The 72,089-nt window shown below is 42.2% G+C and overlaps 2 protein-coding genes and 1 long non-coding RNA gene across 4 annotated transcripts; 1 reads left to right on the top strand and 2 right to left on the bottom strand.

Annotated features, from left to right (window-relative positions):
- Positions 1–4,962: 4,962 nt before the first annotated feature.
- On the top strand, positions 4,963–7,396 carry LOC118791350 (zinc finger BED domain-containing protein 4-like). The gene is made up of 3 exons (XM_036548674.1): positions 4,963–6,934; positions 7,118–7,192; positions 7,317–7,396. Exons 1-2 carry the CDS (start codon positions 4,980–4,982, stop codon positions 7,188–7,190), a joined length of 2,028 nt encoding a protein of 675 aa, XP_036404567.1. The 5' UTR covers positions 4,963–4,979; the 3' UTR covers positions 7,191–7,192; positions 7,317–7,396.
- Positions 7,397–24,714: 17,318 nt separating this feature from the next.
- LOC118791682 lies at positions 24,715–35,581 on the bottom strand. 2 transcript variants are annotated; one of them, XR_005005549.1, is made up of 3 exons: positions 35,533–35,581; positions 35,408–35,464; positions 24,715–24,775 (listed from the first exon to the last, which is right to left on the bottom strand). It is a non-coding gene; the product is annotated as an uncharacterized LOC118791682 (long non-coding RNA). The 2 variants fall into 2 exon arrangements; XR_005005548.1 differs by lacking the exon at positions 24,715–24,775 and adding an exon at positions 34,723–34,746.
- Positions 35,582–53,996: 18,415 nt separating this feature from the next.
- Positions 53,997–60,027, bottom strand: kcnk4a (potassium channel, subfamily K, member 4a). The gene is made up of 6 exons (XM_036548859.1): positions 59,827–60,027; positions 58,398–58,515; positions 57,399–57,559; positions 56,296–56,482; positions 55,539–55,675; positions 53,997–55,329 (listed from the first exon to the last, which is right to left on the bottom strand). The coding sequence occupies exons 1-6, from the start codon at positions 60,013–60,015 to the stop codon at positions 54,688–54,690; spliced, it is 1,434 nt and encodes a 477-aa protein (XP_036404752.1). The 5' UTR covers positions 60,016–60,027; the 3' UTR covers positions 53,997–54,687.
- Positions 60,028–72,089: the final 12,062 nt, after the last annotated feature.

Genomic DNA, 72,089 nt, shown 5'->3' with positions numbered 1-72,089 from the left:
TAAAAAGAGGTGCACAATCATGCCAATAGCCACTCACAGTTCAAACATAGGCACATCAGTTACAAAAGCTATAAACACCCACACCAAGAAACCAAACCCTCATAACACTGCACAGCAGATATCAGTATGGTGAAATCACAGCAAATACACACACAGTGACTCACTTCAGTAACTGGTCTGACCCTGCTAACCGTTATAGGCTATGGCAAGGGCCTGAATAAATTAGAATTATGTAAAAAAAAATATCTTTCCGCAGCGCCCCCTCCCCTTCTCATTAAGGGAAGTACAGAGACCCACTGGGCCTTTAAACACTACAAATACACTGACCACCCAAACTGCGTGACGTCACAGACCTGTGTGAGCTGGGACACACAATATGCGAGTACAGTCAGATCTGGAAGAGTTTTGCAATCTAACGGCACCAAACTCCAAACAATTCAAATCACTAGCGGAGCGCTAAATACATTAATACTATATTTAAAAACACGAATGAAACTGCTTAGTTACAGGAAATGGATAAGAGTAAATACTTCAAGATAAAAAGATAACAATACCGCACAGGTATAAGCTTGCTTGCGTGTCTCCCAATTCGCACAGGCTTCACCGGTGAAACAACTCCTGAACAAAGCCAGATGCGTGTTATTTAAAGAGCCGCTTGGCTATCAATCAGTCGCTCATTGGTCAGACAACCGTCAGTCTGTCCACAGCGGCCACACGCATACGTGTAATCAATAAACCACCCAGTGATTCCCAACCCAGACAGAAAAGACAGGCAGGAGATCATTTCAACCTAAACAATCACGATTACCTTCGCGGGATTCAGAGGTGCATCAATCATTTTCGTTGGGAATGTAAATTCTACCAACGCTTACTATAAACAATTATTCACACTCCCGTTACATCTCTTAATCCAGTTGCACGAAACTTTAAACCTAGTTTAAAAATAATCAGGTTTACATTTAAACCACCTTTTAATCTTGGTTTTAGTTTTCACAGTAAACCTGGATTAATTTTAATCCTGTTGCTCCACTACTTTAAACTCAAATTTAAATTTCAGTTACGGATTAATTTTAAATTTGCAGCTGAGGTGGTTTAAATTTCCAAAACGGCAGCATATATTAGATGGATTGAAGAAAACCAAAGAGTTCCTCAAAGGAAAATAAGGGAACGTCTCAACCCTGTTGAGTTTTATGATGATGAAGAATTTTCAAGGCGGTACCGATTCAACAAAGAATCTGTAATGAGATTAAATTAAAAAATTGGGCCCGCAAGTAAACATGGCAGTGGCCGAAATGCAGCTATACCACCCTTGCTCCAGCTTCTGATAGCCTTGCGGTTTTATGCTGATGTTTCCAGATGGTGGATGGGGATCTTTTTGTAGTACCTAAACCAACAGTGAGTAGGATTGTCGAAAGGGTGTCAGGAGCAATTGCAACTTTGAAAAACCAGTATATAAGATTCGCTCCAACAGGAGAAACATCTGCTGGTTTTCACACAAGAGCTGGTTTTCCAGGAGTGCTAGGAGCACTTGACTGCACTCACATCCCCATTCAAAACCCTGATGGAGAAAATGGAGAGCTGTTTCACAACAGGAAGGGCTACTCTTCTATTAATTTTCAGGTCGTGTGTGATGAGAAGGCCCAAATCACCAACATTGTACCTCAATGGCCAAGATCAACACATGACAGCAGGATTTTTTATAACAGCCACGTCTGTGTCTGTACTATGCTTCAAAAGCAGGCATTTCAAGGCCACCTTGACCCTGCCATGCCTACCTGATGACCCCCCTTTTGAACCCTCAAACGCCAGTGGAGAGACGGTACAATGCCTGCCACATCGCAGCTAGAGGTCTTGTGGAGAGAGTGGTTGGAGTTTGGAAACGAAGGTTTCCCTGCTTGCAGGATGGGCTTCAAACAGGTAGAGGTAGAGACAACATTGACAGTCACTGTTGCAGTGGCAGTGTTGTACAACTTTGGGATGAGACTTGGAGATGGGCTGCCAGAGGAGGCTGAAGAGGATCCCCATGAGGACAGAGAAGATGACCAGGAGGAGCACACTGCTGCCACTGCAAATGGAGATGCTGTTCGGAGAACCTTAATTGAGAACCATTTTGCTGCATAATTAAGGTGTGTATGATGTACCATTGAAAGAGGTCAAACGTGTTAAAAAAATCTAGTGTACTGTAGCCCAGATAGAATGAGTAAATATCTAAATGTTGGTTATTGTTTATTATGTTAACAGAGCATAGGTTTAAGCTTTTTATTTTTTTTTTCAGTCTGTGTAAAGCCCTTCATTAGCAAAGTGAACGGACTTTTTAGCTCTAGTTTAGTTATCACAGCTAGACCCTGAAGAGCTGGAACTGGACTGTAAATACAAGCTGAATCCGGATAGCGTTCTGAGCTACAGAGGCGCTCCAATTCCCTCCAGCACAGCTGAATTCATGTGGAGGCAACGCGCGAGGTGGAAACCGTTACGGCTACAAGGCCGCTGCTGCTGGATTTCCATGGTGTGTGTGAGTAGCTTAAGCCGACGGAACACAGAGGTACTGAGTTTTGTTTTATTTTCTGCTGAAGAGAGAAGCGGCCGTATAGTATTGGGTCACACCGAACACAAGCACCGATCAGGCCTGCAACGTTTTTGTTTATTATTTTCTTTTCTGTCTGATAGATCGCTAGCTATTAGCGAGCTAGCTAGGTAGCGCAGGTGTTTTGTGTGTGTGTGTGGGCCCACGGTTTATTGTGCTGTTAACTGTTTCTTGGTATATTTGCAGGTTGGCGAAAAGCGCAAACTCAATATTCGCATACAAATTGGTATTCATATACGTTGCTATACGTTGCTGTAGCGTGAAAACTGCGTTTATGTTTACATCCAACTTCTTACTTGACTACAAGAAAGATACTAAAAATAGAGAATAAGAATTGGGAAATTATATTTTGCTTGATACTTTTTTTGTTTAAGTAAATAATATATAAGCTTACCTTGTCCCCTGTGGTGTTTATTCATATTCTATGTGAATAGTTATTTTGAATATTAATTTTGTGAAATTAATCCTTGATGTAGTTTCCCCTAATGTAACAGAAAGGTAATATTAAAAGGGTACTTATTTAAAGGTAACATTGTACTAAGGTAAAGTCAACTACGTTGTTTGTAGTAGCGTAAAGGAAGCCCAAGGTGTGATAATTAGCTAAAGAAAATATAAAGTTTATAAAAGATTGGAGTAATTGTAAGAGTATTGTAAAGAATCCGGGGCCCTACCCATTATAGGTTACATAGCGGTAGCGCTACATACGTATCACTGCTATTGGATTTTTAGTAAAGCAAACTGCATATCCAGGCTTCAATGAGGACTTTGATTTAACAGCCTATTTATAATATTGTTCCTTTTGTAATTGTAATAGTAATAATTGTTATATTACTGTGATATACAATGGTCATGTACACAGTAATGTTTTCCTGTATTTTCTTGTGTGTTCTGTTTGTGTAGGTCAATGGGATTCAGTCACTCCTGTAGACACACCTTTCCTATGCAGCCAAGCCCATAAACAATGTTCGATGGCCACCTGTTTGGTTTGACTCCCTGAGGGAAATCCTCTGGCTGAAACATGTCAGAGTTTTTAATGTTTTCATTTATTAATAACCATTGATTAAAGGCTTTCTAATGTCTTCATACTCTAAAGAACATTTGCCTTGGTTTTTCTTCCTTTTCCTAAAAAAAAGATGTTCAATTCAAATTGTAGCCTTCATCTGTCCTTTATTACAATTAATGTAACAACAGAAGTGTATAAAAGATCCACAGAACCAATTAGAACTGTTCAATCAATAGAGATAATTTTTAACATGTTTGATTACTTTTACTGTCACCAGTTAAATTGAATTTACAAACTTAAATTACCTATTAAAACAGTTTATTCCCAACAGCTCATTTATTTACACTAGACTTCATTAAGAAGAATTTGCAATGGTTGTAAGCCTGCCATAAGTTTATCTTTTTGAAGCTGCAGTACTTCCTTCTGTAAAAGAAGCATTTCTCTCTGTAACTGTGCATTATTATGAATTATATTCTTCTCTTTCTCCAATTCCAGTACATCAAAATTGTGTTTATTTAAGTCCCTTTTCTGCCTCTTGCTCTTTGAGGGGCTAAAGTGCTGAACTGGATCTTGGGTTGCTCCATCGCTGGCACGTTTTGTGATGATGGCAGCAGCGGAGGGGACAACAGGCATAACATCTTCATCATGCTTATCTAAAAGACAAACAGGATTAGAAAAGTAGTTTGGTACAGCACAATTAATCAAGATAACGTTAGCTAAGGCAAGTGATTCATGTTGCTAGCTGGCTAGCTAGCTAGACAAGTCAGCCTAATTGTTGGATGTTTTGTTGTTCCAAATATTAAACATGCAAACATCAACATGAAATGTAGACCTACATCGTTAGGTAGACACATTCAACATAACGTTACTTCGCTAGCTAGCAAGCTAAACAACAAGTTTACTAGCTAATGTTACATTTCATGTTTTTAGATATCGTAACGTTGGTAATGAACTGACAGTATTACAAGCTCCGGGCAACTCACTTTCGTAGGTCGATGTTGCTGATACTGGCTGGTCAGCAATTGCATCATCATGTTGGTTTCGCAATGGGGCTATTTGTTGTGGGCAGTGTTGTGCCTGAACGCGTTCAATGAACGAAAGTTCATGAACTCGTTCATATTTTGGTGAACTAAGAACTGAACCGTTCGTATTTCCGAGTGAGGAACTTTATTGCGAACGCGTTCATTCTGACGTCTGTGAACGGCGTTCATACACGTTCTATTTTCGTTCAAAACGATGCCAGATTTCTAGTGAACCCCCCAAATAAAACACACCGTGAACTGTGCTTAACGGCGCTGCGGAAAGCCATCCGATGTGGCAACGGATTTGCACCGCGACCCCGCTCGTCGCCCTGTCGCACAAACAAAACGTCATCACAACAAAGCATGGGCTATGGAGGAGGAAAGCAACAGTCCGGAGCTCTCAGACTCCACAGATTATGAACATTTAAAAGAGTTTTTCGGCAAAGACAGTACTGCCGCAGACGGTAGAAATGTGACTTTTGTCTGTAAACTTTGCCCGCCCGGTTTGAAAAAGAAAGTCCGCACATCGACGACGTCAACAGCAAACTTAAAACGGCATATTGAACTGAAGCACCCAGCTAGCCTGGCAAGGTTTGTGAGAGCGAAAAAAAAGGACACAACGCAGAGCCAAAACATAGCCTCGGCCACCCAAATCCCATTAACATCGTACAAAGACGGACCCTTTGTCACTGTCTCCCAGCCGCAAGTGGACAGCCTGGTGTTGCAGTACATAGTGGGAGACCTGCAGCCGTTGAGTAAAGTGGAAAGACCAGCGTTCATTAAGCTAGTTAAGGGGTTGCAGCCATCCAAAACAGTGCCATCAAGAAAGAAGGTACAGACTCTGATGGACAAGAACTTTACAGAAAACATATGTGCACTTAAGACTGAACTCTCCGAGGTGGATTCTGTGTGCACAACAGCGGATTGTTGGTCAGCTGTCAATAAGTCATTTATGGGCATCGCTGTCCACTGGCTAGACAAAAATGATGTTTCTGAAAGACACTCTGCAGTACTGGCATGCCGGCGGATTAAAGGATCACATACACATGATGTATTGGCACAAGTATTGTCAGATGTTAACAAAGAATTCAAAATCCACAACAAGGTTGTATGTACAGTAACAGACAACGCTTCAAATTTTATCAAGGCATTCAACTGTTTTGGGATGGATATTGATATTGTTAACGTTGATGAAAATGAAGATGACAGTGAACCAGAGTCAGCTGTTGCTACCGCCAATGAGAGCTCAGATGAAGATGGCGAGATGGAGCCTGAGCCTCTTGCAGATCTGGATGATCCCACTCTCCCACCTCACAGAAGGTGCATGGCTCACACCCTGAATCTAGTGGCCAAAGATACTGACAAGGTAACTGATAAACACTACAAAGTAATGTCGAGGGCTGTATTTGCAAAAGCATCTGCTCTGTGGAACAAGGTTAAGCGGAGTCCAAAGGCCTCTGATACTGTGGAGGAAAAGCTTGGCATTAGCTTTGTTATGCCAAATGACACAAGATGGAACTCTGTTTTCCTTGCCATGGAGCGACTGTCTCGTATGGCAAAACTAACTACCAAAGAAGAAAAGAATGAGGCTGAGGTCACCTCTGCAAATGATGCCACTCCCAGTCCCCTGCATGATGAGCTGATCATACACACTGTGAGTGATGAGTTTGGCTTCCGTCGATTCTCACCAGATGAAGTCAACTTCATACACAACTTTGTGGATGTCATGAGGCCTCTAGCACTTGCACTAAACATCCTCCAAGCAGAGAAGAAGATCTTTCTTGGGTACCTGGCTCCAACCATTGTGCAGCTGGATTGTGATATGAAAGACCTGTTGGATGAGAGCTTAAAACCCATGGTTGCAGAGGGTCTCGTTATATGTCGTCCCCTCATAAAGAACATCTTGCAGTCACTAAGCACAAGGCTGGAAGGTCTTCTGGAGAAAAAGGAGCACATACTGTCCGCTATGCTGGTGCCGAGATTCAAGCTAGACTGGGTCCAAGAAGAGGAGAAACGTATAGAGTACAGATTGATGCTGAAAAAAGAATTTCAGACCAACTGTGATGACTCAGAAGCAAGAGACTCGGGTCCAATGCAGTCCAGTGGAGGTGACAAGACAGATCCTGCAGCTTCATTCTTTAGATTCAACAGAAACCCCTCTCAAAAATCTGAAGTGGACACTTATTTGGATGCCCCAACTACAGATGGGTTTGAAGAATACAAGCAGTTTCCAAGACTCAGAAGGCTGTTCATAAAACACAACACTGCACTCCCCTCAAGCGCTCCGGTAGAGAGGCTCTTCAGCATCGGTGGTCAAATATTCAGGTAGGAATGAACTGTTATTTGTTATTATTCCATAATTACTATTCACTATAAGTGCAGTAAATATCCAGCCTTAAAATATAGTTCTGTCTTATTCTATAGTATTGTCATTTTAAATAAAATAATGTCAGTGATTACTGTTTCGATTTTTGCTTCTCTTCTTTCTCCTTCTTTCATATCGTTCAGGCCCAGGAGAAACCGGCTGGGTGATGCCAATTTCGAGAAGCAGCTGATATTGAATGCCAACACAAAGATTTGAAGGTATATTATTGTTGTGGCCTGTTTTAGGCTTAGAAATGCAATGCATTGTCAATAGAGATGAGTATATTGTGTGCATGTGCAGGTGAGCTGCATAAAAATAACAGAGTATATTATGTTTTTACAGGAAGAAAGAAACAGAAGATCCACCAGGGAGAGACCACTGTGACTGACTGACCAGTGTGACAGAGAAAACTTTTGACATTTCCCCCCAACGAATTGTTATTGTTTTAGTTAATTTATTTAGTTATATTTATGTTAACTGTAACCAGTGGTGACATACAGTATCGTATCGTATACAGTATAGTTATTGTTAAAGAGAAGTGGGTTTTGATTTGGGCTGAATATTGCACTTTATAGTTTGTATAGACTATTTTATTTGGCCAAAAAGGTCTAGGAAAAAACAATGTGACTGACACAGTTAATGTTAATGTAAATTGAGTAGGCTGTTTCACTTTGAGGTGCAACCTCAGTTTACTACCTCAGCCTGGTTTCTACCTCAAATTGTTATAATGCTGAGTAGTGTTCCTCTGTATTTGTATGCCTGGGCTGCCTGGAGTCTTTTTTCTTTAGGTTCCTTTTTTGGAATTTGATGTGAATTGTTTCAAGTTTGTAAAAATACTGAAATAGAGAGCATAAAAAAACATTTGCACCTTAAGGAGTACAGTTCTGATTGTCTTTATAATAAAGACCATTCAAGCAGCACGTTTGTCCTCATATTTTTATTGCAGCTGCTACTGGTGTAGACTGAATGGGTGGCAACAACACATTAGGCAAATACCAGTATCCCGAGGGCTGTCCACTCGATGCTAACTTAAATTCTCATTCAAAAGGTGTAGAATTGCTGTCTGTGGTGCTATAGTGGGCAGTGACAGTAATTTTGACAAATAGCTCGCAGCAATGTATTGGAGGTAAAAAATGTCAAAAGAACTAAAAATGAACTATTTAGTTCATATTTGAAATCATGAACGAACGAGTTCATTTTAAAGATTTTGAACTATGAACTGAACTAGTTCATTTTAAAGCTTATGAACTATGAACTGAACTAGTTCGTGTAGAAAAAGAACTTTCCCAACACTGGTTGTGGGATCATCTATTCTAGACGATTTTCTGCGACAACGGATCCGTTTCCCCAGATGGGGGCCCTCCTCCAGTGAGAAAAGTGTCCCTCCTTTCCAGGGCAGCGTCTTTTTTCGCTTTTGCTTTTAAGTTTTTCCAGCAGGCTTTCAAGTTGTTCACATCTCGTTTGTCCTTGATCCCCGCAGACCCGTTGAAACTTGTACTCAGATGGACCCATGCCTCTTCTTTTTTTCACCGTGAGATTATCTGTTCTTTTGTCTTCGATGTTTGCATATTGCTCCATTAATTGATATAATACATTTTTTCGTGACTTGTGAAATTTGAACTCTGTACACGCTGCGACATTCTCCTAGCTTGGTTAGGAAACGGCTAACGGTACACTGCTTAAATATTTAAAATTTCGTCTTTGGCTGCACGAGCTACTTTTAACATGCCAGTTTTATCTCAAAAGGGAAGACAACAGTAACGCTAATGATTAGTCTCAAGACAGTAACATTGTTGCTGTTTATTTGCACTGGCCAATCCATCATCAAAATTAATCGCAGATCAAGGTTTTAATCACAGGTTAAGGTTTTAATCGCTAATTTGTTGAGCAATGCTTAAAATTAAGTGGTGCAACACAACTCGAATTAAAATAAAAACCTGGATCAACAAATCCTTGATTAGCCTTAAACTATGCTTAATTTAATCCTTGCTGGTGCAATCCACATTATGACAAGGAGCTCCAGGCCAAAGCTGACCATGAGTGCTGATAGAGGACCAGTTTTGCAGTTAAGCTCAGAATTGTGATAGGGAAATATTGTGCTAGATCAGCACCTATTGTCAACCTCTGCCCTGACCATTGCAGGACTGAATCTGCCAAGCCCTGCACTCCTGTTGAAGTACAGAGGTTCTCGTGGTGAGACAAGACTACTGTAGACTACAAATATTGGGTAAAGAAATGGGAAATTAAAAAAGTGAAAATTAAAAATAAGAACATTTGGTAGACATAAGATTATCTGTCATTATTAGGCCTTGTAGCTATGGAGCTATGCATTGCAGGTGTCTAGCTAGTTTTCTTGCTAGTATAGGTGTTCACAAGCCCATAAGGAATGCTTTCATCTCTGCTGCTGAGAGAGCTTGCTTTTCAGGGGAGGTTGGTTACTAGCTATCTGTTTACTACATAAGATAATTATGGCAACATTGATTAATTTGGTTATATGTAGTTTAGTGTAAATGGCAGATGACCTAGTTTGCTAGGAAGTGTAAGATATCAATACGATTTGGTGCTTGTTACTTACAGGGCTATAATGGAAGCTAACATGCTAGCCACATGTGGAACTAGCTAAATTGAGGCGATCTTATTCAGAATATGTCAAAATTCCCCTTTAACATGACACTCGCTCTGAAAAATAGTCATGTCTGCACTAATCCATTCTCAGTGTACATCCGTGGGGCTGTTGCACCTCACATTTTTTTCTCCTGATGAAACCAGTCCACTCCAAAACTTGACAAGGATTTTTGTTCCTGCAAGTCAGGAGCCCTGTTGAATCCATCTGAGGTGAGTTAGGTGTGTTTCATAACTACTGTGTATTTGATGAGCTAGTTTAGCTAGTCTGTCTAGCTCCATGAATGTATCTAAAAGTAATTGCATGTTCACGTAACTTACAATTCATACAAGGGACATTTGAAATGTACACTTCAATTTGTATAACCTGCAAATACATAAAAACCTGCAATGATGGTTAGCCTGTTTTGAAGAAGCCCACTCAAGACCCGAATGACCTGTCGAACTATAGGCCCATCTCAAATCTCCCATTCCTTTCGAAAATCTTAGAAAAAGCTGTAGCAAAGCAACTTTGCTCCTTCTTACAGTCAAATAATATTCTGGAAGTCTTTCGTTCTGGGTTTACACCGCATCACAGCACACAGAAACCACTCTCCTAAAAGTAATTAATGACCTACTTCTCCCCTTTGACAATGGCTGTATCTCCCTACTTGTGCTCCTAGACCTAAGTGTAGCCTTTGATACCATCGATCATCTTATTCTATTAGACCAACTTGAGAACCTAATTGGAAAAAGTGGAGAGGCTCTGTCCTGGTTCAGGTCTTATCTTTCAGAGCGACATCACTTTGTCTTCATTAACAATAAGTCATGGAATACCTACATGGAATACATGGAAGCCTGCCTCAAAGACATAAAGACATGGATGGCCCATAATTTCCTCCTTCTAAATTCAGACAAAACAGAAATATTGGTTATCGGCCCAAAGTCTATCAAGAGCAAACTCCAATATTACATTAAATCTTGATGGTGTCTCACTGGCCTCAAGTGCAACCATCAAAGACCTTGGTGTCATGATTGATCCTGAGCTCTCTTTTGACACACATATAAAAAACACCTCCAGGACTGCTTTCCTTCATTTGAGGAATATTGCCAAGATCATGAAAATTCTATCAATACATGACGCTGAAAAGCTAATCACTGCATGTTGACATTCAGGTCATCAGCCAGGTCTTTGTTTGCCTCAGCAGGGGGGGATGGTCTTCAGTGTAGCTTCTTTTAGCCACTCTGATCTCCTTTGTCAGTGAGTTTTTGGCCTGCTTGTACAGGGATCTATCCCCACTTCTGTAAGCATCCTTCTTGGCTAGGCGGAGTTGTCTTAGTCTGGCTGTGAACCATGACTTGTTATTGTTGTATGTGCAGAAGGTCTTGGTTGGCACACACATGTCTTCACAAAAGCTGATGTAAGATGTCACAGTGTCAGTCAGTTCATCCAGGTTGCCAGTTGCAGCTTCAAAAACACTCCAATCGGTGCAGTCAGAACAGTCATGCAGTTCCTGCTTTGCCTCGCTGGTCCATTTCTTCACTGTTTTGACCACAGGCTTTGCAGATTTTAGTTTCTGCCTGTAGGTTGGAATAAGATGGACCAAGCAGTGATCAAAGTGCCCCAAAGCTGCCCAGGGAACAGAGTGATATGCATCTTTAAGAACTGTGTAGCAGTGGTCCAGTGTGTTATTATCCCTGGTGGGACAATTAATATGCTGTCTATATTTTGATAGTTCGTGGTTTAATCTTGCTCTTTTAAAGTCCCCAAGGATTATGAAAAGCGCATCCGTGTATTTTTGTTCCCAGCCGGTTATCTGATCAGCCATGGTCTGCAGTGCGTCACTCACACTGGCCTGGGGTGGGATGTAAACACCGACCAGGATGACGGAGGAAAACTCCTGCGGTGAATAAAATGCCTCCTTGTGCTCTTTTAATATAAAAATGATCTAGCATCTGCTGTAAACTGAAATGCTTTCTGTTAAGCGTATAACTTTTTTATTTTCTTGAATAAAATTGATGATTTGTTGAAAATAATACTAATATTGTAAACAATAAATGTATTGTAGATACACATAGATGACTCCTTATATGGCTATTTGCTTGTATTGTACTGTGCCTCACTTGTGAGTCACTTTGGATAAAAGTGTCTGTCAAATGAATAAATTTAAAAGTTAATGTACGTAGTTTAAGCATGTCCTTTAAGGGGAGAAGTGTTGGATCTGGATTTTGCTATTTTCTCCCCTTCTTCTTCTTAGCTCTTTTCAGGTCATTCTAAAAATGTTCAATGGGGTTGAGGTCAGGGCTCTGACTGGCCATTCCAGGACATTGATCTTCCTTTTTTTCAGCCACTCCACTGTAGATTTGGCTGTTCACTTTGGGTTATTACCATGCTGAAACGTGACATTCTTCCCCATCTTCAGCTTTTTTGCAGAGGGTGGCAAGACTTTTTTTCTCTACAATCTTCTGGTATTTTGCAATATGCATGTCCCCCATTTTCCCCCTGTCCTCACCAACGCTACTGTCCCTGCTGAAGAGAAACAGCCCTGTAACATCACGCTGTCACCACCATGCTTGATAATAGGGGCTGTGCTCTTTGGCAGATGGGCTGTGTTGGCTTTGTGCTAAACACGTTTCTTGGAATTAAGGCCAGAAGGTTCTACCTTAGTCTCGTCAGACCACAAGACCTTTTTTGACATGGCAAAAGGAGATCCAGAGTGTCCTTTTGCATAATTCAGATGAGACTAGATGTTCATCTTTGTGAGAAGTAGCCTCTGTCTTGCCACCCTCCCCCACAACTCAGAATTGTGGAGACCACATGAAACTGTTGCTATATGCATATGGTTGCATGCACTAAGAAAGAAGAAAACCTGCTGAGAAAACCTACAGGAGCAGCTGATTTATCCTGAACTAGTCAAAATAACTTTAATTGGGCACAGGTGAAGTAAATTAACTTTGGTCATGATTTGGATGGTGAATGGTTAGACCTGGGCACATTTACAACCCCCATTATAAAGGGTGTATAACCAATGTGTTTTACTTTTTCTGTTTTAAATTATTCAGAAAATGTATTGCCTTTTCTTTTTTACTTTATGTTGTGGGTTACCATGTCTAAATGAAAGTGGAAAAAATCTGATTCAATGGGTTTTCATTTCAGGCCTCAAGCCAATGAAACAAGGTATGTAGACTTTCTAAATTCACTGTATATGACTGTCTCACATTGGCTACTGGTACTATTGGTCTTATTGGTGTAAAACCCAGGGTCAGCAAGAGGGAATGCTGCTCATTTTGCAGTATGCAGACTGTTACCAAACAAGTCTGGATAAGAGACTCTGCTAAGTCAAAAATATGATCTTTAAATGCGTGTTAATATTTAGAAATGAATGCATTTTTCTGATATTTTATTTTTACATCACTTATAGCAAGGGTTGACAAATTATAGTACAGGCGATAGAACAGAACGAAAAGCAGCCCCCCTTTCAGTTTTTTTTTTTTTTGATTAAGAAGACCCCTGAGGAAGCCCACGACACGGAGCAGCTCATGAAGCGAAGTTAGAGTTACACGTTCATCGATCATCTGTCCTCCATTTTGATATCCATTTTCATATCCTAATATGTTAAAACTATCATTGGTTTTTGTTAACAAAATTATTATTTTATTTGTAGCTCTCCCTACTGGACTTTCCAAGGAGGTATCCAAGGGCCCGCTAGGCTCTACAAAGAACAATGATGGACTGCATACTCCAACAGCAGAATGTAGCACAGGCTTACAGATACATTCTAAGCCATAGTCCCTGCCTTGAGCCTGTGGAGGAAAAAGGAGGGGAGATGGATGAAACTGAAGATGAAGATAAGGATGAATCTGAGGAGACTGCTGGCATTATGAGTTCAATTCTCTCTTTTGTCCTCTACACAGTTTTTTTGCTTAGTCCACAATACACAATACTTGATTGTTGATTTGAGCTGTGGTGTGCACCTTCACAAATGGAAACTGTAGAAGATCCTGTGGACATTTTGTAGTACAACAGTGTTCAAACCTAACCACAATCTCTTTTCTGATCATACTGCTGAATACATTATTGGTCTTTTCAGTTGTGAATTATTATAAACATAGTAGTTTTTTATAGAAACCTGTTCATGTGCTAACTTACTCCATCAGAAAAACCATCTCTATCAAATAACATTCCAGTTTGTATGTGCTACGAATGTGCTACCCATTGTACTATAGAGCCAGGCATGATATGTAAGTGTAAGAGCTCACTTTGGGTTGGTTACATGGGTTATTATTCTGTGCAGCATATTACAGATTTCTGTTTGGCGCTGCACCAATTCCAGTTATCCCACATTGTAGCTGATCCTAGGGTTTAAGGATCCAGGCAGTAGGCTGTATGACATTTATCATGTCTGGATACATGTGCAAGGTGTTGTTTCACGTTTGGCTGAGACTGATTGACAGTAGAGTGTTTTCAAACGTTCAACTGTTGATTAATATTATTAGCCTTTTATTATTATTCATTTTGTCTTTTATTGGAAATGCATGTTCCTATCTATTCTATTGTCATTTCCTAGATTAAACTGATCTGCGTATTTAAAAATCGCACATTTAATGTTTGTGTATTTGCTATTTATTATCAATAGGTGGGGAAATGAACTGATAAACAATTTGAGTAGGGTTAATAATGTTACAGACATTCTTTGTTTAATTTTAAAATTCCCTTGTTAACTAGCATTGTCATGATTTCATGTTTACACCAGAAATAAAGTCAATTCCATTTAAAATTCAACTCATTGATTGAAAATCTTAATAAAATAATCATTTGTTTTCAATTCTTGAACTGAATTTCAGTTTATTCACTGAATTGAATGAACTGAACTGAAATTCACCCTGACTGTGTTTTACATCAAACCATGTAATTATGATGGAATTCCACAGTACCAGTCAAAAGTTTGGACACACTTGATTACGATAATGGGAAACGTGCATTCAAAGACATCTTGAATGCATTAAATGCTTAAAACACTTAAATGCCCTTAAATGCATTTTTTAAGACAAATACAAATCTTGAAGATGATGATTATGTCTGAATTTGTTTCCAAAAAAAAATTATTTAAAAAAATATTTTTGGCTGTTTTGACTTCTAAAATATAAGATAGTTTTGATTTGTTTATAATACTTTTTGGTCACTGCATAATTCCATTTGTGTTGTTTCATAGTTAGATGTCTTTACTATTATTCTAAAACGTGGAAAAAGGTGAAAATAAAGAAAAGTGTGTGCAAACCTTTGACTGTTATTGTATACATCTAAGAGGTGACAGGAAAGGAACTCTTAAGCAGCAGGGAACACTTCAGCAAGATGTTAGTGTTACAGGCACAGAAAGAATCTCAAAGCTCAATCTGGTGCAACACATTTAATGTTGGATGTAAATCTGAAACAAGAAAACAAACGTTTCAGCGGTGAGCTATATATATATATATATATATATATATATATATATATATATATATATATATATATATATATATATGTGTGTGTGTGTGTGTGTGTGTGTGTGTGTGTGTGTGTGTATACGTACGTTCACCTGAGTACCATGGGAGTCAAACTATGTTACATTTAAAATGATTAAATATCTTTTAAACAATAACAAAACTTTAACAGTATTCACTCGCTAGCGAACAGGCTAACGGCTTTGAGCTACCGCTAGGATGCTAGCTAATTAAACAAAATTATTCATTAAATAGAAACAGACAATTACCAGGCATTACAACATCTTAGTTATGATTATCGAATACAATACCACATTTGGGATATGACATCCCTCACCTGAAACAAGAAAACAAACGTTTCAGCGGTGAGCTGGGCTGGAACTTCAGCGGTCTCGTCTCCAACGGCCAACTCAAGAACCCAGCCCGAGCTCCCGAACTGCACCCGCTGCCAATCCACAGCGCGTGGACGGCAGACAGACACAATAACGGCAGAGACACAGACAACCATAACGTACGATCAAGGAGGGGTAATCGTGAATGCACCACACAAACACAAATTTTCCAATGCACATAAAAGCCTACGTGCCACATTAGCATAAAACTCATGTATTATACTGAAGCTCTGTGACACCCCCTAGATATTGCATTTTTGTGAAGATCTGAACAGTTTCTTTTGGGATACCACAAAAATACTGAACTATAATGTTTAGGTGCATACTGAAGTCCTCCAAAAAATAATGTCAGAATAAGGTTGGTAGGCCCTATATCTCAGAGTAATGTTTAAGAAAAGACACAACTAAAATATTTAATTTACATTAAATTAAATTTACATTTACATTTAAATACATTTTAATGTTATGGCAACTCGTCTGTGGGAACTACAAAATACTACATTGATATGTCTTTTGGTTTGTGAACTGTAAGTGATCAAATTTGAGGAGAAAATTACAGCAGAGAATTACAGTTCCCATTCAAATTAACATCAGTATAATGTTCAAGATGGCACAGAAATGTAGTTCACCCCCATATCTTAAATGAACACATAAAGATATTGTATTCTGGTTTATGGGCATAAGGGGTGTCAAAGGGCACTGAACATTGGAAACAAAAAGGAAATCTTCATCTACATTAATCTAATTAAAATTTTGGCAATGTGTTAGTTCAGTATAGTTAATTTAGGCATATGTTTTCACATGATGAATAGGCAGGAGCCTGGAACAAGGAGATGCAGATCAGCATGCGGCTCTGTTGCTGCTCCCCCTCTGACTCCAAAGCGAGCAGTTAACAGTCCTACAAAATTGCCTATTATCAGACTTGTAAAATAAGATCTAGACTCACACTTGAACAACAAAATTAATACAACAGCAATAACAGAAAACCATCAAAGCTGGCCAGATAGCCCTCATTCACTTATGCTAATCAGCTGATCAGCAACAGTCAAACATGGGGACAAAACACGCATTAGTGAGTATTACCCTTAGTACTAACAAGCGCATGTAGCCAAAGTCAACTTGGTTAGCTTGCTAACGTTTCCAGTTGCATGACTGTGTTATTAATTGTTATGGTTTAAAAAAATGAACAACCTATCTTTATGAGCTACGTGGCCATGTTTGGAAGTTAATGTAGACATTGCAAAGACCTATTTAGTGTCAGGTAAAACAGTATGTACTAGCTAGTCAGGCATCAAACCAAAGATATTTTAGCTGGCTTGCACCTACATAATGACAGATCTAGCTTGCAAGCTTGATAACCAGTAAAAAAAAAAGAGTTGCACAATCACAAACAATGGTAACACTTTGGATAGTTGCATATTTTCTCACACTAAAACAACAATTTTAACCACTAAATAGTAAATCAATTGAATAATTACAGACGTCAGTAACATTAGCAATTATCTCACTATCTTACAGTAGCCTGTATCTTTTGGATCTAGCATTAGTTTGCATTCAACTTGTCTTCTTTTTCAACTTAATAACAGTCTGCTGATTTTGAGTGACTGAAACAACTTCAAGCAATATGCATCTATTTTTCTCAATGTCAAGGGAGGGAGGCTGGCTGGGAGTGTTGTAATTTAATTGTTTTCTATACAAGAGTAGCAGAACACGCATGGGTATTCAAAAATAATACTCTATTTTCACAACAGTGTAAAATCTGGCAATGGTTGATTAATGTAAAATTTAAATCAGGATACAGCTGGCTTGGTATTGAAAGCAACTAACATTTTTGTTTCTTTGTTAAATCTTTTAAAAATGAAAGTCTATAGCAGCTTTCAGAATGTTGAGTAGTATATATCCTACACTTCCTGTCAAAATGATTTATGGCCCCGCTCCTTGCCGGCTTGATTGAAAGGTCGAAAGCGGTGTGAGGAAACGGAAGCGCGGTAATCGAGCCGGCATTCATGCCAGACTAAAGGCTAACCCCACCTGACCGGCGCTCCCGTCTGTTTTCCTCTCCAATGTCCGCTCCATTGACAACAAACTGGACCACATCAGACTGCTCCTGACCTCCTGAAAGGAGATGAGATACTGCTGTTCTCTCATTTTCACTGAGACGTGGCTGCACGAGCGTATCTTTGACTCCGCCATTCAGCTGGACTGGCTTTCCGGTCGGACAGAACTGCTGCTTTGTCCAGTAAGACCCGCGGCAGTGGCCTGTGTGTTTACATCAACAAACAATGGTGTACGAACATGGAAATCATCTCTGCGCACTGCTCAGCACTCGTGGAGGTCCTGGCAGTCAGATGTAGGCTCTTCTACCTCCCGAGAGCGATCACAACAGCGATCGTTGCTGCTGTTTACATCCCCCTAGCGCTAGCGCAAATGCTAATGCTAGCGGGGCTCTGGGTTAACTCTACGGCATATCAGCGAGCTACAGATGGCTCACCCCGACGGCTTCTTCATCATTGCCGGGGACTTCAACAACTCAAAGGAGAGTGAACATGACAGTGTAGCATAGTGGACTTGTAACCGAAAGGTTGCCGGTTCGATCCCCGCTGGGACACTGCTGCTGTACCCTTGGGCAAGGTACTTAACCCGCAGTTGCCTCAGTAAATATCCGGCTGTATAAATGGATAACATTGTAAAGAACTATAACCTATGTAAGTCGCTTTGGATAAAAGTGTCTGCCAAATGAATAAATTTAAATGTAAACTATAGTTGAAAAGTGTTTTCTATTTACCTTTTTATATTTTATTCATTAATATTTTATATTTTGTTACATGCTTAACCCTTTTGCACGTAAATTATTTTTATGCTATGATAGTGCGTGTGTTACATTACATGGTTCGTTATGTTTTCATTAGTGTTATTAAGCTTCTCATAGTTTTCAGTTAGCATTTGCTGTTTTTTTTAACGTTAAATCACTGTTTCAGCAATGCTAAACTTAGCTAGAATTTTTCCAATCTAGTGTTTGAATCGCACTGGTTTTAGCATACACGCTAAACAGCAAATCGCATCAGTGTGACCATAGGCACGAAAGGTTTAAAGGTTGTGTTTCCACACAGTTTTGTTTGGTGTCTGTAATTCAGTATAATATATGCAATATTCCCTCTAGTGTTCAACGCAAGGAAAATGAGAGGGATCAAAACATAACTCTCACTCGTGTCGGTGTCATCATGGAATGAATGCAACAGTGAAGCAACCTCTATTTATATTTATATTTATATCAAATGAGCGGCAATATAATGGAGGGAAATCACAGCGGTAGAATGGGAGGGAGATAAAGTTTTCATATCAAAGTGATAAAGATGATCTGTATTTCTTAAGATTATTGGTTAAAACACAGTGTTTATGTCGATGCAAAAGGTTCCCTGATTACGCATATTCTTTCTTCAAAATATTTTTAATGAACTCTCTTCACTAGTCAAGCAGCTGATTTGAAGGAAATAGCCCGTTAGCTAATTTGTTTTTCCAATGCTATTAACCTCCTGGTACACAGAGCATACGGTCTCTCCGAAATCCACCGCAAACGTTCAAGTTTTTCAGTGCAAGGCAAATTCTGGGCCTAAAAAAACGGAAGGAGTTTCGCAAACACATCGGAGATCACGGAGGTTCCCATAGGGATGAATGGACTTCTGGTTGACTCGCATACGTACACAGAGCTATATGGAAACGAGGCGTAAGTTGAAAATTTGCACAAAAGTTCTAAATAAAAGGAGAAAAAATCAAATATGAGTAAGCACCTTTTATTTGTCGAGTATATAATTCAAAATGTAATAAGCCTTTTCATGTGGTCATTTTATATAACCTATTTATTCATTGAATTTACAGAAAATGTGCTATATCGTGATATGTATCATTATCGGGATATGAAATGACCTATATCAGGATATGAGATTTTGGTCATATTGCACAGCCCTACTTGTCAATTTATTGTCTTGTTATTGTCTATTTATTGTCTTGTGTATTTATTCAGTTGTATTGGCTGTAGCACGATGGGTCCCAGGGAAAAATTACAATGAAATCTCTCTGACTCTGACTCTGATATTCTTACGACGACAGTGTCGTATGGTCATAGCGCGTCTGAGCAACCTATTGGTAAGGACATTATATATAGCTACAATTCTCTTACCTTTTTTCAGGAATGGTAATTTCTGTGATAAACTGTATTATAATTGTTGAATACGTTTTTTAGCAGCTTTGCAAAATCTGATCCAATCCATTGTGCCAATCACACCGCCGGGGTTCGAGTCGCCGCGGTGGAGGGTACAAGAAACTTTCCAGACCATTTGTTGGAAAGCCCTACGTTTGTCAGAGGTAGAGCGTCACGGGAGAGCTCAAAATGTAGGCCGCGAGGACGATGCTACAGATGTGGAGGACTTTGTTCTGGCAAAACGTTTGAATTCGTGGGAGGATAGTGTGATAGGTAAGAACAACATCTAAACGCATTTAATCTTACCCTGTTTTAATGACAAACTGTTTGAAAAAGAAAAAAATCTAGATCGGTAGCAACACCAACAACAATATTTATCACACCGAATTACAGACCTTTACACGACAGCGGATTCAGTGCTAAGAGACCAGCGCTTGTCTGAAGAGGAAGAACCGTTAATCCAAACTGCGGGCTCAAATTTGGATTACGTCGGAGACTGGATGTACTCACAAATTAAAGATTGGGACGACGCTGACCCCGGAGATCTGGAAATGACCTCAAAGGAGAACACTGATATAGGGGTGCCTACTGATGTGGGGGGTTGGTCTACACAAAGTCCATCACGGGTTAAAAACATTCAAGACGTTGTGGATGATTTCGAAGCCGGTATATGCAGCAACCAAGAACACGACAAACAATGTCTACCGCGGAGGTATGGGCGCATGTGTTTTACATAATCAAGGACTGTAATATGCTTATTTGTGAACTCCGACATTTATCGAAACAATTTGACAGACACATGCTTTTGAGAGGCACTGTCAAACTGTTGAAAAGTTAACGGGAAATGTTGTTGAGGTAAAGGATGTGCTGCAGATGTTGGTTAATGCCAATGAGAAATGGGAACGTAGATACGTGGAACTAACTAGACAAGTGAAACAATCAGACGAGGGTAATCCAGGAGGTTTTCACATTGTGTAAAGTGGATTGGAGGGCCTTGTCAGATGTGTTAGTTCGTCTTTCAAGCATTTCCATAGCTGATGTTCGTAATGTTGATCTCTTTCTTAACCAACTAGTGTGAATATAGGTGTGAATGTTATAGTGTTTTGCTTTTATTTTCTTTTATGAAATCATTTTGTCAGACACAATTAATTTCATTAAATAACTAAAAGTCTAAAATTTGTCAAGAGTCAGAAAGTAGGACACAACTAACACCCATATAGACAATGACACCGCCAACCAAGTGTAGAAGGTTTGAAAGCACAGACGGCTATGGCCAACACGCTATTGCAGAGTTCAACAATGTCCTGTGTAACACTAACGCAATGTTAGCTGTTGAAGATAGCGTCCAAGAGTCAGACACAAATGCAATCAGTCTCTTGAATGATGTTTCCGGTTACCATACGTCTGAGGATATCAGTACTTTCAATAACACACTACGAGCTCTGCAAAACGGTGCGGGTCACACCGACGGGTCATCTAATCACGGTTTAAACAACGGGGATATAGAAAGATTGGTGAGAGAGGGCGGTGTGGTTATACGGTGGTAGAGAGGCCCTGATTTAATAGTGTGGTTTTACACAGGTCGCTTAATTTCAGGGGAACCCCCAACACAGACATGGCTGCGTACACAGTGTTTCTACACGATACGCTGGGTGACGTCGTCGAGTTTTCTCTCTCTTAGCCAGTGAAAATGGTGTTTTCAATATTACCTTTAGAGGGCCAAGCCTAACATCAGATGTAAATGTGATGTTGTCACCAGAAAATGGTTACGGAGTTGAATGTTTCTTGGACGCTATTTGTAGAGGAGCCAGGGTAATGATTGGAGCTTTGTGTTGACATATATAAGATGGCGGCGCGTACGGACGCAGCAGCTCAAGGCTCTCTACTTCGGCGCACTCTTTTGTGTTTTTACTCGTTGCTTGTCTTGTTTTGCCACGGAAACTTAACCTACAGTCGCCAGGAATTGATAGGCATTGGACTTCAGCTTATCACTGAAGTCACAAGTGCCTTCACACGGACTTATAACATCCCACTGGAGTTAGCGAGACCGCCGGGAGCTCCGTGGATCGTTGCCGGGCCCAGCAGGCGACGGAGGCAGTGCAGAGAGAGGAAGCAGAAGCGGGGATGCAGAGCTGGACTGCTAGCTCGACTAAGGAAGCAACCGCACAAACCTCCGCTACCATCTATTTTCCTCACAAACGCCAGATCCCTCGCAAACAAAATGGATGAGTTACAGTCACAGATAGCAAACAACGGCCTCATCCGTGAGCGTTGTCTGTTGATTGTGACAGAATCCTGGTTGCACTCGCAAATCCCCGACGCTACGGTGGAGCTAGCAGGATGGACCATCCATCGCCACGACCGGAACAAAGCCTCCGGTAAGAGCAAAGGGGGGGGACTCTGTGTTTACGTACTTGAGGACTGGTGTTCTAACAGCAAAATAATAGACAGCCACTGCTCACCGGACCTAGAGGCCATGTCTGTCCAGTGCAGACCGTTCTATCTGCCGCAGGAGCTAACTGTAGTCATCATTACCGCTGTCTATATCCCGTCGGATGCTAACGTTAGCACGGCGCTCGGACACCTTCAACACATCGTCAACAAACAACAGAGGACTCATCCCGACGGCGTCCACATAATCGCCGGGGATTTCAACCAAGCACAACAAGACTGTGTTCCCAAAACTCCACCAGCATGTCAAGTGTTCTACTAGGGGAGAAAATACACTTGATCGTGTCTACACCAACATTAAGCATGCTTACAGAGCGATGCCCCTCCCCCACCTAGGACAATCCGACCATCTCTCTCTGCTCCTCATTCCGGCCTACACCCCCCGCCGAAAACAAACAAAACCGAGCTCACAAACCATCAGAACCTGGCCTGAAAATGCTCTCCCTCAGCTACAGGACAGAATGCTTTGCTTGTACAGAATGGAGCATCTTTGAACAGCAGGACCTAGAGGCATACACAGAGACTGTGCTTTTCTACATTAAGAGCTGCGTAGAAAATGTCACAGTGGACAAACGCATCCGGGTTTTTCCAAACAGGAAACCCTGGATGACGAATGAAGTCCAGACTCTGATCAGAGCTCGTAACCCTGCCTTCAGGACGGGAGACAGCTCACTGTACAGCATTACCAGAGCCAACCTGAAAAGAGGCATCCAACATGCCAAGGAGGTCTACAGGAGGAAGATGGAGGGCTACCTCACGGACAACAACCCTCGGCAGATGTGGAGGGGCATCCAGGCCATAACCAACTACAAAGGCCAGAGCCCAACGACCACCGGCAGCAGCAGCACGCTGGCAGAGGAGCTGAACAGCTTCTTTGCCCGCTTTGAGACCACCACACACCTGCACTCACTGCCTCCCCACAACTCCAGCACCCCCCCTCTCTCTCTCCAGGAGCATGAGGTGAGAAGGACACTGAGAGCAGTGAACCCCAGGAAAGCTGCTGGACCTGATGGCATCCCGGGGACTGTGGTCAAGGCATGCGCAGACCAGCTGGCAGGGATCCTCACCAAGCTGTTCAACCTCTCCCTGATGCATGCCACCGTCCCTTCATGTCTGAAAGCCGCCACCATCATCCCCATTCCCAAAAGACCTGCTATAGACAGTCTCAGTGACTACAGACCCATAGCCCTCACGTCTGTAGTCATGAAGTGTTTTGAGCGGCTAGTCTCTCAGCACATCCGAGACTGCCTCCTTCCCTCCTTTGACCCCCACCAGTTCGCTTATAGAGCGAACCGATCTACAGAGGACGCCATCGCCATAACACTTCACAGAGCGCTGAGTCATCTGGAGAACCGGAAGAGCTATGTGAGGATGCTCTTTGTGGATTACAGCTCAGCATTTAACACAATCATCCCGGACATATTAGTTACAAAACTGTTCAAACTGCGGATCCCCCTCCCCACCTGCACCTGGATCAAACATTTTCTCACAAACCGCCCACAATCTGTCAGACTTGGCCCCCACCTCTCCTCCACGTGCTGAGCCCCCTACTGTACGCCCTGTACACTCACGACTGCGCTCCATCCCACCCGACGGCATACAGGGCTGAGATAGAGAAACTGTCCATGTGGTGCTCAGAAAATAACCTGTCACTGAACGTCCTTAAAACAAAAGAACTCATCATGGACTTCAGGAAACACAGACAAGTCCACGCCCCTCTCCTCATAAATGGAGAATGGGTGGAAACTGTCACCACCTTCAGGTTTCTGGGCACCCACATCTCTTCAGATCTCTCCTGGACACCCAACACCAAGGCCTTAGTGAAGAAGGCTCAGCAGCGGCTGCACTTCCTGCGTGTCCTCAGGAAGAACAACCTGGACAAGAAGCTGCTCCTGGCCTGCAATTCCACTGTGCACTTTAAGTAGTTTTTAAAAAAGGCCATATCAAAGTTTTTCTTTATATTTCTTTCCATTTACATTGTGTCTTCTTTTTTTTAAATTTGTAAATCTATATTTTACTGTATTTATTGTATTTTATTGTATATTTTGTATATTTTTTTTCTCCTATGTCGCGTGCCTTATTTGTATTGTGTGTACATAAATGTTCATCAGTGCGCTGCTGTTGTAGACCACCCACAATTTCTTTGCACCCCCACCGTGCAATGAAAATAAAGTCTATTCTATTCTATTCTATTCTACTACGCCACCTACTGGAGGTCTGATCTCTATGTAGGAAATTAGCCTGGATTGGAACTAACCACCGGCTACCAAATACAACCAGCTTCCCGTATAATACACACCAAGGCACACAGGTTCGTGCAAGGATGAAGCAGAGACAGGGTTCTATTAAAATTGTATATACTCTTTATTTTATTTGTATTATAGGTTACACTTTAATTAGTGGGGCTAAACACCCAGTTGGACACAGAGGAATATTGTACTGATAACGGATACTGAAGAAGACACAGACACCAACATGGACACAAAATAAACTAAAATGAGCAAGAGCAGAGCTTACCAGAGGGAGACCTTGTCTGGAAGGAGGGTCAGAAGGACCACACGTGGCTACACACACACTGCACTGCACACCCAGTGACTACACTACAAATGACGGTGGAACAGAGACACAAATACCCACCACCAGGTGTCAAGCCTCCCTGCTGGATGTCCCCAGTCCTGCCAGAAAAGAAAAGAAAGACACAATATTGAGACAACATAGAAGGGCCCCACCAGTTAGGTCTGAGCCCACAGGGCTAACTAATTAGCAATTATAGACACAGGTGATAACACACATACAGATCACGACAAATAATGCATTCCCAATGTGCACAGCAAGGCACCTTAACCAAGCCTGGAACGTGTGAAAACTGAAGGCGAAACACACACAGGCCCAGGAGGGCAGACTAGTCACAGATGGGGCCTAGCAACAGACGCAAGACACCCAAACCGAAAATAACAAACAAAAGAAAACAACAACCAGGACAGCTAACAAGGAAAATTATGTTTTACAATCCAAAACAACAGTAGGCCATTCCTCATGCTACCCACCAGGGAACCCCATACCCACTGTCCACACACACATGCACAAGCATGCACCCTGCACCAACACTGAGCACTTCTACACACACCCAGCACTCTCAACAATAACTCACACAATCACCTGCACGCACACACGCACCAACACACACAATCACACGTTACCACTCGGATGCTCCGGCCACCCTCGTACGGTGCCGCCGTGGTAAAGCATTCACTGAATAGGAGTCATAAATCGAAAAGAATCATTAAAGACAAAACAGCAGCCGGTGAACAGAATGCAGCCTTGATCATGTGCACTTCTGGTAAGCGACCCACCACGGCCAAAGACGAGAAGAGATGAACTCCCGTTGCGAGGTACTGACACAGCGACACAGCAAAGCAGCCTAAGTAAAAGCAGATAGCAGTAATTTAGACAAGTGGGTTAAGAAAGAAGAATGGCTATGTACCGGTAACTTAAACAAGGACGCGCATACGCCAATTAAGTTGTACCCCAAATACGGCACACTGCAAATCACAATAGGGGCAATATTCCAAATGTTTTGCCCTAAAACAAAGGCAGAGGTTAGCAACCCTGATCTGGCAAACATAAAATCACAGCGTCAAAGCAAGCAGAGGATGCAAAATGCCAAATAGAGCAGAATTCAAATCGCCTACCTGGCTGCAGCAGTGCCGGGCTTTTAAAGGAATCCCACGACAAACAATTGGCATGACTAGCGTCGCATACAGTGATGTCAGTCGATGCAACACCGCACTGCTGCTGTTGCTTCTGCTTAAAGGTGCAGGCACTCCGTTACATATTGAAAGAGTTTTGTAGAGTAATATGTGAATCATGGTTGATGACCATTTGGAACTGACACTCACTATAACACATAGTAAGAACAGCGGTGCGTATAGAAAGTTGTATGACCTGGCTCATAACGAAGTGATTAGCAAGAACAGAATGAATTTGTTTTGTCCATATAACTTTTCAAACAACCTATGTTTCACAATCTGTCTTGCGCATTATCTGAACCCGCAAGCATCCCCCAACACGTTAGATAATATTGCAACAGACATACATACAGGCCTCGGTTTCACAGTTCAACAGAAATTAGGGTTTAAAGACATTTCAAAGTTTGAGTGCGCCTTAGGGATCAATATTGTTGTATTCTATAGGTCCGGTACAAGCATGTTGCAGAAGTACCAAACAAGCGATACACCACACAACAAGACTGTGTTTCTATACCTCCATGACGTTCATTACTACATGATACAAAATCTCTGGGAAAACATTTTTTGTAAAGACGTTGATTGCAAAAGCTGACAAGATGATTTCTAATAAAATTGAAAACATTGTGTACATTTATGACTGTTGGCAACCTCTTTACAACAAGTTAATGAAGATAAGAGACAACAAATTCATTGAAGGAATACCCAGCGCTCTAGATGATGACGATCTCCTACCAGTAACCAAAAATAATTTGTTAATCATTGATGATGTGATGAAGGATGCAAGTAGCAACACACAGGTTGAAAAGGTGTTTACGCAATATGTGCACCACCGTAACCTTATGTAACAGGGTAATAAATTGTGATTCACTTGCCATTCATAGATAGCCAATGGGTAATACCTCTTACAAGTGTCTCATTCTCTTGCTCTATATTAAGGTGGAACCTTGTCAGCCGGTGTGTGTTGCATCATGTTGACGTGTGGCTGTGTTTCAGTTAGAACAGTCCCAGTCACATGAATGCACATTGCTGGTAAGTCGCATGTTTCAGACACTGCCCATGTAAATGTAATGTTTTAATTATAAAGTGAATATAGGAAGGTAGAGTTCATTTGAATGTGTTGATGTTACATTTCGGCACGTATTTGAGAAGTTTTGTTTTTTTTTTGTGTGTATTTTTGTTTATAACACCAAATATATACTGGGAGCTAGCCAGCTAACTAGCTAGTTATAGCGGTAGCGGTACTGAAAATCCCAAGTGGTGCATGCATATGTAGAGCTGAAGTGATTAGCTCGTGTGAGTCCTGCGTAAAGCCTTAGGTAGCGGGTAGCAGGTAGCTGAGTGGTTGCAGCTACGTCACTCCCCCGAGACCTGCTTAAGTAGCATTGTTGCCAACAGGCTAAGGGCAATTTGTCTTTAGCTCAACTGGTAATGACGCTGGCTGTAAGGGGTTGGCAGCGAGCAGTGAGTACCCCGGTTCGTTTTCTCTTCTGTATGCTAGTTACACAACGGTGCATGATGAGATCGGCTGTGCATGGCTAAATGCATGTTTCTTCATTTTTTTCTACCAGATACACTGTTTAATTGCGTATTTCTAATTGTTAGAACGGTCCCAGTCGCATGAATGCACATTGCTGTTACACAACGGTGCATGACGAGATTGGCTGTGCATGGCTAAATGCATGTTTCTTCATTTTTTTTTCTACCATGAGCAAGAATAAAGCAACTGTGGTACAAAAATTGGTGTGTCATCATTTTTAATTAAACACAACGCAGCAAAGAAACATCAGTTACAGTGGTGCTGTGACCATGCTTCTGGGTGCGAGGGAATCGGCGACTGTCAACGTGGGAACTGCTAGTTCCAGCCCAGGAGGATTCATTGTGGTTGCAGATGAGTTCAGCTTCTTGTGATGAACTGACAGCCGTATTCGCGAGAGGTGTATTATGCATATGCAAAGGGTGGAATAGTGTGTGTATTTACAGTAAAGGGAAATAATAACAAAAGAGGGAGGAAGAGAAAAATAATTATAGGTTACATTTGTTTTTGTTTTTTTCCATTGTATATTTATTGGTCGGTGTGGTAATAGAATTAGAAAATTTACTTTTTATGGTTACCTGTACAAATCTAATTTTACATCGTTCTGTTTTTTCTTTTGTTATTAGTGTTTTGCAATTGGCATGGAAGGTGTTAGTGGTTTTGGGAGAGGGAAAGGTTTGCTGATGTTCACTCCAGAAAAGGCTGCTGGTCGGGGTTTGTCGAAGTTTCCTGTAACATATACACCTATGCCCTCTCTTGAGGCTGTGACAAACCATGATCCACCTCACCTTAGTGATCTTGGATTAGGCTCACCTGGCGTTATGGGTACTGATGCTTCTATGAACTTTATTGCTGGCATAGCGAAGCAAATAGGCCAATCCAATGGTGAAAACATTGTATCTTGTTTGGAGTAAAGGGCCATTGGTAGTGAAGCTGTGCCCAATGTGGCAGGGGAAACATGCGGCTCGGGGGGGTCGATGTCGCTAATCTGAGCTTGGTTTAAAGTCTGATGTCAGGGAACCAGTGTACTTCAGGGGGGATGGCTCCGAGAAATGCACAGTGCATGAGTGGGAAGACATGATGAGAATCTGCCTTCGTAAGAGGGGGGTGACTGAAGTGAACCAGGTAGAGGAGGTCATGTGTAGGCTTATGGGGAGGGTGTGTTAAAGGGCCTTTTAAAGCAGCAACCTGTGTCATCCCCAGCCCAGTCTTCTCAGGTTCCTGTTAAGCCATTTGAGCGTATCCTTGCCTTGTTGGAGGGCATCCTGGAGCAAAGGCCACAGCAGTCAGGTAACAGTTCAAACTGCCAGTTTCGCGGCGGACAAAGGAACAAAATGAGGTCTTTGGCACCATGTGCAGTGTGTGGTGATGCTGGACACACAACAAAGTTTCACTGTAGAACCAGTCACCTCTGTTTTCTCTGTCACACTGCAGGTCACAGGCATGGGGAGTGCCCTAGGGCTACAGCTTTGGAGCTTATAGCAACCGCTGAAGCCACCACCCGGCTTTCGGGAAATGAGCAAGTCCACATATAGGGGGGTCAATGTAGGGTCTCTTGTAGATCCCCCATCGATGAGAGACATTGATTTGGAGTCAGTTTATAAAAGCGTATGTGAAGAGACAGAACCAGAGACAGGAATCATAATGCAGAACACACAAGAACTTTTTCCGTATGTTGACTTATTCTATGCAGATGTGTTAGTTGGAGGGAAAGTGGGAATGAGAGCTATGTTGGACAGTGGGTCGATGGCCTGCACCCTGAAATCTGGTCCATTGCCTCAGGTGATACAGGCAGGTGTGTTACAGAGTGCTTCCTTGAGTTCAACAGATGTCACCCTGGTTGGATGCAGTGGATTGAGAACCAGTCCTTTGGGAGTTTGTGAGGTAGAGATTGAGTTTTATGGCTGCAGTGTTATTGTTCCAGTCCTGGTGGTTGAGGGCCAGACCAAAAAGCTCATCTTGGGTAGCAATCTCCTGAAGCACTTGATTCGTCAGCTTAAAAGATCAGGGACTTCTGGAGGAAGATGGCAGCTTCTGAACACAGTGATAGCAATAATAACAAGCTGATCAGCCTCTTGGCTTGTGTAGAGAGGTGGAGGGACAGGGACGTGCTAGACAAAGTTGGAACTTAGAGAGTGAAGAAAGCAGTAGTGTTGGAGCCTATGCATGAGCACTTAGTGTGGGGCAGGCTACGAGACACGCAGAATGTCTCAGTTGGCAGTGCTGTCATCATTGAACCTAGCAGTGCAATGTCAACACAGAGAACAATTCTAGTTGGGAAAACTGTGGCTCTGTTACGTGGGGATGGATGGCTTCCTGTTAGAGTGATAAACCCCTCTGAGAGGTCAGTAACCCTGAGACGAAATGCTAATTTAGCTGATGTGTTTCCCTGTATGGCTCTTGAGGACTTTGACAGTTCTACCGTAGCTGACTGTGCTTTTATGTCTGACTGTTCTTTCATGTCACTGGTTCAACTAATGCAGAGGATAACTGACAACCTCACTGACCACAGTAGTGACTTGAGTTTGACTGGGAATGACTCCTTCCAGGCTGATGGGTGTACCAAACTTAGCCAAGCAGAGATGAACAACGACAAGTTGCGTGATTTCGGGCTGTCTGATATCAATGTTGACTCCTGTGAGGCATCTCTTACTTGCAAGGAAAGGCTTGTTAAGCTAATAGCTAAATATGAATCCATCTTCTCCAGGCACAAGTTGGATTGTGGAAAAGCTAGTTGTTGCTGCCACCATACTAGACTTATTGATGAAAAGCCATTTAGGTTGCCCTACCGACGTCTTTCACCTAATCATTACGAGAAGGTGAAGTTGGCTTCAGACAAGATGGAGGAACGTGAGATAATAAGGAAGTCCTGCAGTGAGTTTTCCTCGCCACTTGTTCTCGTTTGGAAAAAGTCAGGGGACCTGAGACTCTGCATCGATTTCTGCTGGCTTAATGCACACACTATCAAAGATTCCCTTCCACTTCCACACCAAGCCGATGCACTTGCCGCTTTAAGTGGAAATGCCTTTTTCTCCACCATGGATCTGACTTCTGGCTATTATAATGTAGAACTTCATGAAGACCGGACGTTCACAGCTTTCACTTCACCTTTCGGGCTGTACGAGTATAATCGCATGCCACAGGGGTTGTGCAATAGCCCTACAACTTTCATGCGGATGATGCTGTACATATTTGGAGATCAAAACTTCCTTACCCTGCTTTGTTACCTGGATGATGTCTTAGTGTTTGCGCCTACTGAAGACCTGGCATTGCAACGCCTGGAAATGGTCTTTGAGCGCCTCAAAACTCACAATTTGAAGCTAGCTCCTAAGAAGTGCCATTTCCTGCAGAGGTCAGTGTGGTTCCTGGGGCACATTGTCAGTGCAGAGGGGGTTGCTACAGATCCTGATAAGGTGAAGGCCATCACTGCCATTACTGAGGCTGACCTGATGGAAGATGGGGTCCCATCTCAAAGGAAGCTGAAGTCATTTCTTGGGGTGATAGTATATTATGAACAGTTCATTGAAGGCTGTTCTGCAATTGTGAAACCTCTCTTTGGTCTGACGACTGGGAACAAGGCTCGTCGCTGGAAAGGGAAGAAGCGGCAGCCATTTTTGAGAACACTGATGGCTGCTGACTGGACAGAGGAGTGCAGACAGGCTTTTGAGCGTCTAAAGCAGGCGTTGCTCAACCAAGTCTTGTTAGCTCTGGTTGGAATTTTTGCCATGAAATAGGCTATCTGTGACAAGTTCCATTACTGGCTGAAAGGGCATCAGTTCACTGTATGGACAGATAACAACCTTCTGACCTACATTCTGTCCAAAGCTAAGCTGGATGCATGTGAGCAGAGATGGGTTGCAAAGCTTGCACCATATGACTTTGATATCAAATACCTTCCTGGCCCAAGGAACATTGTTGCAGATGCATTGAGCACAGAGCCTTTTGTGCAACCCAGTGTGCTCCATCGCTTGATGAGAGTCCCCTATAAGATGCTGTTGGGAGAGGCTGCTGATGTGTGCCCAGACCGAATGCAGGATGTCTTTCACTGGTCCTCTCACCCATTTGACGAGGTCTCTCATACTGATGGAAAGGTCATCAATTGTTATTCTGCTGTCGTCTCACCTTCTGGTGCCCTGTCAAGAGCAGATGTAGCAGCAGTCTGATGATCTTGTGAGCTCCCATGCATTGTTACTGCCCCAGCTTCCACAGACTGTGATGCCATTGGAGCAAGGTAACGTCAAACCATTGTCTCATGAGCAACTGATGAGTGTGCAGCGTCAAGATACTGTGGTGAGCAAAGCCATCTTCTTTCTGGAGAGAGGGTCACTAAGAGGAAGGCTTACCTCTATGTGGTTCCCGTGTCCATACGTGCCGTGGCGTCCATGATGAGGCTGGCCATCAGGGTCTACAGAAAACGCTGTATTTTACCAGACAGGTTTTTCTGGTGTGGCCTGGAATGTGACGTGAGGGAATATGTGATGCGTTGCAGGTGGTGTGTGTTCAGCAAGTCTCCGGAGCCCAAGGCCAGAGCTCCATTAGAGAACATTATCACAACTGAGCCCCTTGCACTGGTGTGCATTGACTTTTGGTCTGCTGAGGACTCTGCGAACCGGTCCTTGGATGTACTTGTTGTTACAGACCATTTCACGAAGATGGCTCACGCCTTTTTGTGCCCCAATCAGTCTGCGAAGTCCGTGGCCCACCAGTTGTGGAATAACTTTTCTGCGTCTATGGCTTCCCTCATCGCATCCACTCAGACCAGGGTGCCAATTTTGAGAGCTCTCTGATTACGGAGCTTTTGAGTGTCGCAGGTGTTGCAAAATCACACACAACACCCATGGGTAATGGGTCTTGTGAGGGATTCAACAGGACGCTGGGCAATATGATTCGGGCCCTACCACCAAAAGCAAAGCACAGATGGCCACTGGCGCTGAAATCACTCACCTTTGCTTACAACTGTACTTCCATAAGACCACAGGCTTCACCCCCTTCCTGTTGATGTTTGGGAGGACACCGAGATTGCCTGTTGATGTTGTCTTTGGTATTGTCCTGCATGACCCTAATGTTGTTGCCTATGACCAATATGTCCAGTCCTTGCGGAGTGACTTGAAGGAGGCTATGGCTATTGTGTAAGCAGCAGCAACTAAGCAGCTGAAGAGACACGCTGACCTGTATAACAAGAAAATCCGTGGAGGTGGAAGTGGAGGTCAGTGATCGTGTGCTGTTATCTAATAAGGGGGAGCGTGGCAAACGAAAGCTTGCCGACCGCTGGGAGAACTCTGTTTATCTAGTTGTCGAGATGAATGCTTATAGTCATACTTTCAAAATTCAGAACAGCTTGACTGGTCAAGTGAAAATGATCCATCACAACTTGATAATGCCTGTGAATTTTCTCCCTCTTCCTGATGATGCGGGGAAAGAAACTGAGGTATTTGACGTGACTGACAGCGTGGACCTGAGTGGTGGTGTGACCTCATCTACTATTGGAGATTCAGTGGATGCTACTGAGTATAGGACAAGGGTGTTGGTGTCTGAACTACCCTCCGAAGTAATGGACCGAGTGAGCCTGGAGGGCGATGTGGAATCCATGGGAGACCACAATGCTCTATCCCTAGCCTCTGCCTCAGCTGTGTCTCCTCCTGGAAAAGCACCTCTGACTGTTTTGGATCCTGACATTGACATGACTGTCTGTACTGCTAACGCCCAGTCTAATCACCCTCATACTGACCCACCAGATTTTGTTAGTACAAGGCTTGCACAGACTGTCAATGTTCATTCTGAGGAATCACATGCTCAGCTACCAGTCCATGACCAGTATTTGTCTGACAGGCTGCGCCCTGACTGTGCTGACTCTCTTGCCACCACCACCATCCCACCACGTGACTTTGTTGTCTCAGGGGTAGTTGAGGACTCATTGGGTCGTTTTAGGTCTAGGGCGGGTCGGTTGCTTAAGCCAGTGTCGAGACTTATTGAAATGATGCATCAACAATCACTTAGAGCTTGAAGACTTCTCATACACTTATGGGCCGCATGTTGTCTGTTTTGCAGTCACAAATGTGTTTAAGTGAGCATAGGTTGGTCATATGAATCTACTTTTTTATCCTAATGGGCATGCTGTACTGTGGTACAAGAAAGAGACAGGGTTGATAATACAGTCTCGTATGGTGGTTTTTCTTTTGATTGAGGTCAGTTCAGGTCAATGTGTGCAGCATGTAGCAGGTATGCTCACCTATGGGGATCTAGGGGAGTAGCTAACCCCTATTTCCTTTAATTCTCTTGGAGAATAGTCTTCTGACTGGGACATTGGGTGACATTGGACTGGTTTATAGCAGGGTCTGCTTCCTCAATTTACTCTTTTTTTCCATGTATTTGTACTTACAATGGGTTTTTTGTTTGTTTCATTGTTCCAATGTGCCTAGTTGTGAAAGGATTGCCTGTTCCTGTGCCTGGTAGGTGTTTGTGCAAAATAGCCTAATGTTTTTGGATATGGCAAGTGGAATTCAGCAGGGGGAGTGTAACAGAGTAATAAATTCACTTGCCATTCATAAATAACCAATGGGTAATACCTCTTACAAGTGTCTCATTCTCTTGCTCTATATTAAAGTGGAACCTTGTCAGCCGGTGTGTGTTGCATCATGTTAACGTGGGGCTGTGTTTCAGTTAGAACAGTCCCAGTCGCATGAATGCATATTGCTGGTAAGTCGCATGTATCAGACACTGCCCATGTAACTGTAATGTTTTAATTATAAAGTGAATATAGGAAGGTAGAGTTCATTTGAATGTGTTGATGTTACATTTCGGCATGTATTTGAGAAGTTTTGTATTTTGTGTGTATTTTTGTTTATAACACCGAATATATATTGGAAGCTAGCCAGCTAATTAGCTAGTTATAGCGGTAGCGGTACTGAATATCCCATGTGGTGCATGCATGCCGGATCGTTTTCTCTTCTGTATGCTAGTTACACAACGGTGCATGACGAGATCGGCTGTGCATGGCTAAATGCATGTGTAGCAGGAGCTAGTATGCAAACTACGCCACCTTGGGAGTTTCACCCAAAGAATTAATTCTCTACCCCTTTGTGGTAACACGTTGGTTTCATACACAGGCCCCTTCAATTTAATGAAGCAACCAGAGACATGAATCCCATAAAAAATATTGTTTATTCCAGCAAAAGCAAACACAAGTATTAAAACACACACAAAAAACACAGATTTTATCAATAAAAAAATAGTTGCTCCTCCTCCACGCCAGTAGGGGAGGTACGGCTGTAATGCCTGCGGGTGAGAGAGCTACCGGGGAGAGTCAGTGACTTACCGGAAAGGGACCAACCAAGCACACGTGACCGTGGCCGACACTCACACACTGCAAAATGGTGAAGTACAAGTAAGTGAAACAACCTCAGGTGACTCAATGTCTGCACACGCACACCCACACTTAAGTGAACAAAAGATCCCCTTCCGAAGCGCGCGGTCACCCGTCTCCACCGACACGGAGTCTCACACCGCGCACACACCCAACCAAAAAGAAAACAATTTTAAAACAAAACGGAGGCCGAGCCCCAACTCTACAGTTGGTTTGTCCAATAAGCTAAAGGTTATCGATACCCGACACCACACAGAATGTAAACAACCCGTCGCTTGCTAGCTACTGGGAAAGAGGGCTTGCTTGCTAGCTAGCTAGCTACCTAGCTAAGTGGCTAGTACGCTATGTGGCAAGTCCGTGGGTCTGGTGACACGATATGCGCTAGGCAACAATTGATAAAAGCTAGCTAGCTAAAACACACAGGCAAAACAGCAGCCAGCCATCCTAAAAACAAAAATAGGAAAAGCAGTTAAAACGAGTAGTATCTCGATGTAATCTTTTCTTAGCAGGTTCTCCCCACTTTGTGCAATATATAACATGCGGAGTAGAATGCTTCATGTAGCTATCATTGCAAGAATTAAGAGGCTAAAGAGCCAGGGAAACCGACACTCAACTACAGATATTTTACATCTTGATGCCGTTATTTAGTTTGTCACTTTACCTTGGGAATATAATGACAGCGATCTCAATCAAGCAGCGCCCGTCTGTCCACAGGAACCTAGAATGGACAAGGCTTGTCAGATTTGCCAAAAGCAGTACGACAAGTGGATGAAGACGCCAGCCTACCTTCTCGGGACATGTATTCAGAGTGCCCAGGGGAAAACCGGAACCAGACGTTCTCTTTTCTCTTTGGCTACCACAACCTATTTATAGGGATAGGGAATTGATTGCGTTTCCTGACCGTCAACCGAGTAGCTGGTTGCCTGGTAACCGCGCATTGAGCGTCCAACCAGCTAGCTATGCCACACATGTTTCTTCATTTTTTTCTACCAGGTACACTGTTTAATTGCGTTTCTGTAAATTTTGTATTTCTAATTGTTAGAACGGTCCCAGTCGCATGAATGCACACTGCTGTTACACAACGGTGCATGACGAGATCGGCTGTGCATGGCTAAATGCATGTTTCTTCATTTTTTTTTCTACCAGGAGCGAGAATAAAGCGACTGCGGTACAAAAATTGGTGTGTCTTCATTTTTAATTAAACATAACGCAGTAAAGAAACATCAGTTACACTTAGTGCCATCTACCTGGTTCAGAATTTGTTTTTCAGGGAAAATCTGGCAGGACAATCAATCTTAACACAAATTATCAATTGTTGTTTAAAAACCCAAGAGACAACAACCAAATCAGCGTTTTGGCCAGACAAATGTCCCCTGGCAACACAACGTTTTTCATGGAGTGTTTTAAAAACGCCATCGAAAAGCCTTATGGGTACCTCCTGATTGATTATAAAGCGAAAACCCCGGATCAATTTCGTCTCAGAACAGACCTACTTTCAGAGTATCCGGCTGTTTATGTCCAGAAAAAGAGTTGAGGCATCAACATGTCGGCGAGGATTCCTAGAAACTTGCCGCTTTTGAAACTCTTACTTAATGCCAAACCAGCACAGAGACGCGTCATTTTGCAAGCAGCGTCAAACGAGTTAATCTTGACCCTGTGCGAAGTGGCTGTTAACGTTCTCCGTGGTACCATACCACTAACAAATTCGCAGTGTAAAAAGTTGGAAAAGAAGAAAACCCAGATAAAGTTTATCGCGGATAAAAAGATTGGTGTACGCAGGCAGAAACGCGCCATTAATCAAAAGGGCTGATTCCTTATCCCACTCTTGAGCATAGCTGTTCCGTTTATAAGTAGTCTAATTGCATCGAGACAGAACTAAATTTTGATGGAGTATGCTGAGAAATTGTTTAGTCCCCCAACGTCAGTTGGATAAAGAACGACAACGTTCCTGTATCTATAAGACAGACTGTTGAAAACGATTTGGACGCCTCTATAAAGAGTGTTTTGAGTAGAAATTATTTGGATCCACGTGAGAAAGCTAAGCTGTACACGTTTTATTGCAAAGATATTTGTCCTTGGTTAATCAGGGGGATGTTGAAACCAATACTTTAACACTTTCCTTACCGCCAGAACCTTTAAACAAGGATGGCGCTCAAGCTTCGCCAGGAACTTCTGTCGTTGTTGATGACGAGCAAGATAATGTGGTTAAAGAAGTGTTGAAAAACGTGCCACCGAGAAACACGGAGAATGCTCGATACATTTTAGATAAGATATTTAAATCGAAAGACGTGGCTTCGTGGAGTGAATCAGGCGAATTTATTTTAAACGGCTCCGTCATCCCCGGCTCTCACATATTTTAGTAAAAAGTGTTACAGCGCCACAAACAGTGAATGTCAAACGTAGACCGCGAGGTTGGTGCGAATTCCTGAGAGCTATTGCGACTCTAAACATACCCCCTTTCCACAATTCCAAACCTCCGTGTTAAAGACGAAATCAATTCATTTAAAAACACAGGATGATATGGTTACGCAACACCTACAAAAAGTCTTGAAACACCCATGCTTAGATCACCTGATTTGGACAGTACCGCATGGTTCGACTTTTAAATGTACCCCTGTTGTAAACAAAAAGCTATGTTCTGTACATAGCTGTTTTGTATATTTTGACAATTGTTAATAAATAAAAACTTTGACTCGTATAATTTGTCTTGTTTTATTTTCCACCATTGTAGTACATTAATTTTTTGTTTATGAACATTTTCCCCATTGGTACATGTTGAACGCAGTTAAACATATTAGAAATGCATACCCTGGGTTGTAATGTTTTCACAAATAGCGAAACCATGTTATCATTTTCAACCAAATTATCAGAATATCTAGATATCTAGATGGACCTTCATAGTCCAATCCTCTTGACATATGATAGAGGGAAAAAACAGTGTTCACCACACGTGGTCGACAGAAAATCTTGAACCTGTTTTTTTGAGAATTGCAGTCTTGTACACGTAGTTCTTAAAAACGTATAGATGGATGACGGAAACAGTTTGTGGTTTGGTTTGTTTCCAAAACTGTCAAAAAAAAAAACATCCGACACGATCCTCACTTATGTAGGCTGCTAGCCAATGTTCGCCGGGAAGATCCGAACTATGCCTGTTGATTATTACTGACGAAGGTAATTTTTGTACAGGCCTTTCAGGTAGCTGATCACATGCTAACACACCAAGAAAATGCGTATTTGCGGAGATTTTGTCCATAACCGTAACGGTATTCATCGTTTCAGTAGTAATCCACCAGAACCTGTCTACGGTTGGACACTTCAATTATGCTATCAAATATGGCGTAGACTATCAAATTGATAGTATGTGGCAATGGTTGTCTGAAACGTGTTTCCAACCTTAAATTTCCAAACTTAATTAGGGATAAATGCTGATTGCATTCTTCGTCGGGTGTGAGCTTAAATGCATAGAGTGTGTAACCGTCCAAAAAATCTTCTCTGTCGATTGCTGTCGATCACACACAGCTGCCCCAGTCTGACAATCGGGTTGAAGGGGTTTAGCGGGAAATTGCTGACCATCTGCGCAGACGGCTAGAAATTCTAAATCATAATGTCTGAATGCAAATGGGTTCTTATTGTAAGCACCCGTAAATGCATCATTGTCAACCATACCTATAACAACAGATTTGGGTAGCGTTCCTAAAAATAATTTTTCTTGGTTAGAAACACGCGTACCGGCCGGTATGGAGAAATTTTTTAGATGCACTCTATCGATCGGATATTTCGCAATCGGAGTGAGTAATGCCTGAACGTGACCTAACCTTACAGCGGGGGATACAGAAACTTTTTTTAACATATAAGGATGCTGTAGGCTATGCTATGGCACCATTGCGCATCAGACTGAATTCGTTCTTTGATTGGGTCATTCGTATTTTAATATCAACGCCATTTAACATCAAATTTTCTTGAAAGGATATATCGCTGTGGATTGGTGTCAGCATCTCCAACACCTTACTGGCGTTTGTAAACGCAGCTCTCTTTGTCAGTCCATGATTTTCGGCTTCGGGGTCCGTAACATCCATATGTCCTGTCGTGTCTTTGTAAAAGAATCCGGCTGAGAAAAGTGTTTCCAGGGTGTGTTGATTAAATAATCTATGATGCTACGATACGGATATGTGTTTGAACTCTGTGAGATCAGCCTGTCGCCCAACGACACATCAACCTGTGAAAAAGTAGTAGCACCGGGGTAGTTTATCAATCCGATAGGTGCGCCGTCGGCGATGTCTGTCCCATCGGGTTTTGTGATTTTGAGTCGTATGTACAATAGCGTGTTGTTCAGATCAATATAGTCTTCACCATTCACTAGGCGCCATGTCAGATATTACTGAAATCGGTGGCACTTCTACATGTGTTTTTTTCTATCGTCGTTTGTCAAGGGGACTGTGAATAGGTCCAACTCTGACTTAACGTACTCTTCTGACATGTCAGTGACATAAGAAAACGGTGTTAAAATGGTGTTAAAATCTCTTCCAGCCGATGTGTGACTACGCTGTTCACCCCGCGACCCCGCGACACTGGCCTCTTCTTACGCTCCCCTTTGTTTTTCTTTGCACGCGGGTCACACATACCAGGCGGTCTTTTCACAGATCTGCGGGGCATCACCAACATGCCGGAACCATGCTGGTTGCTGGCGATGTTTACCCGTGTCATTACTGACCACTTCGCTAGCAATGTTTTTAGCAGCCCTTTTAAGATGCGGTTTAACAATGCTGAACCCTTTTGTAAATAGTGGCACGGCCATTCAAAAAAGCCCTCGAAAAATACCGTCAATCACCGCACCACACATAGTCGGGCTACGATACAGATGTGATACAGATCTCCATGCATTGCCAACGATCTGATACATTAAAGATACATATGAGGCAAGTACTAATGCGATACGATATGATTCACCCCTATTGCGATGTAGTGCGATTCCACACGATTTGATTCAACAGAATGCGATTCAACGCGATACGATGCGATGCACAAGAATGTGATGCTATGCAATTCAATACGGTACATATAGTTTGATTTTATTTCTTTGGTTCTTCTTAAGGAGACAGCAAATCCCAAATTAACTATTTGTTTCTCTAGCATCAGGTGAGTACTTGAGTTAATCGTCTGCCTGTGTACTTTATAGCGGCATGGCATATATATGTATATATATATATATATACAGTGTATATATACAGTGTCTTAGCCTCTCTGCTAAGGGACGCAGATATCCAGCAGCTAAACACTTGCCATAAATAGCCCAGACCGCAATTTTCGTTGTACCGGGATTCTTTAATGACAAAGTGTGAAACTGAAACAGACATGGAAATGAAATTGATATCAGTTCCCGTATGAAATACAGTTTACACATCGTAACTGTACACATTACATTATATAAACGTACCATTATACACTGCTAATAAGCTAAGCTACAGAACCGCCGACATTCAAGTAGCAATGACAACTAGCATCGTTGATAGCTACCACAATATAGCCAAATTCAATAACACAAAACGGCTTTAACAGCAGAAAATAATGTTAAACGATGACTTACGGATATGGCCTTCATAAACTTAGAGAAGGGGCTATAACGGGGCCTTTTTCTGAAGAGTTTCACTGAGTTGCGATTGCCAGTCGCATGTACCATACACCTACGGTAAGTTCTCGTTCTTTTTGTAAGGAAAAGAAAATGCAATATGAAGGCAGTACCAGATAGCGTCAGTAGGCGGCAACGTTTCCACACATTAAATTTTTAGCAACTATTTCTCAACTCAAACATAACAAATACTACTAAAGGTAATTCTAATAAACCCTGACACATAACAAGCAGTGACTTATTATGTGAAAACCAAATTGACCTTATGAACCTGGCCACATCTACCCAATCAACTGCTTAATTTTTTTTAATGTTTCTTATGGGCCAGTAGAGCTGAAGTTTTTTTTTTCCTCTGAAGTAAATTTAAATAACTAACAACCTCATCTACATCGTTATGGGAAACGGCTAAGGCAGTATTGAGAGGGAAAATCATCTCATATTCCACCCACAGGAAAAATAAAGAACAAGACCTGGAAAAAAAGCTTGAGCAGAGAGTTGGTAAGCTTACTGTGCTAGTAGCCGATAATCCATCAGATGACCTTCATAAAGAACTAATTGAAGCCAAATATGAACTTGATACCATCATAAATAAGAAAACCCAATTCCTTATACAGAGACTCAGACATTACCATTTTGAACAAAATGACAAATCTGGACAGTATCTGGCAAATCAACTAAAAAAGACAACAAGAAAAAACAATCATACCAGTCATTAAAAACTCTGAAGGGAATACCATGTCAGCTCCAAATGATATCTCAGCAACTTTCCAATCCTTCTACAATAACCTTTACAAAACCAACTGTACATGTGATCCGTCTGCAATTCAAACCGTTTTTGACAATATCAAACTCCCCAGGCTAAAAAAAAATCAAGTAATAAATCTAGATTGACCACTTTCACCAGACAACTTTAAAAAAGCACTGTTTTCAATGCCAAATAATAAAGCACCTGGAGCCGATGGTTTCCCAGCAGAATTTTATAAACATTTCTGGCCAACAATATCACCATTATTTATTAAAATGACCACTGAAATTAGAAATTCCTCTGTCATTCCACTCCATATGAACACAGCACTTATATCACTCCTCCTTAAACCTAATAAAGACCCAACTCTCTGCTCAAGTTATCGCCCATTATCTCTCATTAACACAGATATTAAAATCATCAGTAAGGCACTAGCCATGAGTTTAGAAACAGTCATACCTTCTATAATACACCCCGATCAAACAGGCTTCATTAAAGGCAGGCATTCATCAAGTAACATGCGCCGCCTATTCAATCTAAGTATTCTGAGTATAATCTGAGTATATCTCAGTATAGCCAAAAACAAAAAAAACAATACAATTATTTTATCATTAGATGCCGAAAAAGCATTTGACCGGGTTAATTGGACGGTTTTATTCTCCACATTAGAAAGATTAGGTTTTGGGGAGTCATTTATTCAATGGATCAAAATTTTGTAATCAGTAATCACAAATGGTATAATTTCCGAATGTTTTACACTTCACAGGGGTACAAGACAAGGATGTCCACTCTCACCCCTACTATTTGCCCTGTTTATTGAACCTCTAGCAGCTGCCATCCGCCAAGACACCAAAATCACTGGTATCACCACCATGAACACAACCCATAAGGTCAGTCTATATGCTGATCACCTATTACTGTATACACAAAATCCTCTAACATCACTTCCAGCTATTTTCAATCTGATTGGGACATTTTCCACCATCTCGGAATATTCAATCAACTGGTCAAAATCCATTATTCTCCCAGTCAACCAGGAACAGTGGAATGCTGTGTCCCCCAATCTCTCACTTAATATCCCTACAGGTAACATTCGATATCTCGGAATTGATATTTCCTCCAACCTTTCAGAGTTGTTAGAACTGAACTTCATGCCAATTCTTAAAACCACTGGGAATTAGTTAAACCGATAGAATAACTTACCACTCTCACTCTCTGGCCACATAGCTGCAGTAGAAATGTCAATCCTACCAAAAATCAACTATCTTTTTTCAATGACTCCTGTCTTTCCAACATCCAATTACCAACCAAGAATTAAACTCTCAGTACCTCAAGAGAGCAAGCTGTGTGGTGGCTTAAATGCCCCAAACTTTGTTCATTACTTCTTAGCTCATCAGTTACAGTACATAATGAAATGGATATATTCAGACATGCAACAAGACCCCTGACTTAAAACAGAACAGTCAATATGTGAAGAACTCACCATTAAAGAACTACCATTCTTGTCCCAATCAATCAAAAAACATAACTGCTATAAAACCATCACCATTTCAACAACGCTGGAGGCTTGGTGGAAAATCAGTAACATCACCAACCACCCACTTAATCCCTGAAAACTCACACCAATTTGGAACAACCCAGATTTCTTAATCAACAAGACCACCTTCATATTTAACTCATGGAAAAGTAAAGGAATCACCCATATACACCACCTATTTGAAAATGATAAATTCTTGACGATCCATGAACTAACACAGAAATATGCCATCACCCAAGAAAACTTTTTACAGTATCTGCAACTTAAGAAGGCACTTAAAAATAAAATACAACTATCCAACAATAATTTGCAACCACCACCATTAATAGAAAACATAGCATCCATTTCAACATCTAAGAAACCTTTATCTAAACTATATAAACTCATTTTAAAGTTAAAAATATAGCGAACACTAACTGAAAACTATGAGAACCTTAACGCTAATGACAACATAACAAACCATGCGCTACATAGCCCAAAAAAAAATTACTGCGAAAGTGTTAAAAATAGTCTGGCCAATCCAGGGCCCTCGCACACGTGGGGCCCCTAGGCTGCAGCCTAGGCCAGCCTGTGCATTAACCGTGCCTGCCCTTTGGCACGAGTCCGTGCAATCTAAAACAAAGTGCTCACACTGTGGATCAACAAGTTTTTCCCTGATTTCCCTCAGTTTCTCACAAATGTATGGTTCTTCTTCCAGTTCGTAGACAATAGCCTCCACAAAGCCATGAATTTTTTGTGGGGTTGGATGTAGTCTGTATGTACCCAGAAGACACGTGATGGCTTCTAGTAACTCTGGCTTAAAAAGTTTATGTTTTATTTCCTCGACGTGTGATTGAAAAAAGTAGGCATCAGGTTCAAAGAGGCATGAATGCTGTAACTGGCTTGGATGGCTCACTTCACAGGCAAAACAACATTTCCGCAACTTTACTCCAATGATGTGTTCTAGTATGACACCTACAGTGACCATAATGGATCTTGAACCCCAGCGGGGCAACGCATCCATCCACGTCTTCAGCAGGGTGTGGTAGTGTCAACACAACCTCTACCTCCCCTGGAGAAGAGAATGTGGTTAGTTGTTCGGTAGCCTCAGACCTCGGTATGTATGTTAAATTCCTTTTCCCCAGATTATCGCACAATTCGTCAATCCATTTGCTGTCTTCAGGCGTTGCTACTTCAATTACATTTCAGGGTGGTGATTCCAAATGGTCCGCCCCACAGTCACACTGGAGGTCAGACCCCCGCATCTGAAAAGGTTTTACTTTGATGTCTTGGTATCTATCCAAAGCATCACACCATTTGAACAACCTGTTCATCTTCTTGAAAACATCATGTAGAATAGGCATGTCTTTCCAAAGAAACATAACTTTCAGGTCACACATCATCCTCTCAACATGTATATCTTCACATGCCTTCACAATTGTGTATTCACCACAACACATATAAATGTATAGTATATAGTAATATATATAGTAGCTTTTTTTGCTGTGTCACACCATTCCACGCAGCGTTGTAGACGTTGTCCAAACCAGGGACTTCAAGGTCTCTCCAAACTTTGTTTCTAAACAAACTCCCGTCTTTAGCAGGGAATGAAACGTACAACGTGTCCTCCCCAGATTCAACAGTGTACATTTTCACAACATGTGCAACTTTGTCAAAAACATATCCACCACACGGCCATCAGACAAAAGTCATTCGTATTCCAGAGCTTCCTTCTCATTTTGAAGAAATCGGATCAAACCCTCGGATTTCTTCTTTTTTGGCACAAAAGCAATTTTGTCGTCTGCAATAGTGGCGGAAATAGTAGTGAGAGATACCCTCTTTACACTCTTTGTTACTGTAAATGCAGACATTTTTAAACAGCTAACTAGTTAGAGTTAGTTGCACAACAAAAACGCACAGAATAACAGAATACCAATCCCCGGTCAAACACATTCTATAACCATCAGGACAGGTCAACACATGTCACAACATGCCCTGGCAACACACCACCCTTTTCGTGGACCATTCCCACAGCTACCCCCTACAATCACATTCTTTTTCTTTTTTCTTTTGTAATAAAATCCTAAGTCATAAATCTAAACCGTCACACACACACACACACACATCAATCAGTATGACAGCTGACCGTCAAACCAACCTGTCAATCAAGCCGGCAAGGAGGGGGGGCCATAAATCATTTTGACACAAAGTGTAGGATATATAGTACTATGTTGTCTTATGGTGACATTTTGAAAAAGGGGCTCTTCCTCTCATTTTGGATGGCTACATGTCAGCTACCTAGCTGCACAACAGCACCTACTATCAAGCACATACAGTACATACAAAAGTTGCTGCATGATGTTAGTAGTACTACCAATGATTATACCGAACTGAGAGACATAGACAAAAGTAACCAAGAGTTACCAAGAAGATGGGGCTCCCGAGTGGCTCAGTGGTTAAAAGCACTCGTTCTGAATGACTGGCCCGGGTTGACCCAACCGTGTCACTAGCCGACAGTGAGCACATTGGCTTTGTTCCGCCGGGGATAGGGGTGGGTACGTCAGCAGGGGCTTCGGTCCCATTAGCAACAGCGACCCCTGCTGGTCGATCGGGTGCCTGTGGTCCATGTGCCAAAGCTGCATATGAAATGTATTCCTCCAACTCATCTCTGTGCTAGCTTAGCTTGTGGACTGGACCACAGTGCGAAAAGAAGCAGCGGCTGACAACACGTGTCTTGTCCACACTCTCCCGGATTGACAGTGGGGGTTGTGCAATGGGACCGAACATCAATGACAAACTGGGCACTCCAAAAATTCAGGGAATTGGCCATTCCAAATTGGAGAGAAAATGGAAAAATGAGGGGGAAAAAAAGTTACCAAAATGGTCTGTCACTTCCTGTACTACAGTGAGACAGTGGATTGGGAATATTCATAGATGCACTTAGATGCAATGTGTTATTTATCCAACAGTGCTCACTACGGTAACCTAACTCTTGTATATTATTGTGTACCTTTTGTTTTAATTTATCTCTAACTTTCATAGAATGCTCTTTAGTCTTCATTTTCTCTTTAGTCTTTCACCCTGCCCAATGATCCTTAAACAGAGAAAATGTGATCATTTATCCAGAAAATGTGACAGTTACTTTAATGGTTCACAGGTTAAGATCAATAGTAAGGCTATCGTGTCCTTGTTAGGGTAATTGTTTCATCTGGGTAAGCTTGGCTCTTCCATGCTTTATTTTAAAATTTTTTTAAACAAATGACACCTCAAAATAGGTCATTCTGAGTCTGTGTTTTTCAATAAAATATCACATAGAACAATATTTCAATCATTTATAATTCAGTAAAATGGGAGAACTTGTCAAGGGTCTGAATAGATTTGCAAGGCACTGTAAATGAATAAATGTAGAAATATCATCGGTTAACCCTAACATGCCAGGTATTTATAGTAGCAATGACCTCATGAACTTCTTCGATAGTAAAATCATAACGATAAGAGACACAATACAAAAATTTTCATTGACCTCTGCCTCCTGCCTGGCCAGTCCCGTCCCAGACAACATAGGTACGTCTATTAGGCCTGCCTCGTGCTTATACCCATTGAACTTAGTGACTTTCTTTCTTTTATCAATTCAACTAATAACTCTACCAACCAACTAAACCCCATACCAACCAGCTTCCTAAAACAGCTACGACCTGCAATTGGCACATCGTTACTAAATCTTATCAACGCCTCCCTTACTTCTGGACACGTACCTCAGTCTTTCAAAGTAGCAGTTATCAAGCCTATTCTGAAGAAGCCCAATCTAGATCCCAATGACCTGTCAAACTATAGGCCCATCTCGAATCTTCCATTCCTCTCAAAAATCCTGGAAAAAGCAGTTTCAAAGCAACTCTGTGCATTTTTACACGCTAACAACATTTTGGAAGTCTTTCAGTCCGGCTGTAGAACTCATCATAGTACCGAAACTGCTCTCCTGAAAGTGCTCAACGATCTTCTACTCTCCTGTGACAATGGCTGTATCTCTCTTCTTGTGCTACTTGACCTGAGTGCTGCCTTTGATACCATTGTATCCTCCTCCACCACCTCGAAAACCTGGTTGGCATAAGTGGAAAGGCTCTATCCTGGTTTAGGTCCTATCTATCAGAACAATATCAGTTTGTCTCCATTAACAATGAATCTTCTGCTCGTTCCAGAGTAAGATATGGTATACCACAAGGATCTGTGCTTGGGCCTCTGCTCTTCTCATGTATAACACATGTTGCCTCTTGGTGATATCATCCGTAAAACATGACATTAGCTTCCACTGTTATGCGGATGACACTCAGTTATACATATCAGTCAAACCTGATGTCCCTCTGAATATCTCAAACATGGAGGCCTGCCTAACAGATGTAAAGAATTGGATGGCCCAAAATTTTCTCCTCCTTAACTCAGACAAAACCGAAATATTGGTCATAGGCCAAAATTCAATCAGGAGCAAATTCACTCATTTTACACTGGACCTTGATGGTGTCTCCCTCTCCTCAAGCACAGCTATCAAAAGCCTTCATCATCATTGATCCTGAGCTCTCTTTTGAAACTCACATAACTAACACCTCTAGGACAGCCTTCTTCCATTTGATAAATATAGCATGTATCAATTAATGACGCTGAAAAGTTAATCCACACCTTTGTAACATCCAGATTAGACTACTGTTATGCCCTCTTGTCAGGATGTGCAAATGTCTTACTAAAACCCCTTCAGCTGGTACATTTACATTTATTCATTTGGCAGACGCTTTTATCCAAAGCAACTTACATAGGTTACAGTTCTTTACAATGTTATCCATTTATAGAGCTGGATATTTACTGAGGCAGTTGTGGGTTAAGTACCTTGCCCAAGGGTACAGCAGCAGTGTCCCAGCAGGGATTGAACCGGCAACCTTTCGGGTACGAGTCCTGCTCCTTAACCACTATGCTACACTGCCACCCACTATACTGGTACAAAATGCAGCTGCTCGAATCTTAACTAGAACTAAACGTTTTGAGCACATTACCCCAATTCTAGCTTCTCTCCATTGGTTATCCATTAAATACCGGATGGATTTTATAATACTCTTACTCACATTTAAGGCTTTAAATGGCCTTGCCCCTCCCTATCTTAAGGACCTTCTTAATCCATACCTTCCACAAAGAGCCCTTAGTTCCCAAAATGCCGGGCTTCTCATCGTTCCAAGAGTGGGCAAAACTACTATAGATGGTAGAGCCTTTTCCTATCGAGCCCCTCTCCTGTGGGGGCTTAAACAGCTTACCTACCGATGTTCGGGGAGCAGACTTTCTCTCCACCTTTAAGTCTAGGCTAAAAACATATCTATACAGTAAATCCTTTATCTGAGGGACATGGCCTGGTGCTGGCGTGGATCCTAGAGTCTCTGGTGGACTAAGTGGTCATTGCTGTCATGACATGGACTTTGTGCCGTGAACTGGTGTTGACTGCCGTAGGGCCGCCCTCATGACTATGCCGGTTCCTTGCCTCCCGTCCCCTAGTTATGCTGCCATAATGTTAGTCTGCCGGGGTTTTTTCCTTGTTGCACACTGGCACCTTTTTTTCCCTGCCCCTCCTCTCCTGCCTCTCTGCTGTACATTCATGTCATTCTTACCATCCACTAATCACTGTTCTCTATTTGTTTCCTGTCCCTGTTGTCCAAGCATCACACCTCGATCTCCAGTCCTGCTACTTCGCTGCCCTGCCTATCAAGCCAACTGCGTGCCAAGAACCGGACATTCTCTAGGATACATTTTATAATCACTGTTATTTACTACTGTCTATCAAAACTCAAATGTCTTAAAGTACATTGTACAATTTCAAGTATTCTATGTAATTCTATCTGCCCAGTGCCGCCAGAAGCAGATGGGCTCCCCCTCTGAGCCAGGTTCTGCTCAAGGTTTCTTCCTGTAAATTAGGGAGTGTTTCCTTGCCACTGTTTCCTTAGGCTTGCTCTCAGGGGGTCTCAGGCCTGGGAAAAATGTAAAGCTGCTTTGTGACAACTTGTGTTGTAAAAAGCGCTATAGAAATAAAATTGAATTCAATTCAATTGAATTCTCCAGATGGGGCCTTTTTGTATGCAAAGTGGAACAGAGCAAAAAAGCTCTGGGCATCGCTGGACATTTGCTTTGAACAGAAGCTGAGCACTGCTGCCCAGGTTCAGTCCCAGCCCTGTCATCAGCCAAGGATAACTGAGAGGGAGCCCACATCGGTAAAACAAGTCGACATTGTTCCACAGGGTGTAGGTTGTGACAGGTTGTCCAACATATTGCACAAGAGCAACCCCTGCTGGGCTTCCACAGTCTCCCTGTCTAGAGCTGTGCATGAACTGCGTCTTCCCCTAACTCATGTCTGCGCACTCTTGGAATGGGGACACACCATCCTTCCAAAAGATATTCCCTCATTTGGTGTTTTGATGATGGTGGCGGAGAGCGCTGTATAACGCATCGGTCCAAAATCTCCCATAGGTGTTCAACTGGGTTGAGATCTGGTGACTGCAAAGGCCACAGCATATGATTCACATCATTTTCATTCTCATCAAACCATTCAGTGACCTCTCATGCCCTATGGATGGAGGCATTGTCATCCTGGAAGAGACCACTCCCATCAGGATAGAAATGTTTCATCATAGGATAAAGGTCATCACTCAGAACAACTTTGTATTGATTTGCAGTGACCTTTCCCTCTAAGGGGAAAAGTGGACCCAAACCATGCCAGCAAAATGCCCCCCACATCATAACAGAGCATAACCCCTCACTGTAGGGGTCAAGCATTCAGGCCTGTACCGTTCTCTTGGTGTACGCCACACATGCACTCGTCCACTTGTCGAGAATATGGTGAAAGATGACTCATCTGACCATATCACTTTTTTCCAAATCTCTGTGGACCAGTGCCTATGGTGTTTGCACCACTGAACTCTCAAATATGCATTCATCTTTGTAAGGAGGGGTTTATGCACTGTAATCCTACTATAATATCCCTCTCTATGTAATTGTCAACTGTTGACTGTTCTTGCTGACACAGTCTAATCACGTCCTGCATTGACATTCTCAGTCACCTGAGGAAGAGTTGCTCTTCTGTTTTTCCTTACATATTGCACTAATGCACGAGCATCACGGTCATCGAATGTGCGCAGTCGACCACAATTTCCACAATTTATTTAGGGCTGTATCGAATGCCATTTTTTGCCATTCGAATTTTAGCCAACCTTTTCGAACGAAGCTTCGAATGTCTGTGACGTAACGTCATCGTTTTGGCCTGTTGTTTCGGCATTTCGTAAGTGACCAAATTAATGTAACAAACAGTTCTGTCTCCAAAAGTTGAACCGGCATTTGCTTTAGTGTACGGAATTATTCCTGTGCGATTTCATTCCGTAAACTACTGACTCACGGAATGTATTGGACCAAAGCCCTTTCGTGCACATCATACCTTCAGTAATATAGCCTATGAACATAATTTTGTACTTAAGCAAAACACTGATATCTACGAAAGTTCAAGCAGCCTTTGCTTTCGTGGACGGAATGCCTTCTGTAACTGCGGAGTCAACGAATATATTGTGCTAAATCCCTTTAGCGCACATCATACTTTCAGTAATATAGCAAAACAGTTAAGTGGACAAAATGACAAAATGCCACAAAAGCATAAATACTGGCCTGGGACATCTATTATGTGGACAGAATTACTTCTGTCTACAAATTGAGTTTCTTTTGTCCACAAAATGAAAAGCACAACGGTCAATTCAGTGCATGACACGAATCATCCGTTTTGTTTTCTGTGCACTAAAGCATGTGCTCTCTTCAGTGTTTCGTGGACACAATACTAACGCGTTTGTGTTTTTCGTGGACAAAACGCGTTACGGTGGTACATGGTTTCGTATTGAGTTTATGCGTTTCGTACCACTAAAGGCATTTTGTCTACGAAAAAAGATCTGTTACACTTGGGGGCGACCCACAGTTTATTGGCAAAATTATGTTAAATGATAATAAAAAGTAGGTCGCTTTAACAATTACATTTCTTGTATTACAGTAGCAATGACCTTAAAACTGCAACTGAGCACCCATCCTAAAAATCGAATGCTTAATTTCACAATCGAACGTCAATTCAATGAACGAAGCTTCGAAGCTTCGAATTTTTCAGTACAGCCCTACTATTTACTGATGTCTTTCCCATAGATCTAAATGCAGATATCACTTTAGTCACTGTTCATATTGAAACACTAGCCAGTTGCGCTTTGTGATTGAAGCTCCTGCCATCCGTGCCCCAACAATGAACCCTCTTTCAAAGCCAAAATCGAGATCAGCTGGGCCTGCTCAGCATTTTTATACATGCCACAGAGCATGATTGGATGTTAATATCTTAATTGTACCATGCAGTACACCTGTGTGTACTGTGCATTCGTTATGTTTCTCCACTCATTTATTCAGTTTTCCTTTGTCACCCGTCTGTATATATACAGGGTTGAGGAGTAACGGAATACGTGTACCATTTAAAATACAAAATACCAATTACTGTATTCCGTTACAGTTACCATTTAAATTGATGGTAATCAAATTAGTTACGTTTTAAAAATATTTAAATTACTGAAGGGATTACATTGGATTTAATTTCTTTTTTTTTTCATTGAATGTTTATTCAGTAGCAAAATCTATTCAATGATGGGCAATTCTGGGGTGTATCTCCCATATGCCCCTCACGAAAAAAAGAAGAAAAAAGCGCGCAGCCTGCTTGACTTACAAGGCAGTAGAATGGAGAGTCAGACAGAAAGCAACCAGCGCAACGCGTTTATGTCATGGAAATACTGGGACTATTGTACTTTCAAATCTGGCAAAGGTCGAAACATAACAGTAGCCTACAATGCAAGCTGTGTTTGCCAGCAACCAAACTGCTATCCGCTTCAAAAGAGTCAACCTCTAACCTGAAGAAGCATCTTGAAGTTCTCTTTTTCATTTTTTAAGCTAATATTGATTGCTAGCTAGCTATTTTACATAGTTTGGCTGCACTGGATTAGCTATTCAGCTAGCTAGTAGGCTAGTAGGTATAGTATTAAAGCTAACTAGCTAACAAGTAGATACAAAACAAGTGAAATTTCACATGTTCAAAACTGCGATTACTCCAACAATTTTACACTACATATTAGACATTAAATTGTTAAGATACTCCTTTCTCACTCACAATGTATTTAGGGTGGCTCATGCCTTTTCAGACTTGTGTTTTCGTGTAATGTACAGTTTTTGAGTTAACATTTACAATTCTGAAGAAACTGCGATGAAATGCCCATAGACTTAACATGGGGGTGCCAAAATGTTATCCACAACAATGCTAAGTGAACATTCTAAAAATCACCGTTCAGAACCTTATGCTATGTTCACACTGTCAGTCCTAATCCGATTTTTTGCATATCCGATCTTCCTGATTGACTGTCCGCATTCTATGTTGCAGTGATCAGATCCGATCTGTGTGTCCGGGTGGCAATCCTCATTTTCGGTCTTATCCACATTCGTAATGACATTGCGCCCAGAAGTAGAAGTAGTTGACTAAACAAACCAAATTGGAGGGTAATAAAATGGGCTTGCTTTTTAGGACAACATGGCAATGTGGAGCCGCAGCGCATGTTTTATAAAAATAATGAGAAAGCGTTACAGACGGAGGAGGCTTGCCTGCTCCGCCTTATTTCGTGCAGCCGTACGAAAAAGTATCACTTTTCAATGGCTCCCTCCGCCACCAAACTAGCATTTTTCCTGTAGCCTACGTGTGATGTACACGTGAACATATTCTGCACAGCTACCCTGCGACTCGCATTGTGATAGGAATGGGAACTCTAACTGTAGCCTCGTCTCGTGCCATATACCCCTCCGTCACTGAGCATAACTTCATGAATGACTGTCGTGTGATCCTGAAGTTGTCTCTCCATTCCAGATCTGTAAATGTGTGTAGGACAACTTTGTCCCACCAGTCCTTGCTTCGGACTTTCATCCACATCCGTCTTGTTTTGGCGGACGAAATGGGCAGAAAAGGTATTGTTTTGTACAGGACGGTATCCCGGCACAAAACATCCCGTGCTCGCCTTCTCTCATTCAATATCTGTACGAAGAGGAGGTTTCTTTCGAATTGTTTCCTTATTAGAATTGAGAAAAGTTTGGCTATAGTAGCCTACGCGGTACGCCCATATTTGAAGACGGCTAGGCGGGAGTGCTGGATGCGGGATCTTGCATGTCAGTCTATTCCGATTGTACGCTTGTGACATGTAAACGCGCACAAACTATCCGATCGCTTTCATGTAAACAGTAGGCTATGTTCAGAATCCTCCATCGGAAAGATTTCATTCCGAATGAAAAAAAATGTGTGCATGTAAATGTAGCTGGTGTGAACATAGCTTTAGTTGGATGAACATTCTTTAAAAAACCGTTAAGCAGTTCTTCGGATTCCGTCTTGCTCCTTCGAGTAAGTCTATTAAAATATTTTGAAATTTTAATGTACTGTTGTGATCATTTTATGCACCTGTTTGTCTAAATGTGAAAAGTTCAGTAAAATAGACCTTTTAATTAGTCTTTCCCCTTCATCATATCGGTAATGAGAATTATACTGGTACACATATCAACATATCGGTAATGAGAATTATACTGGTACACATCCTTTTAAAACTTTCATAGCTCAAGTTTAGCTATTTAGATTTTGACATCACTTGGACATGGTTCGTGAGAATCACCCAACCAGTAGGCTATATGCCACATTCACACTTTTACTTACATACTTTAAAAAATTAAAAATACAGTGTTTAGAAAGTAATCCAAAGTATTTAGATTACGTTACTTACCTTGAGTAATCTGATGGAATACGTTACAAATTACATTTTAGCGCAAGTATTCTGTAATCTGTAGTGGAATACATATTAAAAGTAACCCTCCCAACCCTGTATATATATATGTATATATATATATATATATATATAATTAGTCAAAGTAAAACATACCAAATTCAAGCTCCTACCCCCCTTACTAACTGTTCCTTAAAACTGCATCATCACTGTTTGCGTAGGCACTGCCAGAATGTGAAATGTTTGTGAAACTCCATGTTTGCAGTCAACATGCCATGTGTACATTCCACAATCAGTTAATAAATCCATAGTTGTTTTGTGCTGTTTTCACACAACTATATGATGCTAAAATACAAAAAAAACATGTTGTAAGTAGCAAACATTTGAAATTTGTTACTAAAAAGTAAGGTCAAATTGTGGCTGGAGGAATAAAGCCTCCTTCAGTGTCACAAAGGAGAATGAAGAAAAACCTTGGAGCAAGTGTGGGACAATTGTACTTGCACCAGGATTCCAGGAGGGGGTGCCCTTGCACTTAGCTGTTGAGAACCTGCAGTTCAGACACAGGAGTTTGCTCCAAGGCACTACAGAGATGAGCCTCTGGGCCTGAGAAGCCAGGGAACCTGTGGTCTGCCCGCTGCTGGTTCAGCTCTGTAACGCAGAGATGAGGTAAGGCAGTTTACAAGAGAAGAAACTGAATCCCACTGAATGGAGTTCCCATGCTGGAAACTGTGGAAGCTTGCTGGTCAGGGATTGGTGGTGAGTTTTGGAGGCACTTCCTGTGGGCAGGAGCTTTGTCTACATGATAACTGGGTACCAACCTGTTACTCTCCCTCTGTTACTCACACGCACAAATACCTTACTTTTGCTGGGTTACATTCAGCCATACATGTTTCATACTTCATTTGACTTCAAAGCCATCCCCCCTCCCCCAGGTACTTCCCCACTCCCATGAATCAGAAGAATTCTAATCCAGCCTGTGATCAGGTCTCCATTTAGGGGTGTAAATTGGGAGGGGGTGGGATGGCTCTTTAATACCCTAAATGTCCGAATAGTCTTAGCATACCTCAAATTCCTCAACTGTGGATCTAAGCTAAGGTGAGGGCCAGAGGGACACAGCCCTGAGAGCTCTTCTGAAAGCTGGTCTCAATGCTTGCTTATACTGACTGGGTTTCTGACTACATTTCCAATGCGGACCTGCACTACATGTCGACTCTCAGTTCCTCTCTGGTGGTTCTGGAGGAGGTGGTGGCGGGTCAGATGGTGGATGGATGTCACCGTTGGGTGCCTTCCTGTCCAGGTTGCCATGGAGACAGGTTCTGGGGCTTTTCTGGGGCAGTTTTTTGGAGCATCTCCTCTTGGGCTTGCAAGGGGGTGCAGAATTGCGGTGGGCATGTTCAAGCAGTGGGTCCATTTTTACCCTCTCACTCAGAGTATCTGAGGACTCGTCGATGTAAGCCAGATGCTCCCCAAAATAGTCCAGGGGCTGGGAACTGATGGGGTCAGGTAAGGAAGGGCAGGCCACTATGTCACCTCCCACACCAGCTGGAGCTGCCTCGGGGGCCTCAGAGCCAGAGGCTGACTCATCAGACTCCCCGGAGTAGGACAGCGAGGATCCCGACTCAGACCAGCAGGAGAGGTGTCCGTTCTCACCACCGGTCCTGCCCTCTTGAGCCCCCACTGCACCCGCCCAGCTCTGCCCCGTCCTATGGCTGCGGGGGTTTTGGCCACAGTGCCGTTTCTTGCGTCGTCGGTGGAAGGTGTCGTTTAGGTCGAGCCGGTTGGGGATGCGGAAGTCGACTGACATGTTCTGGATGTTCTGGGTCCAGTCGGTGGCATGGGCTCTGAGCTCCTCCATCTTTAAGGAAAGAAAGGAGGGCAAGAGGAAGAAAATGAGGGGAGAAAAGAAGAGATAAGGGAGGAGGGAGGAGGGGAGATGGGGCAAAGAAGAGAACACACTATAAAGTAGTGTCAAAGGTCTAAGGTAACTACAGTATCATGCTCAAAATTTGCCTCACAGCGTGTGATTTTATGGCTGTGATGTTTCTGACCCTCTCTCTCCCTCACCTCAGCACGGGTCCTCTTGGATAGCACTCTGAGCCAGTTACCGATCATGGTGAGAATGGAAGCGAAGTAGGCCAGGCCAACAAGGATCCAGAACCACACCAAAGGCTTGTACAAGGGGTCACTGTCTGCCCTATCACCTAGAAGGAGCAGATATTGGGGGAGGAGGGACAGGAGGGGGTGGGGACCATAATGCAAAAATGTTTAAGCAAAGCCTCCACCTCGAAACAGACTGAACTGCAAGAGGCTTAAACAATGGCACAAATTCATATGGTTCTTCCACCGCCAGGCAAAAATAAAGCTAAGTATGCTTGACCTGAGTAAGTGCCAAAGTATGCTTTACTGTTCAACGCATGCATGCCAACACTTAAGGACCAGAGTGATCATCAGTGTATATGTTGCCAGGGAGGAACACAGTCCACACTCAAACCAGGCAGGGCATTAACTAAGTGCAGATGGAAAGGTGGTGGTGCTTTCTTTTACATATTAGGTAATACCCTCACCACCTGGAGGCTCACCTATCCAGACTGACCTACGCAGATTACAGTTTGTTTTAAATGTTATCCATTTAAAACAAACTGTAATCTAAATGTTCCCGTTTGATATTTACTGGGAAATTTCTGGTTAAGTACTTGGCCTAATGGTACAACTGCAGTGGACCATCAGCGAATCGAGCTGACAGCCTTTGGGTTATGAACCCTGCTGCTTGTTTCAGTTGAAGCGCATCTTGCCTTGCTTCGATAAGGACTGGATGTGTTACCCGCCACGTAGTCCCCAAAGCCAACAGTCGTCAGCGTGATGACCACAAAGTAGGCCGCCTCCAGCAGGCTCCAGCTCTCAATCTCTTTGAACATCACAGTTGGCACAGCAACAAAAAGCAGGCAGCCCAGCTGGATGGAGAGGACAGCAGAGATGACACGAACAATCGTGGGACTGACGCGCCATTTCTGAAAGAGAGGGAGAGAGACAGGGGTTAAGAGAGTGGGGAATAAGAGAGAGAGAGACAAGGAGGGAAAGGCAAAGAGAAGCAGGGAGTGAGAGAGACAGAGGGAGGGACAGGGATAGAGAGGCAGGTTATGAAAGGGACAGAGAAGGAGAGGGAGAGAGGGACAAAGAGAGAGTATATGTGTATGTCTGCCGCAAGGTGAAGGACAATAATAAAAATACCTTCTACTTTCTGTCATTAATTACACAAATGCTTTAGCAACACAAAGTCTCTGTCATGCCATGCCCATTTGAATTTAAATGTGAATCTGAATTTGAGTGAGGAAGAGGCAGAGTTATAGAGTGAGGGAGAAAGAGAATCAAAAAGGGAGGGAAGGAGAGTTAAAGAGGGAAGGAAGGGACAGTAGTGAGAACAGGGGGGGAAAAGACAATGCAAACACAGGGTACTGCTATTACTGCCCAATGATGTCAGAGCACCCTGACAAAGTACAGTAAAACCTGCAGTTTGTCTGGGAGAGGGGGGAAAGAGTGAGTCACTAGCAGTCTGGCACCCTGCCACCTGCCACGGACAGAGGGTGACAGAGAGTGAATGCTTAGCACCACTCCTCTTAGGGAATACAGTGTCTGCTGACTTTTGTGTACATACAGAATAGAGACATAAGCATGTGGCCAGGCCAAGAAAGCAAACTGAACTAGAGTGAACAGATGTGTGGATGGATGGTGGGGAGTGAGAGAGGGAAGGAGTCGGGAGAATGAGAGAATGTCACAGATACTGTTCTGGTCACAGAATGCATTCAGTTTAGAACTGAAAGCTCAGTAAAATGCCCTGCTCAATGAAACAACTATCAGCTCTTCATGTCACTTGACCATGTGATCACATCAGCTGTAGACAGCTGTGGCTACAGGATGGCCCCTCACCAGGAAGAGTGTTTCAATCTTGCCAATGGCTTTCCTCAGCCCCGTGCCCAAATGATCCCCTACCCCCGCCAGGAGAATGCCAAACATGGGGATCCCCACCAGGGCATAGAATATGCAGAAGAGCTGGCCCCCATCTGTCTTTGGGGAGATGTTCCCAAAACCTGCCAAAAGGGAAGGGGTTAGTCACATCTGTGGTCAGTTTTGTTCTCACTTACAATTATGGAACAACATATTTACATTTGTATTATTTACACAGCAGTTGCTCTTTTCCAGAGCAAGCCAAACAGTTTATCCATCCATACAGATACATATTCTCTGAGGTAGTTCAAATTAGGTATCCAGCCAAGGGGAAAACAGCAGTGGGCACATGAGAATTAAAATGGCTGCCTTTGGGTTATGCCCCTGCTCCTTACTCTTATGCACAGATACGCATTACTGTGTTTTTCCCCGTTTATGCAACCCTCTTTTGGAATTGCTTGTTCTGTACTAAGCTCACCATGTCAACCTCTGCACTTGTGCAGGCAGGCTAAGGCAAGACAAACATGATCCTATGATCCTCCACACTTGCCCAGAGCAAACGGTTGTTCTTCACACTGTAAGTCACATGGAACTTCACACAGAACACACTACTCCTTTGATGCCATCTGAGCGACTTGCAGGTGCCTGAGGAACCGCAGGGCCCCTGAGGGCAGTGAGACAAGCAAACCCCTGCCAGCTTACCCACCCCTGTGCTGGGCAGAACAAAGCCAAACTGCCACATGTTGTTTTTATTTTTATTATCATTATTGTTAGAATTAGCATTAGCATCAGCAGCATTAGCAAAATTAGCGGTAGCAGTACTACTAACTACTACTATTGACAGTTTGTACTATTGACTGTTGAGTCACATTGAAAGTATTATATCTAGTTGTCTTGCCTGTAAATTAGATGTAGTGAAACAGAATGGGACTGAGGCAGAGAGCTTATTATAGCCATTGTGAAGTCCCAGTGGCAACGCACCAATGGTGGTGATGATGGTTCCACAGAAGAAAAATGAGCTGGCCAGGTCCCATCTGCTCCTGAAGTCCGAGGAGTTGCTGACAGGGTCCACGCCCGCTCCGATGGCTTTGGCCACCTCCTGGAGGGGGTGGGGTGGGCAGAGGAAAAGAAGGGAGGGAGACAGATTTAACAAAATCAGTTCTGCTTTCCTCATGCCTATGCAAGGCTAAAAAGCACAGCAGTCAAGTACACTTGACCAGCGAGTTTTCCAAGTTTTTTTTTTTTCAAACACTGTAACTGGATGCTGAAATGACACTGATAAGACTCACTGAAACATCTTAGTTTTTACAAAAATATTTTTTTCTCTTCCACTTTCACTGTCCTGCAAATGATGCTGAACTTTTCTACCCTTACTCTTTACTGTCTCCACCTGTTTTCATGCCCCTTAGTGGAGCTACAAGGTCAAGGCAGAGCATTTCACCCTGTATATATCTGCTGCACTTACATTCAGATTACAGTGAGAGGTAAAGTGGGGGGGGGGGGGGGTGATCACAGGAATGTAGAGTTCTGGCATAGGAAAATTACATGAAAAACCAAGGGTGACGTCCAAGCCATACAAAAAGATGGAGATACACAAATTAATACACGGCCAACACTCTCTCCAGTCAAGCACAGTGTTTCATCATGTAACACACAAATCAAAGAAGTTGCCTTGTATGCACTGTACATACCTCTTCTTACACACTGTATTCAGATGAGCAACCAGACAACTTAAGGCATGGTACTGAGCCCCCTGATACTTTTAGTCACACTGTTAGCATGGTTTTCAATCATATTAGTAACTAACCTAATACACTAAAATGAGCTGTCAAGTAATCACTCAAGCAACCTGGCAAACCATAGGTACCTACCGCAGAAGATCAAAGGTAGAGGATCATAGAGGTTGTGCTATTACACAAAGTAGTAAAACAACATAAACTAGCTTTTCTATGAGTAATTAATTTGTCAAATGTTATTACTGTAGGTGCTTAAAGTACTACACTGTACTGCATTGTATGGCCATCTCTGATCTTTTTTGTCTGTCAGATTGAATTAAATTTTATGTGTCAATTCACTAAATTTGACAATTGTAGAGTGTATATAATCTTGCAGACAGTAGCGTATATAAATGTATAAATGCAAGGACATTTATACATTAATTTATGTATTTAGTCATACTACAGGCATATTTGTAAATTACTGGATGGCTAAATAATATGCAAAAGGAAGAGCAAATGTATTTAAGTAGATTATCAAAATTATAGACCTGGAACAGATTTCAGTTCATTAGTGTGTGTACCTCTGTCCAGGTGAGTTCAGCTCATTAGCAAGCGGACCTGTGTCTAGATGAGTTCAGCTCATTAGCGCATGTACCTGTGTACAGGCGAATGCAGCTCATTAGCATGAATACCTGTATGAGCTCCTGCAGGTGGTCAGGGCTGACACAGGAGTGGTTCTTCAGGAAGGCGAGGCGGGCACTCTGCAAGTGCCTGTGCTCCCTGATCTCCTGGGGAGCTTCTAGGGTGCGGAATACCAGCGCCCCCAGGACCAGGTATAGCAGCACCCCTGTCAGGATGGCCAGAAGGGTGGAACAGCGCATGGCCACGTCTACTTCCAGCCCTTACCTGCTACTGGCACTGGAGCACTGTAGGGCACAGGGAGGACACAGAATCTGATGTCACTGTGTGAAATATATCAGCTGGACACACGGATTCCATATCAAAAGATATATCTAATCTGACCCCAGCACAGAATGCCCAACATGATCCCAATCCTAAACACTTACCCCATCTGAATCCAAACCAAAAATGCTCTTCTCAAACTGAGCATAATCTTAAACACTCACCCCAAACAGATCCACACCAAGAACTGCCAACCTGACCCCAATTCTAAACATACACCCTAACCTGATCCCAATCCTAAACACTCCCCCCAAATGGATCTAAACTGAAAACATATCACCCCAACCTGACCCCATACCTAAACTCTCAGCTGAAATGGATCCCATCCCAGACCACTTATCTCAATGTGACCCCACCCTAAACATTCACCCCAGTCTGGTCCCAACCTGAACATCACTCCTTCCCACTGCGTACCTCTCTCCTTCCTACTGCGTACCTCTCTCCCTCCCGCTGCGTATCTCCCTCCCTTTGGTCCCCTGTCTCCTCATGCCACTGCGTACCTGAGATGAAAGGTGTCAAGTCGTTGGGTCACTTGCCTTGAACAAGGGACAGAGCAGTTACAAAGGAGAGGGAAGAGAGAAATAACAATAATAAATGAGTGAAACCTGATGTCACTTTTCACCTATCAAAGAGCTCAATGATCACTAAGTATCCTACCTTTGGAGGTCCAGTGAGACCAGTGTTATTCCGCAGCAATTACCTGGTAAGAGTGTGTTCATGCATTTTGTGTCATGTTTTGCTGAGACCTCTCTAGTTACATTCACAATTAACCTATTACTTTTCCCTGATAAAGTTACACATAGATTTTGCTTCAACAATACATTTCAACACCTTTGACCACTATGAATTTTTTGAAGATGTGTGTCTGTGTTACGGCCCGGTCTAGGGTCAGACCATAACAGGGATAAAAGGGGAGACCAAAGTCGCAATACGGAAAACGTAACAAAAATTTATTACATAAACACAAATAAAAGGGGGTGACAGGGAACACAAACTCAGGAGTCAATAAAGCCAAAATAATAAACAAAACACACTGTAACTAACAAGGGGGGGGGAACTTATTGACCTAACACAAAATAAATATCAAACGAAAATACACCAAAACTTCCCTTTCTCCCTTACTAACGAAACCAGTGTGAAAAAACATATTGAAAAGAAAATGGCATCGACTCCCTACTTCCCACACCCAATAACAGTGTTAAGAAAAACCAAAAAAAAGAAAATACTCACAATTACACACGAGCGAAGACCTAAAAGTACAATTGATGAAGTACAAATAGCAGCTACAAATACAGAAGCGAACACCAAATACAGACAGCAAACAACGGGGAGCGACAATGGTCTTCTCTCTTGCACGGACGGGAACCTCTTTGAAGGGAGAGGGCTTCTGACAGTTTGCACAGGTTAACTTGTGGTAAGTAGTGTTAAGCTCTATTCAATCCAGCCTGCACTGTGCACAGCTTTGACAACAAAGATGGCACTTGTTTGCATACCCAGGATGTGTACCGACCACTCAGCGCACACAACAGAACACAAAACAAAACTCACAAGAAACAGAGTATGGAACATGGAACACATTGTGATCACCTTAGTGGCTTAGTGTAAGTCACAACCAAAAACACCCACTGAAAGCTCAAATGCAAGTTAAGGTTACATGTGATTTCAGCATGGTACAATATGTACATTCTGTAATAGTGCTGATGAATGGACAAGTGAGCATGGAACAAGCAGATGAATAGTTTAAAATAAATGCACCTGGTAACCGCAGGAAAAACACAGACAAAGACAAACTTCCTTTATGTATCTACTAAAACCTAGATCATCCCACCCCCTGTACATAAACACACACACACACACACACACAAACCCACACATATACACCACTCAAGCTCCATGACTCATCTACATGAAGCTTTTACAGCTGCTGAAATGCATGAATGCCATTTTGCATCATTCAAGGAACAGTTGCTTTTTCACTTTCATGAATAATTTAACATTTGAGGCTTCTTTAACTCTGAGGTTAACATCCCTTAGAAAAGTAAATCAGAAACTGAGTGCTTAGTTGTGGTTAACGTTTCATGGAAGTGGTGTCATTACTGGAGTATGTGTACATGCACATGCAGATAGACACTCTGACACGCACGCACCCACACACACATTCACACACATAAACATACATACACACTCATGCACACAGACTCAGACATATACACTCTACAGTCCAACAACACACTCACACCTCTACACAAATGTTGGAATCTTAAGCCCAACTCATGAATATAACCTCTGAAAGCAAGGGCTCAATGCCCAGACACAATGTCAATACACAAAGTGAAGTCAGCATAGCGCATTCATGCAGGCCAGAACAGTCAATTCCCCCTTATGCACTTATGCACATGCTCTTTCAGCTACAGCACACCATCCACTGAAGAACATGTAACGCAATGCTCAGAGACCAGAGCTGTGTCCTACCTCAGCGTTAATCACCCACAAACTCCACCGTGCCAGGGTGTCTGTGCGCTGTCCCCTGACGCAGATGACAGCTAAGGAGCATGTGCGCGCATGTGTACGCGTGTGTAAGGAGCTGCTCTCTGGCATCCAAGGAGTGAGAAGACTCTACATCAGCCTGGCTCTCAGTCTCCCAGTGCAAGAAGAGAGGAGGGAGTGGTCAATGCAGATATGCTGGGTTTGGCTGGGCTGCTGCTATTCTTCTTTCCTTCTTCTCTCATCTTCCTTCATCAGTTTATCCCCTTCCCTCTGTGGCTAGGCTGGTGCTCCCTGGGTTGAAGGTGGGGTGGTGGTACTCTTTCAGCACTGCACTTCTGTGCACATGCATCCCAGTATATGTGTCCCACTGGTATCGTCAGGTCATGCAAGTTTGCCTGCGGTGGAGCAATGGTTGACTTAGCATTTAATGTATATCTGCTGACTCTGGAAGCATCTGTATGGTCTGTCTGTGCCAGGGAAATCCCTGCAACCAAGCAAATGTCTCCTCATGATGCATTTGACACAATCACTTTGATTTCCTTGTCAACCACAACCACATTTGACTTTCCTCAGTCCTTGTTATTTCACAATTAAAAAAGTATCATTGAGTAATAATCACTCCCAATGTTCTTCAAACTTTAAAGCTTATCAAATAAAACTAGTGGCCAAAGTGATGTCAGCAGAGTTTCGGGGTCTGGAAAAGGTGAAGCAACGTGACGTTCCCTCCATGTAGGGTGTCTGCTCCACCGTATCACTCCCTTACATCAGCATTCACAGCCCAAAAGCAGCTGCCAACGGCAAAGGACAGGGCTACAGGAACCATAATAAGAACAGTCTGGGACATTTTTGCCATGCTTTCCATTAGATAGAGGGGGAGAGAGAGCAAGGAGGCAGAGATAGAGGGAGAGGAAGGGAGAGGAAGGGAGGAGAGAGAGAGGGAGAGAGACAGAGAAGGAGAGAAAGGAGGAGAAACAGGAGGAGTGTACAGAGAGAGGGAAAGAGAAGGAGATGGGGGATAGAGTTGGGGAGAGCAAAAGAAGGAGGAGAAAGAGTATGAGCGAGAAAGGGAGAGGGAGATATAGAGAAATGGGCTAGGAGAAAGAAATAGGGAGATGTAGAAAAATAGATTAGCAGAGCGGAGTGACCTCATCTCAACCTGTTGAAATGTAGCCCCCCACATGTAGAGAGCATACTTCTTCCCCCACAGGACTGCAGTGAGTAACATGTAACAGTACATGGTAGAATGTTTGCCTGCTGGTATAAGGGGCATGCACTGGGGACCAGAGCATGGAGCAGGCTTGATAATGAGGACTTTCACGTACTACACATGTACATGACCAAGTTAGGTGCTATGCATATAAATGAGTGTGACCATAAATGCCCCAGCTTCTTATTCCTGCTGATATCTGTGCTTTATGTTTTTGCATTCCCTCCCTACTGTTGCCAGTATACACTATAAACTTTTATCCAAACAAACAGAACTCATTTCCTTTAAGTGAAATAATGTAGGGCACCATCACATTAATGTGCACATCCACAATAAAATACGACAACAACTTGATCAATTTTATTATTAAGAATAAATCTCACTGAGTCTATCACTACTTCTGACAGAAACAGTTAGAATTACAGTTAGAATTAGTTCTAATTACAGTTAGACTCCAGTTACAGGATAAAACTAAGAAACAATGAGACAATGATTTCAAACAGCATTTGATCTTGTGCCATATCATTTGGTTCATTTTCAGTTGAGCCTTACAAAAGAGATGAGTGTGAATGACTTATTCCTGTTACAGGCACCAGATCCTTTCCTCATCTAAAAATATGTTTATTCATTATTGTCGGTTATATTTTTATGTCACTGTACAGTTTCAGGTTAATGTCACACAGTTATGTGCATTATGCATTCTTGTTGAGAACAACATTTAGTAATATGCATAACAAGGTCAGAGAGAGACTCATCACCATGAGTATGCTTACTTGATACTTCACAAGAAAACTGAGGCTATTTGTATTAGTTACATTAATATGTCATGTATACATTGTAAGCCCTTTATCCAGTGTAATGCTTACAAAGTAGTATGTAGAGATTTATCCTGACATGTATTGGGATCCATGTGTGTGCGCCTTTGCATGTTTGGGAACTGTTCAATACACAACTCTGTACGTATGTGTGCGCATGTGTGCATGTGAGGGGTGGGTGTAGGTGCCTGCGTATGTGCATGTGTGTGTATGTGTTTAGCCTCTGTTAACTCTGAGCACAAGCCTGAATACCTGTAACCATGTTTAAAGGGATGAGTTGATACTCCACTGCCTATTCTGCGACAGTCACATTACTCTGGCGACTAGTGCCAGCTGCTCTAACACACCCTGACCTCAAAGACAGAGCACTCACCAGCCAGGGTCAGACCTGAACCTTACCCAAACCCCCCTGCCATTCTCTCCTCCACCATCCCCTACAAATACCGCTGTGTTTGCAAGACATGGAGGGTAAGATTACAGTCCCAGGGGTATGTAGTTACAGATATTGAACTTCCAGGCATGGCCATAAGCTTTTAATCATTACCCCATCTTCCCTGAATGTTCCCTGGTCCATCCATTTCTCTCCCACTCCCACCCCCCCTCCCCAATCCAGAGCCTCTGCGAAAGTGAACCAGTCTACTTCTGTCTCCCAGCCTGAGACATTAAGCTTTTAGAGGCCTGACACATATACACAGATCCTTCAAACGTGCCTCCATTCACACTCCGCACACTGGGGCTATTGTGACAGCGGAGTGACATTCAAAGTAGGGGACATTCAAATCCAGGCATCCTCCTGGAGAGGTGGATTCTGGGTAGGACATATTGTGGTTGTGTTGTAACAACTGGCCTACAGTGAATGGCTGAGTGGCTGATCCTAGGAAATGTGTGATTCTGTGTAACCCATTTGTGAACTTTTGAGAACTGTAGTTTAGTATGAAACTACATTTATTATTTCTAGAGCAGCAAAATGGATAGCATTCATTCAATACGATACCAAACTTTTTTCTTTCACACCTAAAGTGAAATACCTGCAGATGATAGGCTAGACTTGCCAAAAGCCAGAAAAATGGCTGAAGAAAGGTGGACTGACATGCTCCCTTTTACAAATGTGGTATTTAATGGGCAGCACTCAGGAGCAGTACCTGGTAGATTCCCAAGCAGGACACTGCTGTTGTACCCTTGAGCAAGGTACACAACCTGCATTATAACTGTAAGCTACATGAGCCACTCTGGATGAGAGACACAAGAGAGTCTATTACGCATATGCAATGTTATGGCCTTCAACACAAACAGTGTTAGTGATTCCACAGAATGATTTTACAGAGTTCAGTTTGGGTTGGAGAGTATACAAGATATTATAATGAGGTCTTAAGATGATCACAGCCCACCTCTTCCCAGAAAAAACCTGCACCACTACAAGCACATTCCCTCTTTTGACTCATCTCTCTTTTTTCCCTCCGTCCTCATTGCCCCTCTTCCTGTAAAGCCAGACAACCCTCCATCACCTCTAAGACTCCATTTGTGGAACAAGGTTATTTCCCTGCTGTTTAAACTCAGTGGCAGCAGAACATGCTGCGAACATGAGGGTGGAAAGTCTGCTCTGTCTCACTCTGTACCTCTCTGCCGACCTTTCATCTTCTGCTCCTCGCTCTCCATCATCCTCCCTCCCTACTCAGCCCCATCCTCCAATTCTACACACCCCAGCTGCGTCTCCCTCCCCCTGTCTCTTTAAGCTCTCCATGGCTTTTCCATGTTTTCAGCTCACTCTCCCATTTCTAAACAACCTCTGACCTCTGACATCTCCTGGCTCCTTATTTCCTTCTTTTCTCTCATATTTCATTCTTCTTTTTTCCCAACACTGATCCGATCATAGGACCAGAAAATGAAAGAGCTGAAGAGGAGAAAAGAGGAAAGAAGCAGAGGGCAATGCTGGTACCTGAGGGATACCAACAGGGGGACTCCAATATTAAAATGGCCACTTTATACACCGCTGCAACTCTGCATGATTTACTCTGGGCAGCCTGCCACCTGTCACTGGTGAGAAGCCTTCCAGACTCGCAAATACTCCAACAATACTCTAACAAAAGTCCCTTGCTTTCTGTGAACTGTACATCTTTCTAATGAGATCACTCAAAGTAAACCATGCATTTGTCCCACGGGATCACTCATGGTCAACTGTTCATTTTCTTCATGGATTTTCATACTTCAGTAATTTCAACCACATGCTAACACTGCACAAGTACACTGCATAAAATTCCCAGCACCAAGATGTCCTCACACGCTTCCAATCACACTGTGCTAGGTGCAACAGAGTGATAATCAGACTTGATAATCAATGCTGAGAAGAAGTTAAAACACATGAATAATTTAGTAAGTTCCATGCACTGGATGCAACCTGCCTGAGGATTATTGCATGTTCTCCTTCAAATCATAAAAATAATTATGAATCTCAACCAACAAGAGACGCCTATGTAAGGAGAAATATAAATGTTATGCTTCTGTGGCCTGTGTTCCAGTGGGAGTTCAATCAGCAGCATCATTACCGTGGCATCTGTTTCGGTGCAAACTGCAAGCTTTCCATATACTGCAGCAATGGGCAGACTGAATGTACTCTGATGTAGATGCAGTGCCCTCCACATTTATATATACCCTCATCTAAATGATGAAAAACCATGAGCTGACAGGAAAATGCACATTGGATGGCTTTGTTTACCTAGAATTTCTGCAGCACTTAGAAATGACTAATGTACTTACGAATACTTTGTTAAGTTGAAAAATGACTTCAAACATACTGCTGTGTTGCATAAAATAAATTAATTTTCCTAATTGCACTTGGGTCTGACCACTGGCTGTGTGCTGTTACAGGCAGTCATCCCTGAGTATCATTCTTCATTCCAGAGCCGGCCCTGACCAATTTGGTGCCCTAGGCAAGATTTTAGCTGGTGCCCCTTGCATCGCAGCCAATTCCACCACCACGGTTAATTGTGGTTTTAAGCTATTCTTTATGGTCAGAACATGACAAACAATTGCCAAACAGCGGAACATTTCACAAATCTGTGGTAGAACACTGAAAATAATTATAATGATAAAATCTTTTTTCACCATCAAAATATGCATGAGTAAAATTAAGTAAAATCCTTTTTCAGCCCTTTTTCCTCAACAGAATATCTTAATAGAAAAATTAAATGCTGCAGTGTGATACAGCACACATGTAAGACGACTCAGGCTGCAAAGTGTTTTAAAGGATAATGTCAAAAAATAAAACAATAAATAGACAAAGAAATCTTAATTCTGGTCAGCATGCCAAACCCTTTGTACAGACGGGTTGAAAGTTACAGGCAAGAAAGACAAGTCTCAGGTTTTAAAGCTGCCCTGTGACAGCTGATAAGCTTCTTGAATCCCTCATTTTCGACAGTGCTAATGGGAAGCATGTCTTTTGCAATGCAATATGCAATTGCATTTGTGATGTCTTTGTGTCTTTTCGTTTTTTTTTTGTCGTAAGGCACATTGCTGGAAAATCCTGATACGATCATTTGCTGCTGGGTAGTCGCACTGGGTACTGGCCTGGTGCTTGTCAAGGGTCCACTAACAACACTTGTTTAGAACTGTAATTTCTTACTTTCTGCGTGTTCTAACGGGTGATACTGTTTCAAATGATGAAACAGGTTTGTGGTGTTGCCTGTCTTTGGTCGTTGATGGCACGTGTCTTCAGCACATTTTGCAGTGCACTCTGCTCTGTTTTTTGTCAGATTGTAAATAGCCAAAATATCTCTTTTTTTAATATTTCTAAATAATAGTATTAAAATAGTATTAGTAAAAAACAGAAAAAGTTAAAATTTTGATTTTTTTTCTTCCCTCATTTGGGGCGCCCCTATGGATGGACAGCACCCCTCGCATTCGCCTATACCGCCTATGCCAAGGGCTGGCCCTGCTTCATTCTATACTGCTTCTGTGAAGTCAGACTTCTGCAGTGGGAATGGAGAGTGGTGACAAACACTAAGACAGAGAGAGTGGAAAAGAGATCAGAATAGAATGAAACACCAGGGTTTATTCAACTGCAAGTTTCAGAGAGAAACTAGAGCCAAAGAGAGAACCCAGGCCAGGCAGGAGAGGCGGGGTGATGAACTGGATACAGTGTCAAATTACACAAATTACATCTTTCACACGGAGAGCTTTTCAGTTGCTTTTCCCTGTAATCCTATTCTGGAACATTCTGACAATGCATGAATTTTCTGGGGCAACATATTGATCTGCCAACCAAATTTTTCAATTTCTGCCTCGTTTAATCGAAGTGACTGCCATTTTAAAACCTGGAAGCACAACAGGTCGTAATGTCCTGTAGACCTCAAAGATGGCAATGGTTTGGTTACCTTGTCAGTGCTCATCACCACCATCACAAGCTCCTCACAAGTCATGGGTTCAATTGAAAAAAATACAATGCAGATTTTTAAACACAAATATCAATTTTGGAGTGTGAGTTTAATCATATCTAAACTGAATATAAACATTTTAAACATATTAATGGTAGAGTGGGATGCAGTCAGATGTATGTGTAGAAATTATCACCTCTATACCACCTCTGTTGAGGATTGTGCAAATCTGTTTTGCAGTTCACAACAAGACCTTCATACTGAATTGCCATTTATTAAAAACAGGCAGAAAATCCAACATGGTGAAATCATATGGCTAACAGCTGGAAAGGAATATATATATACGCACTGCGGACAGGTAGTTTGCCACAATGTGGTGTCTGTATATGGCCCCCTGAAGGTTTATATTGAGGGGGCCTTCTTGGTGTTACTTGATAGCAGGATTCAGGGGTCAGGAACTGGTAGGTGAGTCAACTTCTCTCTCATCTGGTCAAAGTGAGACTGACAACCATATTAATACACAAGATATTAGTGCTGTGCTTGCTGTTCAATGACATCAAGTGTGATGGCTTGCTTTATGAAGAGAAACAACAAAGAAATATGGTTGCATTTTTGTTGGATTGAATATCATGTTACATGAAGTAATATGGCATTAATGAATTTCAACTTTTTGTTACCTGATTTATTACCCCATAGAAACAGCAAGACTTTCCCCACCTCTTTCATTTCCAGGGTTGGGGAGTAGCAGAATACATGTAACGGCGTTACGTATTTAAAATACAAAATATAAGTAACTGTATTCCGTTACAGTTACCATTTAAATTGATGGTAATCAAATTAGTTACTTTTTTAAAAATATTTTTAAAAATAATTTTACTTTCAAATTTCAAATAAGGTCACAACATAACAGTACAATGCAAGCTGTGTTTTCCAGCAACCAAACTGCTATCCGCTTCAAAAGAGTCGACCTCTAACCTGAAGAAGCATCTTGAAGTAAGTTCTCTTTTTCATTATTTAAGCTAATATTGATCGCTAGCTAGCTATCTAACATAGTTTGGTTGTACTGGATTAGCTATTCAGCTAGCTAGTAGGCTAGTAGGTATAGTATTAAAGCTAACTAGCTAACAAGTAGATACAGTGACAAAACAAGTGAAATTTCACATGTTCAAAACTGCGATTACGCGAACAATTTTACACAAAGCATATAATACATTAAACTGTTAAGCTACTCCATTCTCACTCACAATGTAGGCTATTTAGGGTGTCTCGTGCCTTTTCTAACTCATGTTTTCGTGTAATGTACAGCTTTTGAATTAACATTTACAATTCTGAAGAAACTGCAATGAAATGCCCATAGACTTAGTGTAGCAGAGCTGAAGTGATTAGCTCGTGTGTGTCCTGCGTAAAGCCTTAGCGATGCTGCTATAGCGATGATTAGCCACACTCTAGCTAGCAAGGCCAGAGAGCGGGAATGAGAAAGCTCCATGGTTTCATGGGACGTGTAGTTTTTAGCCCGTGGTTGTACTAGCATATAAGCTAAAAAATTAAATAATGTAAACTTTAGCTCAAAACAATTAAAATAAACAATATAAATTGCAAGTTGGGATCACAATATATAATCTGGAAATCGATGGTAAGCCAAATCACTAGAAGTACTGTAAAAGTGCGTTTTAAAAAATATCTATGACTAAAATGAATGGGGAATTTCACTGCCGACACCAGTGTAACGTAGCCACCTTGGTACTCTGTATTCCGTTAATAATCGTTTTCAAGCTCAATCAGAATGAAAATGCCTCGTGTAAACATCTTGATCGGAATGAAATACCCCAATCCGATCGAGAATTCAAATGGATTTAAAGAGGTGGTATCTTCTGCACTTGGAACTTTCTGTGCATGTTTATTATGCGAAGTAATGACGTATTGACGTTTTACTATGCATGACAGGGTTGAAATAATTTTAAAAAACCATGTTGAACATTCTCAAAGAATTAAAAATCGTCAAGCGACTAGATGGGCGCAAATCCTGCAGTAACGAACTGTTTAAGTAAGTTTGGGACAATCTTAATGAAGCGGGGGTAAATGGGTCTATTGAGTAAATTAAGAACTGCTGGAAGGGGCTGAGTAGTGGGTATTATAAGGCAAAATCTGACCAAAATAAAAGTGGTGCAGCCCCTACCAACTTTCTATTTTTTGGCATAATGGAGGAGATTATGGGACAACGGCCGCTGGCTACCGCAGCCCAACACGGTGTTGATGTTGGGCTCAGCTCACCTAAGACACCAGAGAGTTCTATCTCTGAGGAAAACGTCTCTGGTAGCCTAAATCACCTCTCCCTCCCACTTCACACGCAGTACTTCTACATTTGGATTATGGTTGTAGGCTAGATATTTGTGTTCAATTTGCCGGCTGCTTTTCAGGTTTAAGTCGGAGGTTGCTGTCTCTATTCAATATCCTGTAAAGCAACCCGAAGTAGTAGGTATAGTGTAGCCACCAGTCCACTCTAGAACTAACGTTAGTTGGCTAGCTACACTATCTATTCCGATTGTATGCTTGTGACATGTAAAAGCGCACAAACTATACGATCGCTTTCATGTAAACAGTATGGTCGGAATCATCAATCGGAGTGATTTCATTCTTCATTCATTTCAAGGTTCTCGCATCTTGCACTATTTACAGAAAAACCATTTTAATTTCCATCTGCAAATGCATGGCTTTCTGATTTGCTTCAACTCCAAGACAAATTACCTGATAATCTGTTTCAGGGTCAAGGAGCTACTGTCTTAAACTTGATCAACTATGCCAGGACAAAATGGACAAACTCTCAATCTACCACAGTGATACAGTATCATGACCAATATATGGAGATACTTAGTTAGATAAAAAAGTTAGATAAATGAAGAACAAAAGTTTTGCAGTGAACTAATGAAAACATTTCTGGCAAAAACACAACATTAGGAAACTATGGGACTAAACAAAAACAATCAGCGCAAAGACAGATATTTGGCATTTGAAGCTCAACATGTTTTACTTACAGCAGTCTTTATTCAAACCCTGGACCATAATAAAAAGATATAAAAGAATAAAACACAATCACACTCAAAACATCACAGCTA

This window comes from Megalops cyprinoides, chromosome 16, assembly GCF_013368585.1.
Source record: "Megalops cyprinoides isolate fMegCyp1 chromosome 16, fMegCyp1.pri, whole genome shotgun sequence".
In the NCBI taxonomy this organism is placed as follows: Eukaryota; Metazoa; Chordata; class Actinopteri; order Elopiformes; family Megalopidae; genus Megalops; species Megalops cyprinoides.
Note: the sequence above shows the minus strand (reverse complement) of the source record. Positions and strands in the feature narration are given on the sequence as shown.

Bases quoted from the DNA above. Each gene is read 5' to 3' on its own strand.
- kcnk4a (XM_036548859.1), bottom strand. From the start codon at position 60,015: ATGCGCTGTTCCACCCTTCTGGCCATCCTGACAGGGGTGCTGCTATAC. The intron at 55,676-56,295 runs GTAACACATCCA...TGCTCCTTCTAG, and splicing joins CTTTGGGGACTACGTGGCGG to GTGATAGGGCAGACAGTGAC. The intron at 55,330-55,538 runs GTGAGGGAGAGA...CTTTCCTTAAAG, and splicing joins CCAAGAGGACCCGTGCTGAG to ATGGAGGAGCTCAGAGCCCA.
- LOC118791350 (XM_036548674.1), top strand. From the start codon at position 4,980: ATGGAGGAGGAAAGCAACAGTCCGGAGCTCTCAGACTCCACAGATTAT. The intron at 6,935-7,117 runs GTAGGAATGAAC...CATATCGTTCAG, and splicing joins ATCGGTGGTCAAATATTCAG to GCCCAGGAGAAACCGGCTGG.